General features: G+C 39.8%; 2 protein-coding genes across 2 annotated transcripts; both read left to right on the top strand.

Annotated features, from left to right (window-relative positions):
- Positions 1–17,791: 17,791 nt before the first annotated feature.
- On the top strand, positions 17,792–32,544 carry LOC307121748 (ecto-ADP-ribosyltransferase 4-like; the record flags this gene model as incomplete). The annotated part of the gene is made up of 3 exons (XM_079809492.1): positions 17,792–17,839; positions 17,916–18,656; positions 32,497–32,544. 3 exons carry the CDS (start codon positions 17,792–17,794, stop codon positions 32,542–32,544), a joined length of 837 nt encoding a protein of 278 aa, XP_079665618.1.
- A 115-nt stretch (positions 32,545–32,659) lies between these two features.
- Positions 32,660–42,539, top strand: LOC307121676 (ecto-ADP-ribosyltransferase 4-like; the record flags this gene model as incomplete). The annotated part of the gene is made up of 2 exons (XM_079809372.1): positions 32,660–33,389; positions 42,508–42,539. The coding sequence occupies 2 exons, from the start codon at positions 32,660–32,662 to the stop codon at positions 42,537–42,539; spliced, it is 762 nt and encodes a 253-aa protein (XP_079665498.1).
- Between the last annotated feature and the right edge of the window lie 29,550 nt (positions 42,540–72,089).

Here is a 72,089-nt window from a genome sequence, read left to right as displayed (position 1 = left end):
TAAGCCTCCAGCAGAGCGTGACATCTTCCCTCGGGGACCACCACTTGCCAGACCGGGTCACCCGAGCGTGAGTCCTGGAGGGACCGACAAATCACCCCTTCCTTCAGATGGAGCCTCTCCTTCTGGCCTAGTAGGCCCCTCACGATTCGGGTTTGAGCCCGGCGTCCCGCACCCTCCGGCCACTTGTCCTGTTCCAGCCAGACCCGGACCAATGACAGGTCCTCATCTTCGCCCTGTAACATCCTCCAGCGCTGTGGGTCCCATCCCCAACTTGCGGGCGGTTCCTCCAACGGTGGTCCCGGTGCCTCCACAATGCCCACCATCATTCCCTCGTCGCGGTCCACCTCCCGCATGGGTCTCGGACCCTCCGGCCCTCCTTCTGGCCACCTAGATAGTACGTCAGCGTTGGTATGTTCCCTTCCTGGCCGGTACTGAAGCTGGTACTCAAAGTTGGCCAATTGTGCCACCCACCTCTGTTCCACCGCCCCCAACTTGGCGGTTTGTAGGTGTACCAGTGGGTTGTTATCGGTCACTACGGTCACCTTTGCTCCCCATAGGTATTCTTTGAACTTCTCACTGAGCGCCCACTTCATGGCCAGTAACTCAAGCTTAAAGGAGCTGTAGTTGGCATCGTTCCTCTCCGCGGGGTGTAGACTCCGGCTCGCATAAGCAATGACTCTTTCTTCCTCCGGCTGTTTCTGCGCTAAGACAGCCCCCAAGCCCAAGTGGCTGGCATCAGTGTAGAGGATAAAGGGCTGGGTGAAGTCTGCGTATGCCAGGATGGGTGCTTGTAACAGCTCCTGCTTGAGCCTCTGGAAGGCGGTCTCGCATGCCGGATCCCACTGAATCGCTGGGGATCCTCAGCCCTTGGTGTGTCCCGTTCCCCCCAGCAAATGGTTCAGGGGTTTGGCGATCTTAGAGAAATCCTTAATAAATCGCCTGTAGTACCCGACAAAGCCGAGGAAGGATCGAACCTGGCGCACGGTCTTCGGGGCAGTCCACCCCTGTACAGCCGACACCTTCTCTGGGTCCACAGCGATTCCTGCAGCGCTCACGATATGGCCCAGGAACTTTACCTCCTTCCGGAAAAGCTGACATTTATCCGGTTGGAGCTTCAGCCCGTACTTCTCAAGGGAGCGGAACACCTGCTCAAGATGCTGAAGATGAGTCTCAAAGTCAGGGGAATAGATAATCACGTCATCCAGATACACAAGAGCGGTATCCACTAGCTGGCTCCCCAGTTAGCGCTGCATTAGCCGTTGGAACGTGGCGGGGGCGTTGCAGAGGCCGAACGGCATCCGGTCCCACTCATATAACCCAAAGGGAGTCGTGAAGGCTGTCTTCTCCCGGTCCCGCTCGTCCACCTGCACTTGCCAGTATCCGCTCGCCAGGTCTAGTGTGGAATACCAGGCCGCCCGGGTGAGACTCGTGAGGGAATCCTCGACTCGAGGCAATTGGAAAGCATCCCGCTTCGTCACTTGGTTCAACCTCCGATAATCCACACAGAATCTCCATGCGCCTGTTTTCTTCCTCACCAGAACAATCGGGGCCGCCCAAGGGCTACTGCTCTCGCGGATGATCCCTTTATCCAGCATCCCCCGCAGAAGAGCCCGAACCTCAGAATATAATGTTGGAGGTACCGGCCGGTAGCGTTCCCTACTAGGCGGGGCTTCTCCAGTGGGAATTTGATGCTGAACGATGTTAGTACACCCGTAGTCCTCGTCATGGGTGGAGAACAACTGTGGCCATTTTGATAGAAAAGCCTTGAGCCGTCTTGTTTGATCCTCCTCCAACCCTTCTCCCCGTAGGGACTCACCTCCGAGATGGGCCGGCAGTCCTCCTTCAGCCTCTCTTCTGTGCGTCCCCGTCTGCGCCAGCGCAACCTCCACTACGGTCGGGCCCACTTGATTGAACTTGACTCCTCCTGGATCTTGCACTTGCTGGGGCAACACTGAGGTAACTCGGGCTAGACACTGATGACGATGCAGTTGGATCGGGAAAGGGGTCGTGTTCCGGACTCTCACCCGGACTCGGCTGCCTCGGGCGGATGCCAGTCCTCTGGCCACTTCCACCTTAGGACCGTCGTTGTGCGGTTCTACCAACACCCACTCCTCCGGGTGGTAACGTCTAGGGGGCACCCGGACCCAAACCATCGCCTCGCTTCGAGCCGGGATGGACAACGCATAGCGGCAAGCCACTCTTCCAGTGCTCTCCCGGTCCCCCTGCTGTTCGGCCAGGCAAACTCGGCGACAGTCAGCTCTAATGCGATCCCATTCTCTGCCCTCAGGCGTCGCAGTTGCTCGGGCCGGCCCACTCTGGAACAGCCCCTCCGCATTCGGAGATGACATTCATGCCCAACAGGGCGCGATGAGACCCCAGGCAGGCGTCGCGAACCACCACCACCCCCTTCTGGGGTACGACCATGCCATGGATCTCTAGGTCTGTCACTACGTATCCCACGTATGGGATGTCGAGACCGTTGGCCCCTCGCAGAGTCAGCCAGGGGGCTTCGGTCATCGGCCGGCCCTGGGTACCAAATAGTTCCTGGACTAGGCTCTCCGCGAACAGAGTGACTTGCGACCCCGTGTCCAGCAGACACTGCACCTTCTGGCCATTGACTTGAACCATGATGACCGGACAACGGCCCACCAGGCGTTCCTTCGATCGTTGGGAAGACGAGGGGTCTGAAAAGGGGGTCCCGACCTTCTTTTTGTCACCCCGTGACATTAACAAATGCTGAGACACAATTTAAAAACAAAAATGTTATTATACATATTTTCTAGTTAGTACCTTGATGTATCTTTTGGCCAGTGTCCGGTCAAGGTTTTCTGCCTTTCGCTTGTTCTAGCCACTTGCTTGGATTGTTAGCATGTCTGTGCGAACTTGACACACAATGTAGGTGCAGTAATTTAGGTTCACAGTGAGGACCAAAGGTCAGATACTACATTGATCTTTCTCTAATATTGTCACATAAACCTGGAAATAATCATCACCACTTAATTAACGTGTCAGAAGTTAAATTATTATAGAGAGAATCCTGATCAGTGTAAAGTTGCTGAATAGACCAGTGCTTCTCAAACCTGTCCTCGGGACCCCCCACCACTGCACATTTTGCATGTCTCCCTCATCTAACACACCTGATTATCTCATCAGCTCATTAGTAGAGACTGCAACATTGAATTAGGTGTTACTAATGAGGGAGACGTCCGAAATGTGCAATTGCTGGGGGTCCCCAGGACAGGTTTGAGAAGCACTGGACAAGACAGTTGTTTTCTAGGGGAGCACCTCTGCATGGAACTCTAAAATGCAAAGACCAAGCATCAGTGTTCAAACCCCTTGGTCTCCATTTGGACACAACTATAAGTGAAAAATGCTTACCGGCTTTTGACATGTACTTGGAACATATGGCTGCTCGGGAGAGGAAGCTGTTAACCTGTTCAACCTCCTCCCCGATTGTTGTTCCAGCTCCTTCTTGATTGCGCCCCCCCCATTTTAACTGTAACACATTTACATGAATGTTATAATTTGGAAAACAACAAGTGGGGCAGAAGACAGACAATCATAATGTGTGGTACAAATGGTAAGAAATACATCTAATTGTCATTATTACCTCACACATCCATGAATGCGCTTTTGCATGCATGATGGAGAGAAATGGGCGCATATTCAGCAAGTCCTCCAACTCTGGACAGTGGTCCACAACTCTCTGCAGATATGGCCAATATTTGCAGACCACATCAGAGCAAAAAAACTGGACGGTTTGTGAAGCTAGCTGTTTCTGGAGATATAATGGGTACGCAAATATTTCTCCACGGAACATATTCAGTCCCTTCAGCAAAACCCCATGACGACAGACAGCAACTTCAACACCTTCCTCGTCTAGTTTGTTTGCAGACTTGTTGGCGGACTCTCGTGCTGCAGTCCACTGACCCGCACCACATCTCCCTTTCCCTGGATTCTTAAACAGATGAGGGCAAATTCACAGTTACATTTTACAAAAAAAGCTGTAAATCATGGTATTATGGCATTTGATGCAAACCAAATAATGTTTAAATTTTGGGGGGGGGGAAACTGGCAAGCATTCATAAAAATGTTAAATTGTGGTGTTACACATGAAGAAATATAAATTTAGCTTACATGTCCAGTTGTTCTATGAATGTAATCAACAAAGGAGGACACCTCAGCATCACTGGCCAAAAAGACCCCATCAAAAAACCCATCAGGTCTTGAAAGAAATATATAGGTTTGGGTTAAATTTACTGTATAAAAGTCTGTGGCTCACTGGCATTTCATTGCACATGAATGTTACACACCCTGGTTGGCTTTTGAAACGATATAATTTTCGGTTCCCATCCACTGCAACTGCCAACATGGAGGGTGTGCATGCAGGGCACTGAAAATGCTGGACCTGAGACAGCTTGTCAACCTCAAATTTGGCATAGGCCCATTCGAGGAAGGCCCTCTGCATTGTGTCCCCATATATCTTACCACTCTGAGAGCAAAAGTGAAAAAAACAAAACAATAAGTAACTGTTTCGAAGGTTGGCTTCAAACCGTGGTCATGAAGAAGAAAAGGCTTGGTCAAGAAATATGTGCTGAAACTTTGGGGATTGTAAGAACAAGTCCTAACAATGAATCAGTTATTTAAAAGGTGATCCAAACAAGATAAATTAAATGATGAGTATACTCACTCGCCCAAAGAGTTTTGTACGACACTCGAGCATGCTTACAAAAGCATGTCTCGACATCCCTGGGGCAGTGATTTTTAGATCCTCATACGTGGTGAACAAGTCCACCATGTACAAGGTCTCAAAATTTACAGTGGCTGGCCAGTAACCACTTTCAACCAGATCACTTATGGTCACTGGCAAGGTTTTTCCACAGGAGCAGTTTACTGATGGAAGGAAGAGGTTGTATCTTCCTGAAATTTCAGTGAAAATTATTATCTTTTGTTCACAAAAAAAAAACACAAAATGAAGAAATAAAAAAAAAGTTACCATTCATTCCAATTAAAATAACTGGCTTTCCCTTGGAAAAGCTTGTTTGCCCAGTGGAGCATTCACAGCAGGAAGGAACGATTGGTAACATGCAATCTAAAAAGCAAAAATAGTTTACATATTAGAGTAAATGAAACCAAAAACTCAACAGGGAGGGTGTTATTTCTATCAAACAAAACTTCATCCAGCATGTTTGTTGGAGTAAACAAGGATTTGTGTAAAATGTAAAACAGTCTATATAACCTGAGACTTAAAAACTACCTTTTTCATGATAGGAGAATTTCCCTCCCTCATGCTGCTGAACAAAAGTGGATGGCGGCAGGTGTCTGAAAAACCCCTCCACCATGGATGCTCTGTTATGAAGCACCAGGGCCTCATGTGTGGAAAGGTCACAGGCTGTGCAGTACAGTGATCGCGGTAAACAGTCCCTACACATCACTACTGCAGCCTTGTGTCCACAATGATGGCAAACCCCCTCCTTGGGCTTCTCAGATGACAACATATTGTTCACCATGAAGGGCCTCATTACAGTCCAATTCTCCAGAGAGGAAGTTTGCCTGTTCCTCCAGTGTGAGGGGAGAGGTTGTTCAGCACCACTTCCCAAGAGGTCTCGGACATCTTGAATGAGGGAGTCTGAAAATGGAAAGGGAAGAAGGCAATGGTAAAACTGGGCAATGACCACATAACAAATGAGGAAAGAAGTATTGAGGGAAAAAAAACAAAATTTTCGATGGTCAAAGGGTCTTCAGTTGTGCAGGTAGATGGAGCACAGGACACCCTTTTAATGCTAGCTGAAGAAACTGCAAAAATATGAATATCCAATTAGAACTTGCTCAATGAATGCAACTAATGATGAAAAAAAAAAAATCAACAAAAAAAAAACCGACCAGTAGCTGAATCTCGCTTTCGTTTCTCCCCAGCTCTACATCTTTTTGGCAGAGGTTGACCATCTTTGTCCTCATCAAGCCAAACACACAGCTTTGTGGACTGTTTTGACCCTCCTTTAGTGTGTCCATGCTGATCCACCTAAATAAACAATTGAGCAACAGAATAAACCACCACCCACCATGGTTATCGCCACCTATAAACCTATAAACTATAAAATCTCATTATAAAACCAATGTTAATATTACATTGTAAAAAATTCAGTCTAACGGTTGTGGTCCTGTACTGTACTGACAGATCTATATAACCTTTTCTACATTAAAAAAGAAAAAAAAAGTGAAACGATTTGACAGAATATTGAATTAAAATCTGACTGGCTCTAACCTGTGAACTCACCTGAGCTCAGCAATAGAGCTTGCATTTGAATAAAGACATTCAACCAGGTACTGTATAGTTGCACAGTGTTTTCAGTTGTGCACCTTGCTATACCTCAGAGTCTATTATGATCTTAGACCTTGTAATTAGCATGTAATTAGTATGCTTTTTTCACCACTAAGATAATGTTATTTACCTTGCACTCATCCAGGAACGCATCAACCAGGAATATGGCATCTTCGGGGTCAAGGTGATTAATTTGTTCAGCTTTTTTCCCTTCGTTTCTTTCCTTCTTCTTCTTCTTCTTCTTTGTGGGGCCTTGACCTTTGGACTTGACGCGTCAACACCGCGTCAACATCAATGAGATCGCACCACACAGGAAGTTAAATGCACAGAGGTCCCGGTAGATTTCAAAATAATAAAAAAACACAGCGGACCGATCGTAACTCGTCACTTTAGTTTCTCCAGCTGCCACGAATTAATGTGTTGATCAGCAAATAAAACCTCAGACGCAACGCATATAGTTGGCGGGGTTTTGATCCGTCAGACGGAGCAGCGTCCATAGCAACCAAAACGTTACAGTTTCACATTATTCTGCCGAGATCTGAAAAATCTTCGCAACAACTAGCAAGCGAGTGATTATGCACATTCACTGAGTGAATATTATGAAAATAAAATATATATTTCGCGCTAGAAATGTAATCAAAACTTATTTTAATGCAGAAACTAGCTCAATATATAGATTTTTTCCACTAAAAATTAGAGAAATGTCCGCCATGTTTTTTGTTCTCACGGCCGGAATCTTGAAAGTCACGTGACTTGGACGCAAAAGAATAGGAAAAGAATAGGCAAAAAAATGTAACAGTCATACAATTCAAGGGCCATTATTGTAACCCCTCTACGTTTTGCACTTTGGACCAACGTAGTCAGGGTACGTTTTTATATGAGACTGGGTTGGTAAAGGATGACAGCTGTGTTATAGTTGTGTTTAACTTTTGCCACATGTATGTACCATTTTGCAACACAGTGCATAATGTGTTTTAGTGAGTAAGAATGTGTTTTGAGTTTTGCAGAAAAGAGTGGATGAGATTTGCAAACAGTGTCTTAACTACCTGAACTTGTTTAAGGTTTTGCCTACAAAGTGACTGATTTGACAAATGGGTCAAGGCCACTGAGCATTGGGTTCAGAGAATGGGGTTTAGTGTTTTAGCAATTGTGAAATACTGTAATTTTGTGTTTTGTTTTGTTTTCCCTTTGGACTTTGATCAATACATTTAACAAACTGCTAATCTGCTCTTGGGTCCCTTTTTCATCTCAGCATCCCTAACAGATTAATACTATCAGTTAAACAGTTTAAATGTTTTTAACACTTTTTTTGTTTTGTTTTTTTTTGATGCATGGCTAAGGAATATGCTGTATAGCGTTATTTGTTCACTCATGGAGCATGTGCAACCACAAACCAAATATATCTCGCAAAATGATGTTTTACTAACAAAGTTCAGGAGGAACACATTCAAATGATCTATCCAATTATCACATCATTTAAACCAGCTGTCAGCAATCAGCAATCAACATGTCTACCCAATCAGCACAAGGGAAGGACTACATAAATACCCAGTCAACTCACCAAAGTTCTTTGACAGTTTCCCAGCATCCCTCCACCACCCCATCTTCCTCACACTCACCTGGTTACTTCCTAACCAGAGATACGGGGGGAGTACTCTGGGTTCGGGCCAAATACCGAGCTCGGAGCCCTCTCCTCGGACAGCACGCCAAATACGCATACTACCACGCATACTATTATGTATACTATATTTACTATCTGATTATTTGTAAGTGTGAACTCGTGAAATGAAGCAATGGAAAAGCTTACTGTGTGGACCATTTTGACAGAAAAATACAGCAGCAGCAACAAATGAAAGGCGCTTCCTGAGGCTGGCCACTCTAGCGAGGCGTTATCTCTGTATTCCCGGGACATCAGTGCCATCTGAAGCCTTGTTTAAGGCTTTTAGTGTGGTTTTGGTCAAGTTTACTAAAGTAAACATTGTCGCGTATGTTCTGTCATTTCAAAGAAAAGCACAACGGAGAGCGCAGGAGGAGTGTGCGCGCTGTCAGCCGAGGCTCGCGCACAGCGGAGACAGAAGGATTGAGAGGTTGTTTTCTGCCGCGGGTTTAACTGTCAACAGGCTGCACTCCAGACTAACCCACATTACTTAGACATTTTACTTAAAAAAAAAACCATACAAGGTGTGGATTGAGGTAGCAAAGGCCTGCTATTTTTATTTGACAAAAAAAACAACGATTCCGGTTCTTCAAAGCATCAAATTCAGTGTATTTTTGTTTTGTCATCTTAATTTGGTAATTATTAATACATTTTGTCTGCTGTCTGTAGATTCCTTCATGCGCAACTCGTATTCTTTCGGATGTTTCAAACGCAAATGTTTTAACAGCGGCTATTGTTTAGGGTCCTTGCCACCATGAGACAAATCGGCATTGCAAATTGAACATGTAGCTCGACTTGAATCGCCTTCTTTTGACTTAAAGTAGGTACTGCCACGAGTTTCATTTTCACTTTCAACAGCGGCGTCATTACGTTCGAACCAGCGGCAGAAACCGAACCCCGTCAAAAAGCCCAATATTAAGCCCAAATAACCCGAACCCGAATCCTGGATTTGGTGCATCCCTAGTTTAGATGTTGATGTTTTATTGGTAATGTTCGGTTACCATTATGGTGATTAGTGTTTCTTTAGTTTGGCAGTTTGAGCCAGAAAGAAAAGATGACCAGGAGATGTAGTTTTCATCATCATAAAGTAGAATAATTGACTAATATTTTCCCTGACCAAAAGTAGTTATTTGTTGGAAAAACACTTTAGAATAACGTTCAGTTTTGTCACTTAAAAGTTATTAGTTAATGATGAACTAATCATTTACAAAACATGACTATACATTCAAAAATTATTAGCAAGTTATATGTTAACATTTTATAAATGTTTTGTTAATTCAGTTATAAGTCATTTATTAATTTTTAGATAATGATGAACTAATCATTTACAAAACATGACTATGTGTATAAATTATGTATAAGTTATATGCTAATGATTTACACATGTGTTGTAAGTTATCTTAAATTGTAAATCATGAAATAAATCAAACAGATCAATAGTAGACAAGTTATTAGCTGATACATTATTTATCATAAATCATTATGTCAAAATTGTTTTAGTATCATCTCATAAAACAATGGTTAATCATGAACAAATTTTGAACAAAACATTAGTAAATGATCAGTATATAATTTATTGATGTATCGTTAAGTTTTAAGCTGGTCTGTGTTTTAAAAGCAAAAACATGCAGGTTTGCTAAAGCAGTATTTTTAAGAAGAGTAATTTATTTGTTTTGAAGCGGATAAACATTTATAAATGCCTTACACTCAGGGGCTTCTAATAGGTTGTGTTACATCCTTTTACTCATCAGCACTTGTGTTCTGTGTGGAGTTAGTGGGATACTGTGATAATGTGAACCTCAGAAACGGTTTTACATTCCACTGAGTCCATGTGTGTCAGAGAAGACAGCTGTCTGTACCCTCATCAGTCAGCACTTATACTGCAGTACACACTACAAATTGTTCAACACATGTAAACGCATTAATATATAATTTACAAAGCTCGGTAACACTTTATAATAACTGCATGCTATGAATCATTAGTTAAGCATTAATAAATCGGTAATTCATCATAAAGCATTAATAGAAATAATCAAAAACAGCTATAAATGGTTTATTATTGATTTAGAAGCATTTCTATAATGTGTTTAATAAGTGTATTTTCATACTTTATTAATGATAATTAATTGTAATTGTACTTAATGTAATTAAGTATTACATTATTTACAAACCAGTTATTTAGGAGTTAGTTAATATTAGTTATTGCATGAACTAATGTTAACTAATGGGACCTTACAGTAAAGTGTTACCTTTTTTCAGTTTTCAATTTGCACAATTAGGTCAGTAGGCATTACATCATGCAGTGTGAAATGATCAGTATTGTTTGTAAATGTTACCATTCATTTGTCCTCTGGTCGTAATACTCCACATTAGAGTAGGTGCTGAGTCCACCAACAACAAACAGCTGATCATCCATAACCTGGAGTTTGGATGATCAAATAGCTGTTACTTATATGAAACATGTTCAGTATGCGACCAATGAGAATCTTTAAAAACGTTTTGTTTCAGCAGAATCCTCATTAGACGTCCAAATCGCACCTCAATGCCAAAGTTGCTGTGTGGGCTGATCATAGATTCGACATCATGCCAGCTGTCAGCTTGCAAACGACTGGCACCATCATAACCACCAACCTTGAAACATAAATGTGCATTTGTCTGTTAATATGGCAGCAGCCCCAAAAGGATTTGCACTCATGCATGCACTTTTGAGTAGGCCAATCTATTTTTGTACGGTTGATAATATGTCACATTTAAACACCTTATTTTGTATTGTTATATCTCTGTGCATGTGTCTATAATACTCACAGCATAAACTAGATTCCAATAAGTGATCACACCGACACCACTGCGACGGCTGCTCATGGGAGCGATGAGAGTCCACTGGTTTGTTTCTGGGTAAAAGCTCTCGGCTTTGAAGAGACTCTCAATCCCAGTATAACCACCACAGATATAAACCTACCAAATGCACATAAATACAATAGAATTAACACACTGATAGTGTCTGACATGCTCTTAAAGGTGCAGTGTATAGTATTTATGAGGATCTGATGACACAAATGCAATATAATATACATAACTATGTTTTCAGTGGTGTATAAAGACCTTACATAATGAACTTGTGGCGAGGTTGGCGAGCGAGAGACGTGGGAGGAGTGAGCGAGACTGGTGCGTGATTGAGAATGAGCGTCACCTGCGAGGCACACCAGTCTTGAGTCCTCTCATGAGGGAGCCCGGAGGCATATAAGGACGGGCAACACCAGTGAAGGAGGAGAGAGGACCAGGCCTGGAATTTACGTTGTGTTGTGTTTTGTTTATGTTTTGTTATGTGTGAGCGCGGCAGTCATCCGTGAGGGGACACAAACACCGTGGGTCCCCTTACAGTGAAATCGCCATTTTGTGCCGTCATGTTTCTACAGTAGCCCTAAAAGGAAAAAACTGCTCTATAGAGCACTAGTCACTCTCTGCTTTCTCAGACAACAACATTTTTGTCCTGTGTCGGCCACCATAGCTTCAAAAGGGAGGGGTGAGCTTTGGGTGATTGCAATTCACAACCTCACCGCTAGATGCCACTAAAATTCACACACTGCACCTTTAAACCATCAAGTGTTTGATTTGGGTGAATGTTCTTACCCTGCCCAGCAGAACGGCGGCACTGGTATCAGTCCTCAGTTCATTCACAGATCCCAACATTGTCCACTGGTTGGTGTTTGGATCATAGCGTTCTTTTGTTCTTAGCCGTACGTGTCCATTAATACCACCCATAGCATAATTGAATCCATCCAGAACAGCGACACTAACGTAACATCGCCGGTCATACATGGGGGCCAACTGATGTGTTATTCACAGACAACACAAAACAAAGCAAGCTGCCTATATTAACAGTATTATTGTAATACTGTTTTTTTTTTTTTTTGGACATGTACCATGGTATTACCATACTTCACTGGACATTACCAAATACTTCTTGAAGTACCTTACAGTGTCTTTAAATACCATATGAATATTATAACCATGGTACCATGATATATATCAAATTATATATATATTACTATATATTATTTCATGAATTTCTGTTATTCATATAACAAGGAAAATGCATAATAGAACATAAATATTGATAGATTAAAGGTTTGCAGTAATTTTATAATTGTATCTTTGCAAACCGTAAGTGGTAGGCTAATGAAGCCGATTCGGTGGGGGGCATACCCTTACGAAAAAGTACTATAGGAATCTTATAGTATTTTGGGACAAAAAATTATAATAATCATATAGGAATACTATAATAATTTGGGACATACTATAGAAGTACGATAAGACTACTATAGCAGCTTTAAAATATTATAGAGGTATTACAAAACATCACAGAAGTATGTTATGTTCTGTAATACCTCTGATATCCTAGAGCCGCTATAGTATTTTTATAGTAGTCTTATAGTACTATAGTGATATTTTGTCCCAAAATACTATTTTCCTAAGGGTAATTAGGCCATGCATAACCAACACATAGACGTAACATTTTCTGTCATATAACGTCGGTCATCCTCATTAATGTATTTTAAATTGTTTTCATATTTAGATATGACGGCCAGAAAAAATTAAGTTATGTTAAGTTTTTGTTATGTTAAGTTGGTTCAGTGCCATTGACTTCCATTATTTTTGACAGCTGAGATTGTCGGCTTCTCTGAGTGAAGTTGTCACTGAGGCACTAACTGGATTCTGGATTTTTGGGAGGAGATTGGTGCTTTAGCTTTAATTTCTACATTTCCATCACTCTTTATTTCACACCAACATAATGAATTGTTCTTACTTCAACGGAAGCAAATGAAGTCGCGTCATCCATATTTTTTTACATTCTATGGTTTCAAATACACAGTAAAATCCCCAGTGTTAAATTAACACTGCTCAGAGCACATATGGTCCCACTCTAAAGAGTGTTAAAGTAACACTGAATCAGTGTTAAAGTTAATGAGATAATTGAGAGATTAATTAAGTGATGATTGGCCATTAGTGATGAACACCTGATGATAATGAGTAGAATCACTGAAGGAAAGAGAAAAAGAAAAACACAAGAACTACGACTGACTATAAAAAAGACATTAACTCTCTGAAGATCTCAGCAGAAGAGGATTAAACAACTCCACAAACAGCATTACCAGCTTCACACATTACTAACCAGACTGACTTTATTTCTGTCAGACGTCTCTTATTGAGAATTAACAGATTTGTTGTTTGATTTTGTTGTGAAATTTGTTAGTTTTTAATTTGACCATCATGGTGATCAGTGTTTTCTTTAGTTGGGCAGTTTGATGACTTTTTAGCATTAGTGTTTCTCTGGCTGCTGTAACTGAGTTTGCTATGGCAAGAAAAGCAAGCATAAACACAATGCTGTTGGCTGCTTGATGTTGAGAATATGATCATTGTATAGTGATTTAATTCATCGATTTTATGACTGAGTATGAGCAACATACTATGAACTTTTTTTTATTGTGATTCTAGAAAAGATCCAACACGGTTTTAATCAGAAAAGCTGGATAAGTTTTGAAATAGATTGTACACTAATCACTTATAACTCCTGCGAGTTTAACTCACACACAGACATCAAGAATCTGCCTATGAATCTCAACAATGGTGACATGCTTCATGCCACAATGCATTCTGGGAGCCATAGATGAGTTTTGCGTGATGCACCCAGAATGCATTGCGGCATGTCACCATTGTTGAGATTCACAGGCTGATTCTTGATGTCTATGTGTGAGTAAAACTTGCAGGAGTTAGAAGTGCTTATTGTGTGATGTGTTATTAAACTGCAGTACAAAACTTATATAAACATTTTTTTGATAATCGTTTAGTTTATCTGATGAAAACACTGCTGTCACAAGGCTACTATAATCAATGACTCTCAGGAGATCAGCAAACAAGGCCATTATATGATGATAACAACTGTATCACAAACAACAAGCATCAAGATTTTCTTGCCGTTCTCACCGTAACGAACAGTTACAGCATCCAGAGAAAAAACTTATGTTAAAAAGTCAAGGGTCAAGAGCCCAACTAAAGCAAACACTAATCACCATAATGGTAACTTCAAACGACTTTTATTTTCAATAAAACATCAACATCTAAACCTCAATAAGAGCTTCTGTAGACGTCTGACAGAAATCAAGTAAATCTGGTTAGTAATGTGTGAAGCTGGTAATTCTGTTTGTGGAGTTGTTTAATCCTCCTCTGCTGAGATCTTCAGAGATTTAATGTCTTTTTAATAGTCAGTTGTAGTTCTTGTGTTTTTCTTTTTTCTCTTTTATTCAGTGATTCTGCTCATTATCATCAGGTGTCACCACTAATGGTCAATCATCACTTAATTAATTTCTTAATTATCTCATTAACTTTAACACTGATTCAGTGTTACTTTACCACTCTGTAGAGTGGGACCATATGTGCTCTGAGCAGTGTTAAATAACACTGGGGATTTTACTGTGTAGCAGCGAGCTACATACCCTAACAACATTTTTGATGTTCAAATGTGCAAATGATGCCCGGAAAAGCTGACTAGGTCGGTCCATAGTAGTGGTTAGTAGTGTTAGTAGTAAAAGTAAAATAGTTGATACTCGGATAAATAGCAATGCTCACCTCATGCCAAGTATGCAAGATGGGATCAAACTTCTTCACAACATTTGAAATAATTTGCGCCGTCAAAGCCAACGATACAGTAGACAAACCCATCGAGGGCCACTGTACCACCGTAGATTCTGGAACGCTCATCCTCTTCAGTCACAGTGACCCAACAGTCTGCTCTTGCATCATATGTCTCAATTGCATTGGTGGGGTTGCCTATGCTCCACCCTCCAATGGCCAATAGGATCTCAGAGGGCAGGCGTGGGCGTGTCAATTGGTCTGAACCGGTGGGTCCCTCCATGTGGAGGTCAAATGGCCTTCATTGCACTGACGAGAATGGCTGAACACGCCTCATTCTCCAAAAACAGTGCATGGTTCCTTAGATTACTCATTAAGTACTCTGGTGACATCAACCCCATTCGATGTTAACATTAAATTAAAATCCATTGCCAATAAAATATTGTAACTAAAAAGGGTGAGCCTTTTATGTTTTGATGTGCTATTAAGCATTTCATGGAATAAAAGCATAAAAATTGTTTTTGACAGAAGAACAGGTGATTCCTAGTGTTATCAGGAAAAATCTCTACCTCTTTTTGTTATTCTCAATATACAATACAAAAAAGTAGGCCTACCCTTTATGATTTTTAGTTGAAATTTCAATAATTTAACAAAACATTTGCCTGTTCATTGTTCTCTGGTGTTGGTTAATAGTCAGATGATGTGCAGGTAAGAAAATAAAATATTTAATATTTTTTATTGTTTTATTTTAAAATGATATATTTTCATTTTACATTTTTATGATTTCATAACTTTGAACTAGACCATAGATAAATACTATTTTATAAAATGATATGGACACATGATCCCTAAACACATTCGTTTAGGGCTAGCAAGCAACAGTTAATATTTTACTTTGGTTTTAGCTTATTCATTTTTGGAATAAATGGTCTAGAAACCACATTTAAGCCGCGTTTCCACTGCAGGAACTTTCCCCAGGAACTAGAAACTTTGGGGTGGTAGTCGGTGTGTTTTGACCGCAGGAACCAGGGTCAAATGAAGTTCTGGGAAAATATTTCCCCCTCCAAACGGCCCTGCTCGCGTGGTAGTACTTTTCCAAAGTTCAGGAACTTTCGGGGGTGGGACTTGGGCGCTGAACATGCTGATTGGTTGAGCTCAAGTCAAGTCAACTTTATTTATATAGCGCTTTTAACAATGCAAATTGTTTCAAAGCAGATTTACAGTGTTAAACAGGAAAATAATGCAGCATAATTTTATTGAAAACGGTTATGTCATCAGTTCATTTCAATTATCATACAGTGACAGTGTGGGCTTTAGATCAGTAATTAGATCAGTAATTTAGTTTAAATGGTTAATTTAGTTTAATAATTAGATTTATTTGAATATTTAGTTGAATAATTTAGAAAAAAAATGTATTGTCCCCTACTGAGCAAGCCAAGCCAGAGGCAACAGTGGCAAGGAAACCAAAACCCCATCAGGTGACCTAATGGAGAAAAATAAACCTTGGGAGAAACCAGGCTCAGTCGGGGTGCCAGATCTCCTCTGGCCACGCAGCATTTTATTTCAACCGGCATTTTTAAAAGTCTTGCGAGGTTCGTTCTGCATTCAGTAAATATCACTCTTTCTGTCCGATGGCACGCGTTGTCTCAGGATGCGCACAGTCAATGTCTGTAATAGCTGACTGTAACATACATTGTCTTATTTTAAATCTAGCTTTTAGAATACGCTTTAGTATCAGTGCTCGTCTCTTTTCCGGCATTTTGTTAATTACATCTTTAGTAAACCAATCCATAAGCAAAAGCAGCGCTGCTTGCATCTCCTCCATACTTGTTATTGTTGCAGACAGTATCGCACAAAAATGATTAATGTCCATCTGTGACTGGGAGGAACAGTCGTGCGCAGTCCCACATCTCTGGACTAATTTGCCTAATCTTCACAGTACTTTAGACCACAGTGGAGACGCAGATAGTAGCAAGTCAGGGGGGGAAAAGTTCCTGTAAAAAAAGTTCCTGATATAATTGTTCCAGGTAATTTCGGTGGAAACGGGGCTTTAGACAATAGTGTTGCACATACTTGTTTAAACTCGTCCAAGAGATTTCAACAGATTTGGGTGAGATGTTCTTCAGACAATAACAGTCAAAAAGATCTTTGTGATAGTCAACCGTTCCCATGTGACACAATGAATGAATGATGGTGTAGACTTCATAAAGCAAGTGACGACAAATGTTTGAACTGACATGAAAAAGTCTATGGTGATTTCATACAAAAAATGGCATACAGATGGAATTCACCCCAATTTTTGTCATACAGAGTCAGAAGAAAACACAAGATGAATGCAATTTCACAATTTATTATGGGTTTGCTATCTTGCTAACTATCTACTTTCCAGGCAGGATTTCTGGATTTCTAAGGTAATGTTAAGAAATAGCTTGAACAATGTTTGTTGTAGTAGGAAGAATTTATGATTTTGTGTAAAATTAAAAAGAATAATCTAAATATATTGCTAAAGAAGACTATTTGTTTACTTTACCGAAATACTTAAAAACGTGTCCAAATGTTGTCCCAATTGTCCAAATAGAACAAACTAAACTAACAAACTTCATATGAACAAACAATTTTAGATTAAATATACCAGTTTAGTTTACACTGCAACAAGATTACATGGTACTAACATATTTGCCTTATATTAAAGTAATATATGCTCAGAGGGAAAGAATCAAAAGTATGACAGTTTTTGAAAATCTTACATGTTTTTGACAGTGTATAATGTAATGCACACACACACCCAGAACACGTGGACACGGATGATTCGCAAAATACAAAAGCCCCCCTTCTTCATCTATTTTGAAGAGACATTGTCACGACAGACTTTTCTGATCTCCTCTCGCTGTTGCTCCTGAAAAATAACGAAAAGGAATCTGACAAGAAGAAACAACAGTATTCTGAGGCAAGTTTGTGGTTAAATATTAATATAACACTTCTATCAGTGAACATCACTGGTTTAAGTGATTTTTTTAATGTGCATGACATTTTATGTTGGTGAAGACGCAAATATATGAACATGTACTTATTGCATTGATAGATTATAGCATTTGTGTCACCTTGTTGTGTTTGTTAATGTCTTTCAGCATCTGTTCTTCACTAGATCTACTAGTTCATCTGAGGAATTTGAGTGAATCAAGATGTTGCTGATCATTGAAGCTCTTCTCATTTTTGCTGCTCTCGGACAGGTAATCCTGTGTTCTAGTATGAATATTACAGACATGAATACTGATGATGTGATCATTTTAATTCCTGTTGCTACAGGATCACAGAAATGCAGTTGAAGGACAGATATTTCCATTGGATTTCGCATTGAATTCTGTTGATGACCAATATATGGGCTGTAAAGGGGAAATGGCAGATCTGGTGAAAACAAAATATCTAGAGAAGGAAAAATCTGCCTCAGCTGAATTTAAAAAGACTTGGCAAGAAGCTGAAGATAATGCAAAGAAAGCAGAGGATAACTTGCAACAGATTCATTCAGTCGCCATTCATGTGTACACTAACAAAGACTCTAAAGTGTACAGTAATTTCACTAGTGCCACTCGTACTGACAAACAAAAGTACAAAGACAAGACATTCAAATGGTATTCTCTTCACTTTCTATTAACAGAAGCGATACAGATTCTGAAGAAAACACAAAATAGATGCTATGTAACTTATCGTGGTACAAATGTTCAATTCGATGTCCAGAACCAAGAGGTTCGTTTGAGCTCATTTTCATCCTCCTCTCTTGATCGTAAAGTAATACAGGGTTTTGGAAATAAATCTTGTCTTGAAATCTACACTTGTGAAGGTGCTGATGTGATCAAATATTCAAAGTATCCTGATGAGAAAGAGGTGCTGATTCCTCCATATGAGACGTTTAAAGTCACTGCTGTCAAAAACAGAACAGATCAGCCAGATCTCTGGTGTGACACTGTGTTTGTGTTGAATAGCACTGGAAAAACAAGTGATCTGAGTTGTGCATTGTTTAACAGTGGAAACCATGTTGCTTTCCTTAACGTTTTACTAATTTCGCAATTATTATTTTGCCAAGTGTTTACCTACTAACCATTTAAACGTTTATTTTTTTCTCATTGTTTGAAATGCTTGTCATGCTTAATTAAAGGGACAGTTTGATAAGATTTAGTAGTGATGGTAGACATTTTATGTCATTTTAATAAACGTTATTTTTTTCTCAATGTGTTGTTTCATTTCAGAATATTTTTCGTTCTTTTTTACATTTTAGACCTTTTACAACATGTGGTCTTGTTTCATGAACACAATGTATATTTTGTATGAAATGTTACAACCTGCCCTATAGGTGTGGGACTAAAGCAAGAGGCATGTTAGAACATGCTTATGTGACAGTTTAAAACTTCATCTAGACTAAACCTTGTTTAATAATTAAAAAAAAAGATAAACTAAAATATTGTTTAAATAAAAGGCATTTATTCACTTACTCATTTGGGTACATGAGAATGAACAAAAAATAAAACAAAGCTCAGCAAAAACAATGCAGATAAATTCATGAAGACAAACACACACGCACACACACACACACACACACACACACGCACGCACACACACACACACACACACACACACACACACACACACACACACACACACACACACACTCCTCCCTCCACATACAACTCAGAAGACATCTAGACGGAGAAGTAATGTTTCCAAACATTCAGTTTGATTATGGGAACATTAACATAATCTAACTTTTAAGTACATTCTTATAAAGTTTTCATGCGGGCATTTGATGTGGACAACTCCAAAAACAGCATTATCAGCTTCACTTTTTACTAACCCTTTTGACTTTATTTCTATGATATGTCTACAAGTCCTTATTGGAAATTACAGAGGTTTAGATGGTGGTTTTTTGGTCACCATTATGGCATTCAGTGTTTAATTTAGTCGGATTCTTGACCCTTGACTATTTAATGTTAGTTTTTCTCTGGCTTCTGCAACTGTGTGTTTATAAGACACATTCATTACACTGTAAAACCTAACAGTTGTATGTACTAAATAAAAATGGGTTCACTGCACTCAAACATTACAGAATGTTGTGTGGACACAATGACTGAAACAGAACTCAAAATGAATGAGTTATAGAACATTTCTAGTTCCCAGCATGACAATTGGATAATAATTGTATTGCTAAGTGATTAAATAAGTGATAATTGCGAATTGGTAGTGACACCTGATAATGGTAATGAGCAGAATCACTGAAGGAAATAGAAACACAAGAACTACAACTGACTACAGCCACAGCTTTAGATGAAATCAACTGAAGATAAAAGAAGACATTAAATCTCTGAAGATCTCAGCAGAGGAGGATTAAACAACTCCACAAACAGCATTACCAGCTTCACACATTACTAACCAAACTAACTTTATTTCTGTCATTTCTGATATATTGAAAATATTAGTTTTGTTTGAATTCACCATGATGGTGTTCAGTGTTTGCCTTTGTTGGAATCTTGACCCTTGACAAAATATGTCTTGCTCTGGCTGCTTTTACTGTGTTTATGAAGCACATTTGTTATGGTAAGAAAAAACCAAGAGAAAATGTGATCAGCTGGGGTTGGTTGTTCTTTGCTGATGATATTATCGTTATGTAATGACTAAATCACTTATCTCAATCAGAGTCTAATGCTCTAGTTTATAGAATTTTTTTTATATCATTCATAAATGATCCTATGTGATTCTACAGCACAAGATCCAGGATGGTTGCGAAAATTGAACACTATGCAGGATATAAATGAATAAAATTAATGCACAGAAGGTTTTTATCTACAACAGAACTTGGACACACACAGACATCAAGAATCAGCGTATGAATCTCAACAATGGTGACAATCAAAGTAAAAAATATTCAGATAAACAGATCAACTTTGAACATAAAACAAGCTACAAAAACATCACAACAAACAGAGCAAAAGTAAAAGCAAATAGTAAGAATCAAAGTCACAATTCAGATGCATAATTTATTCATGCCGCAACGCATGCTGGGACCAATGAGGGAGTTTTGATTGGTGGTATCCAGCATGCACTGCAGCATGAAGCTTTTCATTGATTGTCACCATTGTTGAGATTCATACGCAGATTCTTGATATCTGTGTGCGTCTAAATAATGCCGTAGATTGAATCTACATTAAAACTTTTGAGCACTACATGATTTAAAATTTTTGCATATTATTCAATTACCACAACAGTGCTGGATCTTGTGCTGCTGAATCACGTAGGCACCATTATGAATAATACAAATATTAAGAACACAATACTGCTATAATCAGAGCATAAGACTCTGAGTGAGATCAGTGACTTAAGCCACCACATGATGATTGTACCAACACCACTATAGCCAAAATCACCTAAACACATTTTCTCTAGGCATTTCTTACCATAACAAATGTGCTTTCTAAACAAAAAGTTAAAGCAGCCAGAGGCAAAAAAAAATTAATGTTAAATGTTTAAGGGTCAAGAGCCCAACTAAAGAAAAGACTCATCTCCATCATGGTGACATGATGAATGAATGATCAATTACACAATTATTTTCATTAAAACAGAAATAAAGTCAGTCTGGTTAGTAATAGTTGAAGCTGGTAGTGCTGTTTGTGGAGTTGTTTAATCCTTCTCTGCTGAGATATTCAGAGATTTAATGTCTTCTTTTATCTACTGTTATTTCATCTAAAGCTGTGGCTTAAATTGTAGTTCTTGTGTTTCTCTTTCCTTCTGTGATTCTGCTCATTATCATCAGGTGTTCATAATTAATGCTCAATCATCACTTAATTAATCACTTAATTACTCAACTGCAACATATATTAAGAATCATTTTAAAAAATGTCTATTATTGTACTCAACTGAAATGAGCTTAGAGTACTCATAACTGTTGGTTTTTAAACTCAAATTATTTGAGATAATAAGTTTCCTCAAATGTAATGAGTTTGCTTAACTCATTGGGTTTGACTTTGTGTGTGCTATTGTGAGCTAGCAGTAACTAGCAAGCTCTCTTGAGTTAATTTAAAGTTTGTTATTTCTGTTGTTTTATAGCCTGACGTCGTCATACTCAATTCTAGTCAGAATTTGAGTCTGATACTGCTCCGTTGGGCTGTGATTATGGGGCGTGTTTCAACCGAACCAGGAAAGACCTCAATTGGATAGACCTACAACCAATCAGAGCACCGGAGCGACGCATAACGCTAGTTGTCAAATGTCAACAGAACTCAACTGCATTGTGTTGCCAAGTCCACGGGTTGAAGCGACCCCAATTATGTGATATACAGACCCAGGAATGCGAATTTTAGCAGGCAGCCCTGCCAGAATAAAACATATTTTACCCCCCAAATGCCTTTTTTTCCCCCGGAGAACCCCCCTGGAAAGCTATTGGGCTTGTTTTTGGCTAGTTTTGAGGAACATTGCAAATGGGCGGGTTTTGTTGTAAAAACCTGGCAACCCTGTCTGCACGCACGCTGGAATAAGTAAGTAGCCTAACGTTAGAAGAAAAAGATGTAAACGAGCTTTGCCGGTGTTGTAAAAAAATAATTTAAGGATACACAGAGTACTTACCAACACGATCATCATTTCTGAGAGAAATAGTAAAGGTGAATGCATATACGTACAAGTTCTCCGTTTAGGATTAGAACAGATTCAACCCAAGCGCCTTTGATGACGTGGATGATTACGTTATTGTTTATCATCTGTCCATCATCGTCTAAAGCCCACCCTGACAATTTCGTTGGTCCGAACAGCTTCTGTTCGGGCATAATTACTTCTCTACCGATCAAGTCCAGACCGAACTGCCCGTGTAAAAATGTTGTGGGCGGGGCTAAGTTCGGCTGGCATCCAGGCTAGTTGTTTTACTCATTATAGTGAAGTTTTAGCTGTAAAATGTATTTGAATGCAGTGTAAAGTTTAATTGGATATTAAAGGGTTAGTTCACCCAAAAATGAAAATTCTGTCATTAATTACTCACCCTTATGTCGTTCGAGACCCGTAAGACCTCCGTTCATATTCGGAACACAAATGAAGATATTTTTGTTGAAAGCTGATGGCTGAGAAAGGCTTCAGATAGGCCTCCATTGGCATTCAGTACACTTATACTCCCAAGACCGATAAAAGGCACTTAAAATGTCGTTACAAAGTCCATCTCACCACAGTGACTCTACAATAATCTTACGATGCGACGACAATAGTTTTTGTGCGCAAAAAAAAATCAAAATAACACCTTTATCCAGCTTGTTATTGCCTTCCGCGTGTGCCTCCACGACGCATGCGCGAGAATATGACGTAGCGCCGGGGTTCGGGAATCCATGAAATGCACACTCTAACCCCATTTTGAGCACTACTCCGAGACCTAAAGCACGATCAATGTAGAATCCAACAGCTGAGATACGCGCGTCTTCCTCTGATTGTAAAAAAATCACTTCTGGGTCATCTGTCCGAACGCCGGATCTGCGTCATATTATCGCGCATGCGTCGTGGAGGCACACACGGAAGGCAGTAACAAGTTGGAAATAGGTGTTATTTTGATTTTTTTTGCACACAAAAAATATTGTCGTCGCATCGTAAGATTATTGTAGAGTCACTGTGGTGAGATGGACTTTGTAACGATGTTTTGAGTGCCTTTTATCCGTCTTGGGAGTATAAGTGTACTGAATGCCAATGGAGGCCTATCTGAAGCCTTTCTCAGCCATCAGCTTTCAACAAAAATATCTTCATTTGTGTTCCGAATATGAACGGAGGTCTTACGGGTCTCGAACGACGTGAGGGTAAGTAATTAATGACAGAATTTTCATTTTTGGGTGAACTAACCCTTTAAGAAATATCCTTGGTTTAGTGGACTCATTTAAAATAAGTTCAGAGTACTCATGACTACAGTTTTTCTTTACTTCAATTAAAGGTCCTGTTCTTCGTGATCCCATTTTTCAAACTTTAGTTAGTGTGTAATGTTGCTGTTAGAGCATTTATAATACCTGTAAAATTATAAAGCTCAAAGTTCAATGCCAAGCGAGATATTTTATTTAACAGAAGTTCCCTTTCAAAGCCTACAGCGAACGGCTGGTTAGGACTACATCCTGGTATTTCCTGCTTTAATTACGTCAGTATAGCAGTGTGTCGACTAACCTCCGCCCACAAGAACGCGTGAAAAAGGGGGCGTGGTCTTGTTGCTCCCGCGTGGAGAATAGGAAGTGTTGCGTTCGGTTGCGTTCGTATAGTTTGTTTGTTGCCATGTCGTCGAGACGCTGTTATTTTCATCCCGGAGTCAAGTCACCTTTGTTTGGCTTTCCCAGGGACGCTGTACTTAGAGATCATTGAGCGCATGCATCCCCATTATGGTGAGAGGCGTGACCTTTCCGGTAACGTGCGCTCTGCGTGCCCTAAGCTGCTGTCGAATCACAACACGGGAACCGCTGGCACAATCAGAACTCGTTACGTGTTTCTGAAGGAGGGACTTCATAGAACAGGGAAATCTTTCAAGCCGTTTTGAGGACAGTGAAAACAGCAGTATACAGATAAGTAAATTGTGTGAAAAATACTGTGTTTTTTTACACGCGAAACATGAACACATGTTATATTGCACACTGTAAACACAATCAAAGCTTCAAAAAAAACACGAAAAACGGGACCTTTAAGTTTGTTAAACTCAATTTAATTGAGGTAATCAGTTTCCTCAAATTAAATGAGTTTGCTTAACTTGTTGGGTTTTACAGTGTATGTTGAAAAAGCCAAGCTAAAATATTGTCAGGAATCAGACTGATCTCATCCAGTGTCTGAACTTTGATCATATGGGTGATGTGTAATTGATTTATGTTTTTGATTTTAATTTTTATTTGTGCAACAAACGGTTCAGTGATGTTTTAGTCAGATAATCTGAAGGATTTTGAAAACACATTCTGTTCAATTCCTTCTGTCGCTTTCATAACATCACCTCAAACTTAGGTTTGATGATCTTTAGACAATACTGGGCAAAAGGTATTAGAAGTGATATAGTAATCATACCCATGTAACATAATGAATACATTGTGGTGTGGACTTCATACAGGAAGTGGTCATATGTTTGCAATGCTTTATTGTACTGAACATGAATCCAGCGTCAACATACGCTCCTGACTATCGATTATAACATACAATTTTTTTCAAGAAACCACTTTTAAAAATTTAGTTGAAAACATACCTTTTAAAAAAACTCTTCCTACAGCTTTCATTAAATCATCTCAATTTGGGTTGGATGGCCTTCAGACAATAATGGTCAAACAGATGTTAAAATATTTGTGATATAGTCAACCATTCCCATGTAACACGAATTAATAAATGAATGAATGACCGAGTGATGTGTGGACTTCATACAAGAATTGAGGTCATATGTTTGCAATGGTTTGATGCATTCACGAGGACCATGTATTTGTACAGTGTGGTGAATGCTCCACCTACTGGTCATTGTCTGACATTAATTTTAACTCATGGCCAAATACCTTTATGCACAAGGTAAGACTGTTGTAGCCCTACAGTAAGTGTTGTTTAAAAAATAAAAACCAAATACAAACAGGCAAATAAGAGCAACACACAAGTGCACAAAAGCGCAACATTGTGCTGTTATAGTGCCTTGTTTGGGTGCCATCACTTGCTGTAACCTTTGTGCAAGAAAAAAAAGGCAAAAGCACAGAAGTGAAAGCAATCAGCAATATGCATTCATCTAAAATAAGTTAATAGATGTTTAGGTTTATTGTACAGAAAATGTACTCAATTAAACTATATATATATATATATATATATATATATATATATATATATATATATATATATACAGTGGGGAGAACAAGTATTTGATACACTGCCGATTTTGCAGGTTTGCCAACTTGCAAAGCATGTAGAAGTCTGTTGTCTATTTTTATCATAGGTACACTTTATATGTGAGAGACGAAATCTAAAAATAAAATATAGAAAATCACATTGTATGCTTTTTAAGTAATTACTTAGCATTTTATTGCATGACATAAGTATTTGATCACCTACCAACCGGTAAGAATTCTGGCTCTCACAGACCTGTTAGTTTTCTTTAAGAAGTCCTCCTGTTCTCCACTCATTACCTGTATTAACTGCACCTGTTTGAACTCGTTACCTGTATAAAAGACACCTGTCCACACACTCAATGAAACAGAGAGCTGTGTAAGGACATCAGGGATAAAATTGTAGACCTGCACAAGGCTGGGATGGGCTACAGGACAATAGGCAAGCAGCTTGGTGAGAATGCAACAACCGTTGGCGCAATTATTAGAAAACGGAAGAAGTTCAAGATGACGGTCAATCTCCCTCGGTCTGGGGCACCATCCAAGATCTCACCTCGTGGGGCATCAATGATCATGAGGAAGTTGAGGGATCAGCCCAGAACTACACGACAGGACCTGGTCAATGACCTGAAGAGAGCTGGGACCCCAGTCTCAAAGAAAACCATTAGTAACACACTATGCTGTCATGGATTAAAATCCTGCAGCGCACGCAAGGTCCCCCTGCTCAAGCCAGCACATGTCCAGGCCAGGGCCGTACAGAGAGTTCTTCGTGGGCAGGGGCTCAAATGTAAAAAAGGGGCAAAAAAAATTAAAATAATTATATATATATATATATATATATATATATCAGGGCTCGACATTAACGCTTGTCCGGGACAAGTGGATTTTTTGAAGGGGCAAGTGAAAAATGATTTTACTTGCCCGACGGACAAGTAGCCTGATAAAACGTCATTAACAAAATTAACTAGGGAATCACCCAAATGCAAGAATGATTCTGCATTCATTAGTGTAAGTGGCGATTGACAGTGAATGATAATAATGTATAATGAACTGACGGTAACTAACGTTGCGCTGTTTACGCTCGCGCAGCCTCTCGAGGAGAAATCGAAACAAATGTGCACCGCTCACACATAGAAACTCAGTTAACACACTGCTGTAAAAATGTAGAAATGTGGAGTTTATTTATATTTATAATATGATACAGTTGCAACATTACCAAGAGTGCTGTTTTCCTGAATAACATCACGACTGAAAATGACACTGATTTCATATGACAGTTCCATAAACAATTATTAACATTAAGTCACTTACATTTTAGATGCAATATTGAGTGTTTTTGTTCTATTTCAGCAGCGAAAATAGTTCCAAAAGATCACAGCAGAACGCGTGTCACAGCAACAGCGTGTTAGTGAATGATTCAGCGTTTTGAATGAATCGATAGAATCAAAGATTCAATGAATGATCGTAAACGCCTACCTCATTCTTGAATGAATCAGCGTTTGAACGAATCGACTCAATGACTCACTCATTCAGACGGTCACCTGCGCCACCTACTGGTGGTTTAGGTTCATCTTTCCAGCATTTCTTATTTGTATATTTAAAACAATCTCATAACATTATTTAATAAAGTTGTAATTTTTCAGTGTAAATTATTTAATTTGACTGGTAACAGCCAGTGTTGTCTTCTAATTTAATTGATTGATCCAATTTAAGAATATAAAAGGAAATCTGAATCATAGCCTTTATTTAATAAGATTAGGGGGGAAATGCCCTTTATAAAAGGTAAAAATATCACAAATATGCATATGTCAAAGCTGATTGAACACTGGTGAGAATATTGCTTCAGAATAAATTTTATTTACAACACAAAAAAAAATCTTTTTTTTTCCGGACAAGCATATTTTTTACTCGGACAAGTGGATGACAGATTTACTTGTCCGAAGGACAAGCACGTGAACATGCTTAATGTCGAGCCCTGTATATGCTCATCAAGTCTGCATTTATTTAATCAAAAATACAGAAAAAAACAGTAGCCTTATATTTTGAAATATTATTACATTATATTCTTTTTAACTTTTTATTAATCAAAGAATCTTGAAAAGAATATCACAGTTTCCATCATTGACATTAAATCCTCATATTAGAATGATTTCTGAATGATCATGTGACACTGAAGAGTGGAGTAATGATGCTGAAAATCCAGCTGTGATCACAGGAATAAATTATATTTTAAATTATTTTAAAATAGAAAACCATTATTTTAATAATATTTCACAATATTGCTGTTTTTTATCAATGCAGGCTTGATGAACATAAGAGAGTTCTTTCATAATGCTGCATAATATAAAAAAATGGTAATATAGCTAATAAAGTCCTTTCACGTAACCATTTCGCCAGCCTACACTTCACATAACAGGCCTGTAGGAGCCGGTGGCACTTGGGTTTTGTTAACTTTGATAGTTTCATGAAATAGTAAACGGTGTATAAATATACATAAATACAAGTGAATTTAACACTACTTACCATTAATGCGACTTTTGCTGCTGCATGGTTTCATTTGTTGTCTGTTAAAATCCATTTTGTCAGTGATGCAATTTATAAAATGAGACAAACCGCAGGAAATCATTCCACAAACGTTAGTTCTTCTGTCCATGTAATTTTCAACCGATTTATGAATAAGAACAGAAAATTACCGCTTCACATCGCCCAATGGAATTTGAACTTGCTTTGCCAGATCACGATTGGTTGGTGTATATACATGACAAACGGGCATTGGTGAATTGTGTAATACTTTGAAATATATAATATATAGATTTGTAATTAAATCAACACATTAGCTTTGATTATGGATGAAAAAAAAAAATTGGTTTACTTTTTTCCCGCGAGGCCACACACTCTCTGAAAGGACCATATTTGGCTCGAGAGCCGTTTCCGAACAGTGGAAAATCAGCTGTCAATCAAAACGCACGCAACCCATAGCAACGCGTTATGGCAACGCCTCAAAAGAAATTGTCCGACTTTTGAGCCGTTCGTTACTATTGTATACATTGTCATGTTATAATACTCACATTTATTTAGTTTTATTGACCACGATATTATCATTGATATTTGTCTGAGAGGGGCACTTTTGATTCATTTTGAAAAAGGGCAGGGGCTCGAGCACCCAAAGCCCCCCCTGCACGTGCCTGGTCCAGGCCCATCTGAAGTTTGCCAATGACCATCTGGATGATCCAGAGGAGGAATGGGAGAAGGTCATGTGGTCTGATGAGACAAAAATAGAGCTATTTGGTCTAAACTCCACTCACCATGTTTGGAGGAAGAAGAAGGATGAGTACAACCCCAAGAACACCATCCCAACCATGAAGCATGGAAGTGGAAGCATCATTCTTTGGGGATCCTTTTCTGCAAAGGGGACAGGATGACTGCACCGTATTAAGGGGAGGATGGATGGGGCCATGAATCGCAAGATCTTGGCCAACAACCTCCTTCCCTCAGTAAGAGCATTGACGATGGTTTAGCAACTGAGGCGAAATCAGACACATAATCGCCGGTTACATTTACTAATGTTTTAAATGCTTTTGCTTAACAGACTCTCCCCCAACATAGCAGAGAAGGATCCTCGGTTACCCTGAAAACAATTAGATAAGACGTGAAGGAATTTGCAGAGAGAGCTTTCTGAAAAGGACAAATAAACCGTCTTAAGCTCATATATCCTATATACAACCACTTGAGAAATATATCAACATATATCCATCTCATGATTTGTTTTTATAGGGTTTAATCTATGTTTTAATTCAATCTCTGTTGGATTTGTTTCAGAATTGCATACTATGTTTAACGAAAATCATGTGTATGGCATGTTTGGTGTCTACGAAGTTGAGATTTAAAGACCTGAATGATTGTGCATATGATATGTCAATCCTTGTGCAACATATTAGTATTACACAAGTCTTTAATAGTACCTTCCTCTGCAATAGAATCATGCTCGAAATAAAGAGCCATAGAATCTCCAGAAAAACTTCCTGCTTGGAAATCCCAACAATCTCATTGGTCAAGTCTACCTCAGGAGGGTGTGACCACTCCCAGACTATAAAAGGAGCAATGAACTCGTCCCTCCCTCTCTCTCTTCTGCCTCTCGCTCATGGACACGACACGCTGTGCCTGTGGGCTTCCGCCTAGCAGGCCGCCAACATGGTGCCTGATGGCCTCACAAGGCCATGGACCAGAAGACCCAGACTCCGCACGCCATGTGTAATTTCCTCATCCTCAACGGATTTGCAGCAACCACGCATTATTTCTTTTTCAATCAATGCAGAAGAACTTGATCGCCACGTCAATGCCATTGGACGGAACCAACAAACTTTCTCCTGCGATTTCACCTCGGACGGTCTTCTACAGCTAAGCCTAAATGCAAGTAAAGTACGAAACAGAAAACGCTGTGTAGTAAGTAAAACTGTAAACTCTTTGTTCAGACAAATACGTTTATTAATGGTGGTTTTTCCAAAAGATTCTAGACTTTCTGCATAACTTTTCCCTCCAACCACTTTAACCTTACCTCTTGTCATGTATGTATTGTGTATGTCATGTATGTCTTCTGTTATTTGTAGTCTTGTTACGTGATTTAGTTATTAAAGTTTGTGCACAATATATGTTGGTCCTGACTCCGTGCCTGCAAACATATTGTCCCTTGAATGATCGATCTTGCTATGCGCTCTAAGGGCTTAGGTAAATTCAAAGAAATAATTATTTTTCTATGGCCATGAAAAATATCCTTTTCTAATTCGATTGATAATCAATACTGAATGTCCTTAGGACGAACTGATTGAATGATTGTAATGTTAATGTAGCTACATCAAGTTAATCTATTTAACTGATTCAAATATTCATAATTAATCATAATGAATAATCATAATGAGTTATGAATAATTATTAATATTTCCCCTCAGAGCTAATTCGCTTCAATGGGTCGTGGCTGGGTCTTCCAGCATGACAACGACTCGAAACACACAGCCAGGGCAACTAAGTTGTGGAACTAAGGAGTGGCCTAGCCAGTCTCCAGACCTGAACCCAATTGAAAATATTTGGTGGGAGCTGAAAGTTTGTATTGTCCAGCGACAGCCCCGAAACCTGAAGGATCTGGAGAAGGTCTGTATGGAGGAGTGGGCCAAAATCCCTGCAGGAAACGTATGATCTCTGTAATTGCAAATTTCTGTACCAAATATTTCTGTACCAAATATTAAGTTCTGATTTTCTGATGTATCAAATACTTATGTCATGCAATAAAATGCAAATTAATTACTTCTCAGGGGTGTCCAAACTCAGACCTGGAGGGTCACTATCCTGCACAGTTCAGCTCCAACTTGCCTCAACACACCTTTCACACCAAGTTTCTAGTATGCCTAGTAAGATCTTGATTAGCTGGTTCAGGAGTTTGATTGGGGTTGGAGCTGAACTCTGCAGGACAGTGACCCTCCAAGAGCAAGATTGGACACACCTTGTTTAGATCATTAAGAATATCATCTATCTATAGATCTCACATCACTAATATTATAGATTTTTGAACAGAATATGCAAATGTAATCAGTGCATGACCTAATATATTGTAATACTGTATCTTCTGATCCAAACAGAATTTTTCTGAATCCAAATAGAACTTTCTATAGACTGTTCATTTTTATTTTCATTTGTAGGGGAGCACAGGGCACAACCTAACGCGGGTTAGTTGTAACATGCATGGTTAAAAACATTCCACACATGCCAGGATGACGCAACTTAGTGTACTAGTTGCCATTTCAATATTATTTAGAGAAAAAAATGAAACAAAATTAAAAAATCTTTGGAAGATGTTACTGAATATTTATTTTACCATCTCAAAAGTAAATTTCTTACTTAAGTTTATTTTTTATCTCTGTTTTTTTTGTGTTTATTTAAAATAAGACAGATCTGATATTATTTTAATTTTATGTCTGTTACTTAACAGTTGAGATCGTTCTTTAATGCTGATCTAACAGCAGAAGACACTAGCCAGGTTTAAATCCCAGTTGAGAAGGTGGGTGCGTTTTAACACTGTGTTACAATGAGCCCCTTTTTAGAACTACGCTATAATATTCTATAATTTTATGAATTATTTTGAGAAACCATGAGAAAAGGGTGAATAATGACTGAGAGTCAAGGTTCAGAAATTATTCATTATTATTAGCCTATGTTTTTAACTATGCTGTTTAGCTGTATTTAGCGATGTGTTTGTAGTCAAACTGAAAAAATAGTATATTTTTAATGATTTAAAAATGCCATTATTTTATTTAAAAAATTGAATAATTGTATTTTATTGACAAAATATTTTAGTTTGTCTTGGATATTTTTTTGATTGTATCAGGTAACATTTTAAGCTACCATTTGGTCATGTTACTATGTACCCCACCTATGGGGCATGTTGTCACATTTCACTTCCATTCTTTCAGGGTAAATCAAGAAAAAAGTATACACTGTATTAATGAAACAAAACTACATATTTGTACTAGACGTGTGCAATTAATGTGGGAAAAAATAAATACTCAGAACCCCAAGTGGATTTACACAAACTGAGACAGTCAAAAGTGTTTGGCTGTGCCCCGCTCTCCCCTACTTCCTACAACTACTACCTGCTCAGACACAGGAATGAAAAAATTGTTTTGCCCATTGTGTCATTTCTTAACACAAACATGTAAACACCCAGACCACATGAAAATATTTAGAAAAGCCAAACTTCCTGATCTCTTGGTGACTAGGTGTAAGTGACTGACTTTTCTGTTCTCTTCTCATCGTTGCTCCTGAGCTCCTGAAAAACACAAAATCTGACGGAAAGAACAATATTATCAGGTAAATTTAGGGGTCAATATATTAGAGAACATCACATGTTTAAGTGATTATTTGATATGATTTTGCTATCCAGCAGAAAGAACCAGTTACACAAATTAAAATCTATATTATGTAAGAAGCTGGTGAACTCAGTATAATTGTGCAACATATTGCTATTTGAGTATTTATGAACAGCTGTTGTGTTTCTGGTTGTCTTTCAGCATCTGTTCTTCACAAAATCTACTAGTTCATCTGAGGGATTTGACTGAATCAAGATGTTGCTGATCATTGAAGCTCTTCTTCTAATTTTTAGCTGCTCTAGGACAGGTAAGCTTGTGTTCTGTATGAATATTACAGACATGAATACTGATGATGTGATCATTAATGTTCCTGTTTCTGCAGGATCATATAAATGCTGTTGAAGGACAGATATTTCCATTGGATATGGCACTGAATTCTGTTGATGACCAATATGACGGCTGTAGAGAGAGCATGTCACATTGGGTGAAAACAAAATATCTAGAGAAGGAAAAATCTGCCTCAGTTGAATTTAATAAGATGTGGCAAGAAGTTGAAGATAATGCAACGAAAGCAGAGGATAACTTACAACAGATTCATTCAGTCGCCATTCATGTGTACACTAACCATAATTCTGACGTATATAGTAATTTCACTAGTGCCACTCGTACTGACAAACAAAAATACAAAGAGGGGACTTTCAGATGGCATTCAGTTCACTTTCTGTTAACAGAAGTGATACAAATTCTGAAGAAAACACAAAATAGATGTTATGTAACTTATTGTGGTACAGATGTTCAATTTGATGTCCAAAACCAAGAGGTTCGTTTGAGCTCATTTTCATCCTCCTCTCTTGATCGTAAAGTAATACAGGGTTTTGGAAATAAATCTTGTTTTGAAATCTACACTTGTGAAGGTGCTGATGTGATCCAATATTCTAAGTATCCTAAACAGAAAAAGGTGCTGATTCCTCCATATGAGATGTTTAAAGTCACTGCTGTCAAGACAAGAGAAGATGACAAAGATCTCTGGTGTGAGACTGTGTCCGTGTTGAATTGCAATGGAAAAGCAAGTTACATGAACTGTGAGGCAGAGGGTGAAGAGTCATACTATAGTAAAAGTTGTAGTTGCTGCTTTAACTTTTTATTTTTGGGCATTATTTATTTATTTTAATTTTAATTTTTTTGAAGATTTTTTTTTTTTAAATGCAAATATCAAGATGCATGTTGACTAAATTCAAGCATTAATGAGAAAAAAAGTGTCTTAACCCTTAATCGTCCCTTGGGGTCCAGCCGACCCCACTGGACTTTTCCTCCATTTTTTAAAAGTGTTCCCTTCATCTCAGGGCCATGAGACTCTGTGACTTTTCCTACATAATCTATCTAAACATGCACAAAAAATCTTGGCTTGATTTGGTTGTTCTAAAGGTGTGTAAAAAAAATGTACCGTTTAAGTCCCTCGGGGTCAGATTGACCCCACATTGAAAATGAATGGGAAAGTGTAAAAAATAAAAAAAAATCACTTTTTTTGTCAATTTTTTTTTACTAAATCCAGTATAAATCTGAAAATTTCCACATTAATATTAAGGTCTGGTCCTAGAGCATAAACACAAAGTAGATCGAACTTTCTGTCTCATACACACACGCACACACACAAACACACACATGTGTGTGACTGCAACAGAGAGCATTTTTATAGAAACTGGCAAATAAAATCAACAAAACTGGCATAAATCTGAAAGATTTTCATTCATAAATGAAGTACTAATACTAGAGCACAAATGCAATATGGAACAAGCATGTTCACTCGCACACACACACAAACACAAACACAGGTGTCTGGAGCATTTTCTTGGATTTTGGCAATGAATGGGAAAATGTAAAAAATGTTTTTTTTTTCACTTTGTTTGTAAAAAAAATCAACTAAATCCAGTATAAATCTGAAAATGTCTACATTTATATCAAGATCTGGTCCTAGAGCATAAACACAAAGTGGAACAAACTTTCTGTCTCATACACACACGCACACACACACACACACAAACACACACATGTGTGACTGCAACAGAGAGCATTTTCATAGAAACTGGCAAATAAAATCAACAAAACCGGCATAAATCTGAAAAAATTCCATACATAAATGAAGGACAAATACTAGAGCACAAATGCAACATGGAACAATCATGAGAAAGAGAGGGAAAAGGGCAAATAAAAGAAAGATGAAAGGCAGCTTAACTTTTGCATAACTTCCCTATGGACCTCTATTGGATAATGTGGTCATTGCACTCTCTTTCTCTTTAACTATAATTCCTAAAGTTTTTCCACAAACCTACAGATGGCGGTATTCTATCCCTAACACATAGAGCAATGTCCAAAAACTATTTATATTTATTTAAGATCATCATTCAAGTGATTTTTTCATAAAAAAATAATTTTTAATGAGCCAATTTATGACATAGTTACGTATTTGTGCAGTAAATAGGTAAAAAACTACCAAATACCCACAAAAACACAGCATAAATGTATAGTTGAGAAGTAAATAAAAAAAATGATATATAGTTTTCCATGTAAAAAAATTATATTTCCTTATGCAATCGCTCTGTAAAAGTTTGGGGTCTATCTGACCCCAACACAGTAAAATCCCCAGAGTTAAATTAACACTGCTCAGAGAACATTTGGTCCCACTCTACAGAGTGTTAAAGTAACACTGAATCAGTGATAAAGTTAATGAGATAATTGAGAGATTAATTAAGTGATGATTGGCCATTAGTGATGAACACCTGATGATAATGAGTAGAATCACTGAAGGAAAGAGAAAAAGAAAAACACAAGAACTACGACTGACTATAAAAAATACATTAAATCTCTGAAGATCTCAGCAGAGGAGGATTAAACAACTCCACAAACAGCATTACCAGCTTCACACATTACTAACCAGACAGACTTTATTTCTATCAGACGACTACAGAAGCTCTTATTGAGGTTTAGATGTTGATGTTTTATTGAAAATTAAAGTTGTTTGAAGTTACCATTATTGTGATTAGTGTTTGCTTTAATTGGGCTCTTGACCCTTGACTTACTAACATCAGATTTTCTCTGGCTGCTGTAACTGTTCGTTACGGTGAAAATGGCAAGAAAATCTTGACGCTTGTTGTTTATGATACAGTTGTTATCATCATATAGTGCCTTATTTGCTGATCCCCTGAAAGTCATTGATTATAGGAGACTTGTGATTCTAGGGCAGAAGATCCAGCAATGTTATCATCAGAGAAACTAAACAATTATCAAAACATTTTTACATAAGATTTGTACTGCGGTTTACTAACACATCACACAATAAGCACTTCTAACTCCTGCGAGTTTTACTCACACATAGACATCAAGAATCAGCCTATGAATCTTAACAATGGTGACATGCCACAATGCATTCTGGGTGCATCACGCAAAACTCATCTATGGCTCCCAGAATGCATTGTGGCATGAAGCATGTCACCATTGTTGAGATTCATAGGCAGATTCTTGATGTCTGTGTGTGAGTTCATCTCGCATGAGTTAGAAGTGATTAGTGTACAATTGATTTCAAAATTTATTCAGCTTTTCTGATTAAAACAGTGTTGGATCTTCTCTAAAATCACAATAAAAAAAGTTAATAGGATATTGCTCAAACTCAGTCGTAAAATCAATGAATTAAATCATTATACAATGATCATATTCTCGACATCGAGCAGCCGACAGCATCTGATTGTGTTTACTCTTGCTTTTCTTGCCATAACAAACTCAGTTACAGCAGCCAGAGAAACACTAACGTTAAAACGTCATCAAACTGCCCAACTAAAGAAAACACTGATCACCATGATGGTCACATTAAAAACTAACAATTTTCACAACAGAATCAAACAAAAAATCTGTTAATTCTCAATAAGAGACGTCTGACAGAAATAAAGTCAGTCTGGTTAGTAATGTGTGAAGCTGGTAATGCTGTTTGTGGAGTTGTTTAATCCTCCTCTGCTGAGATCTTCAGAGATTTAATGTCTTTTTTATAGTCAGTCGTAGTTCTTGTGTTTTTCTTTTTCTCTTTCCTTCAGTGATTCTACTCATTATCATCAGGTGTTCATCACTAATGGCCAATCATCACTTAATTAATCTCTCAATTATCTCATTAACTTTAACACTGATTCAGTGTTACTTTAACACTCTGTAGAGTGGGACCAAATGTTCTCTGAGCAGTGTTAATTTAACTCTGGGGATTTTACTGTGAAGGGACTCAAACGTAAACCCTACTTGAGGGGCGATTAAGGGTTAAAAATGTTCCCCTATGATTACGAGCCAAGAACCATTTTTGGTGCCATATAGAACCTTTTTTTTTTTGAGTGTACATATATTAATTACAGATGTAATTACATGCAGCTAATTAAAAATAATAAGTACAATGTAAAAACATGTTTGTACACAATAAGTGCATTGTATCAAATTATTAATTAATCTATGGCATGACTTTTTATTTTTTGGGGAAAAAAATATTTCACCCCATTTTTTGGGAGCTTGGGGGTCCCTGATAATATATCCATCATAAAAAGTGTCGCCCCCCCACCCCTGAACCAGATTTTGGTTTGTTGCCTCAGGGCAACACTGTGCCATAAGGGTACTAAAACTCCAAGGTTTTCTACATAGATTTTCAATAGGGAAAACAAGCAATATGTGCATTAGATAAAATTATATTTTGAAAAACATCAAACAATACAAAAACACTACTACTAATTACAACTAACACCTCATGTATTATATTCATACACCAATCAGGCATAACATTATGACCATTGACAGGTGAAGTGAATAACACTGATGATCTCTTCATCACGGCTCCTGTTAGTGGGCACGGCTACTGATAGTGGGTGGGATATATTGGGCAGCAAGTGAACATTTTGCCCTCAAAGTTGATGTGTTAGAAGCAGGAAAAATGGGCAAGCGTAAGGATTTGAGCGAGTTTGACAAGGGCCAAAATGTGATGGCTAGACGACTGGGTCAGAGCATCTCCAAAATTGCAGCTCTTCTGGGGTGTTCCCGGTCTGCAGTGGTCAGTATCTATCAAAAGTGCTCCAAGGAAGGAACAGTGGTGAACCAGCGACAGGGTCATGAGCGGCTAAGGCTCATTGAGACCAGTCAGGGTGGCTAACCTGGGGAACACATGGCACCAGGATGCACTATGGGAAGAAAGTGTGGCGGCGGAGGCAGTGATACTTTGGGCAATGTTTTGCTGGGAAACCTTGGGTCCTCCATCCATGTGGATGTAACTTTGATATGCACCACCTACCTAAGCATTGTTGCAGTACATGTGCACCCTTTCATGGAAACAGTGTTCCCTGGTGGCTGTGGCCTCTTTAACTCTTTCACACTTCCACAAAGCACAAATGCTTCAGGAATGGTTTGAGGAGCACAACGAGTTTGAGGTGTTGACTTGGCCTCCAAATTCCCCAGATCTCAATCCAATCGAGCATCTGTGGGATGAGCTGAACAAACAAGTATAATCCATGGAGGCCCCACCTCACAATTTACAGGACTTAAAGGATCTGCTGCTAACATCTTGGTGCCAGATACCACAGCACACCTTCAGGGGTCTAGTGGAGTCCATGCCTTGATGGCTCAGGGCTGTTTTGGCAGCAAAAGGGGGACCAACACAATATTAGGGAGGTGGTCATAATGTTATGCCTGATCGGTGTTAATAATAATAATAAAAAACATAAATGATACTCATAATGCACATTCTTTGAGTTTTCTGAACGTGTAAAAACAAACTTCCCAGGAAGACTTGAATGCACCATATGGTACTAACACTATGATATTGCCTGAACAAAAGTGGTCTAACTGCATAGTGTTGCCCTGAGGCAACAAACAAAAAAACACAGTTTTAGTATATAAATAAAAACAAAATAAATATTTAAACAATCAAACATACTTTTTTACATGCTGATCCACATGCATATATTTTTTTTAATAAATGTATTTCAATTTAAACATGTAAAAAAGTGATATTTATCCAACCAATTGATGGCACTGTGTCCCATGTGGCTTTGCTTCAGGAAAGGACTGCTCCACCCCCAAACAAAAAGTCACACCCACTTCAGCCCCTCATTTCATTGAACAGACATGTCAGGTGATATTATGTATTTAAAAAATATATAAAAAAAAGTTAAAGGGGCGGTGTGAGGTCCAAAAAGGTGGTTGGTTGCCTGAGGGCAACACTATGCCATAGAGGGTTAAAATGTTAGTACATAGTAGTTAAGGCCACCTAGTATAAGGTGGGTCCAAAAATTGTCTCATGAATTGAGTTGTGTAGTAAAAAGTACTCTGAACTTATTTTAATCAAATTCACAAAACAAGGATATTTCTTAATATACAATTAAACTTTACACTACATTCAAATACTTTATATAGCAGAAACTTCACTATATTGAGTAAAACCAGTGACATTACAAACTTTAAATGAACTCAGAGCTCACAATAGCACACAAAAGCCGCATTTTCACCGAAATTACCCGGAACTATTTGTACCAGGAACTTTTTTCCCAGGAACTTTTTATCCCCCAGACCTGCTACTATCTGCTTTTCCACCGCGGTCTAAAGTACCGGGAAGATTAGGCAAATGGCGACGTGGGAATGCGCGCGACTGCTCCTCCCAGTCAGCGCCGGACAGTAATCACTTTTGCGCAATACTGTCTGCAACAATAACAAGTATGAAGGAGATGCAAGCAGTGCTGCTTTTGCTGGTTATGTATACACATTACCAACACTGCTTATTTAAACGGGTACTTTCACCTGTTTTGAGCATTTTAATGCAAAATGGGATGATGGGCAATCCAGAATCTGAATGTGTTATAATAGCTCAATTCCAAAACAAAAGATTTTCTATAAAAGGATAATGAGGTTTCAGTCATTCATGACAGATGTGTGAAAAGTTAATTGAATGAAAACAATAGACTGAATTAAGCGGTTGAAAGATTATGGTACTGGACTGCAAGTATTTTATTTTTGATCACAATAACATCTCTTAGCGTTCACAAAAAAAAAAAAAAAATCACATGACTAGTATTACAATATGCTTCATTAAATGCATAATTTGAGACTTCTTCCTAAATATGAAATGAAGCAGGACCACACTTATGGCTTCACTTAAGTTGTGGTTATAAGTTATTATACTACATTCACATAGTTATACATTTAAAAATATAATATTTGGGTTTTCTAGATATGTTTATCTGCATATTCAGGAAGACTTGCGAGCAGCATGCCCTTTTATTTGCTTCCTACACTATATGAATACAATTACAATGTGGTTATATAGTTAGAATGTGGAAATTAAAAAGACACAGTGACATTTTACACATTTGACTTTATTTTAGACAGATTTGTTCTTACAAAATTAAAATAATTAAAATAAAAGTGTGCAAAGACAAATAAATTACTAGAACAATAAAATGAAAATATAAAATGTGAAAACAACAATATAAAAAAAAAGTGTATTTTTCAGTAACCTGTCCAAGAGCTGTGCCAACACGTACAATATATAAAGTACAAATGTGGTAGTGCAAATGCTTCATTCAAGCGGCTGGTCGTTTTGGATACTTCTTGAACGACTGGACAAACTGTCCAAGAACAGACAGAAACCCGGTCTGAAAGTCCCTCTGCTGCCGTCTTCCGCTTCTGACTGGTGGAATGCCAGCTCTTGCCTCCTCATCTCTCCTCGGTCTGGCTCTCAAGTAACAGCTGCATATATTGGTCTCGCTGTTCTTGTCCACGCTGCAGGACGACCCGGTTAGCATCCTCCATGTCCCTCAGTGCATCAAGAAAGTCACAGTCCCTTTTCCTTTTCTCTAAGTAGAAAAATTGCACTGAAACACATGGAAATTAATACACAAGGCAACCATGAAACAATAGAAACCACCAATTAATTATTTAAAGTGTTTTCACCACAAATAATGAACAATTGTTTGCCCAGCTTGAACAATGCCCAGTGTGCAATTTTTATCATGGGCAATTTAAGTTTACAATTAAAAACAACAAAACTACTCAAAACCATTAAGGATTACAAATCAGTTTTTAAATATATACACATTTTTGTCAGCTTTATACCTCGGTGTGTGTGTATTTCGGCAGGAGACATGGGACGCGGGCTACTGGTGACCGCAGGGGAAAACATGCTGGTCTCCGTTGCCTGCAATTCATTGGGGCCACTCGTTACGTCTGGAAAAGCACATTGAAAAAAGTTACTGCAACGTGTTTAAACACTGCAACGAGTTTAATAGATGATACCAAGATGAGATATTTACCTTCAACCCACTCGGATTCCTAGTCCTAGTTCCTAGCCGATTGCCGAGTCTTTCGTTACCGCTGCACCAGAAAAGGACGGTCTGTGTCCCAACAACGTGTCCAGGCGGTTTTACCACTTGTTGGTACGCCGGTCGGAACCGTTCCGGTTGTTATGATCCTTTAATTTCTTGTAATCTTGTCTTAATTTCTTTATCTTCTCTCTGCACTGTTTTCCAGTGTGACTGGAACCGACTCGATATCTTCAGGTATACCTTTTCATTGCGGGTCGCCGTTTCTAGTTCCCGCTGGATGTCCTCCTCCGTATATATGCTCAATAAAGCCTGAACCTCTTTGTCGGTCCATCTGTCGTATTTTTTTAACTCCATTGTTGCAAAGAAAATATTTACTGAACGCAGAACCCACCTCGCAAAAGACTTGTAAAAATGGCGGTTGAAAAAAAAATGCTGCGAGAGCTCAACCAATCAGCATGTTAAGCGCCCAAGTCCCACACCCGAAAGTTCCCGAACTTTGAAAAAGTACCACCTGGCAAGCAGGGCCGTTTGGAGGGGGAAATATTTACCCGGAACTTCATTTAGACCCTGGTTCCTGCGGTCGAAACACACCAAGTTCCACCCCAAAGATCCTAGTTCCGGGGGAAAGTTCCTGCGGTGGAAACGCGGCTAAAGTCAAATCCAATAAGTTAAGCTAACTCAAAACATTTCGCAACACTGATTACCTTAATTCATTTAATTTTAGAAACCAATGAGTACTTTGAACTTATTTCAGTTGAGTTATACAAAAAGATATAAATTGCAGTTAAGTAATTAAGTGATGATGAACACCTTCTGTCAGAATCACTGAAGGAAAGAGAAACACAAGAACTACACAAGACTTCAGCCACAGCATTAGATTAAATCAACTGAAGATAAAAGAAGACATTAAATCTCTCAAGATCTCAGTAGAGGAGGATTAAACAACTCCACAAACAGCACTAACCAGATTGACTTTATTTCTGTCATGCCTCCACAGAACTTCTTATATGTTTGCAATGCTTTGTTGTACTGTACATGAAGCCCTGAATGAACTAGTACAGTGGTTACAACTAGCCTGACGTTGTCATACTCAGATTCTAGTCAGAATATGAGTCTGATACTACTCCATTGGGCTGTGATTATGAGGCGTGTTTCAACCGAACCAGGAAAGAAAATGCCTCTGCACTCAATTGGATAGACCTACAACCAAACAGAGAAATGGAGTAAGTGACGTGTGTTGAGTGACGCATAGTTGTCAACAGAACTGCACGTACACTGGAAGAAGTAGAAGAAGAATGTAAGGATACACAAAGTACTTACCAACACAATCATCATTTTTGAGAGAAATGGTAAAGGTGAATGCATGTACGAACAAGTTCTCTGTTTAGGATTAGAACGAATTCAACCCAAGCGCTCTTTGGTGACGAGCATGATTACGTTACTGTTGATCATCTATCCATCATCGTATAAAGCCCGCCCTGACAATTTGATTGGTCCGAACAGCTCTGGTTCGTGCATAGTTGCTCCACAACGGATCAAGTCCAGACCCAAACTACCCGACCTCAAATGTTGTGGGCGGGGCTAAGTTCGACTGGCATCCAGGCTGGGTTACAACACCACCTACTGGTCTTTGACAGAAATTATCTTTTTATACTATAGCCTAAGTAATGATTGATCCCTCTGTACATATTCTTATGTACTTCATCAAAATTAGTTCAGAACATTGGTGTGTTTGGCCTCATAACTGCTGCCTGCAGGTATAATTACAATTTAGATGTGTCCAAATGTTTGTAGTATCAGTAATACTGTCCATCTACTGACTCGTTTATTGTCACCCTTAATAAGACTGAACTGGTGGATGTGTTTGTGTATCCTGCAGGAATCTGGAGTAAAAGATCCACATTTCCATGATCAGAATTACAATCACAGCTCATCACAATGTCTCTCTTGTTTTATGCCAGTACTGACACGACGGGCACGAGGTCTGCGCTGAGGTCTCCACGAATGGAGTGAATATTATTCATGAATCTTTCTCATAAGACCAGCTGTGATGTTTACTTCTTTTTCAAGAAGGTTGGTCCTGCTTGATTTATGATAAATGTTGTTGTTTTCAGGATCTGTTCTCCAATTACTCTTATCTGTCTATTAGTTTGCAGTATATAAGTAATTTAACTGCTAATATGCTAATGGTTTGTTCTTTATTTGAAGGACCCAGCTAACAGGGAACATTTTCATAACTTTGGCTAACAATCTGGCAAGGTTCTCTCAAAGTTATGAACAAACTTTCTCTCAGTAATGTTATGGGGTGTATATATATATATATATATATATATATATACCCACATATACTGTATATATGCTTAGCGGCTTGTCATGCACGAGTTTTATAACATTTGTGTGTGTTTATTCATGGTCTATGAGGACATAATATGGTTTACATAATTTGGTTGGGACATAATAGGACATAATTTGGTTGACTATTTTATGCGATTTAATGTTAGCAGTAGCAAACGGAATGGTTTTGCATGTCAGACTAGTGCGTGTTTACATAGAAAAACAATGGAATAGTAGCAAATTTGAATGACTAGTCGATAGCTAATGTGACGGAGCGGTACAATTGAGAAACCAACCTTTTACCAGTAAAGAAATCCGACTACGCCACCCTAGAATTTAACTCTAGGGAATAATGCTCAAAACCCAAAAATGGAGTACATTAAGCACACAGGTTCGGTTCCCTCATAGAAGTAAGCAGGAGACGTGGGTGGAGTATAAAAAAGTACAAAATGTTTATTAATGCAAGAATGTTTTTAAAATAGACACTAAAATGTCAGAAAAACAGCATGAGACCCCACTTTAAATGGAAGAAAGCAACATTACAAAAATAATAAATGTGGGCAATGACAAAATCAATTTTAAATATGAAAACAAAATAAAGTAAATATCAGCAGGGCTGAGGCTCCCATCGGCAGGAACAAAATGAAGTCTGGTTGTACAAGAGCACACTTTCACGCACATATACCAAAGTGCACTCAGATCACACACTACCACACACTCGAAGTGGTAAACAGCACGCAATAAAGACCCACCACCAAAAGGAAGATTCGTTCACCCGTGGGACCCCCAGCTCCTGCAGACAAACAAAAATGATAAATAAACTATAACAAATTCACAAGTAAACACAATTAGCTCCACATACAATATAAACAAATGATAACTGATGAAACAAAAACAAAAGGTATCAATATCACATGAAACAAAGAAAAACACTAAAGGAATCAAATAAATTCAAGAGAAATTACAAAGCAACTTGAAGTCAGATGTAAGCAGGAAGCAAATCAAGTTGCGTTAATAAAGGAAAAATAACACAAAAAAATAGACAACACAATATTTGTGTTTTTCTGCAAAAGAAAAATCAAACAAGCCAAAACAAACTTTACTCCCACAAAAATATAAACAAGAAAACAGAAACTAATCAAAAAAAGAAACAAAAGGAAACAATTATTTTCCCTCAATAAGATGAGATCGTCGTATTCTCCATGCTGATACTCAAACCAAAGCAGCCACTACACACAGTCGGAACCAGACGAACAGTCCCCCTTGTGGCGTCTGCACGACAGTAGGCTATACACAGCAGGACTGCAGGAATGTGAGCAAAACGTCCGCAGCGCAAAGCGGAAGACAGCAGCAACACAGCAAATCCGATATAATATGAGATGCAATTACGGGAGGAACAGAGAGTGAACGAGAGGGAGAACCCTATAACGAACACAAAGAGAGACGTTACTAGTAATGAAACTTGCCCTTCACGACTTACATTTTTCTAATTACATTTAAAACACTTACCGTCACAAGGTGTCACCCCGATAGAAAATATACAGGCACAGGTCTATTAATCAGCCCCGCGATCACAATGGGGTACAGGAAACCATACCTAGACAGCATGCGGCAGTGTCAACAGCACAACAACGATAGTACAATATGCGTTCATACAAATGCACACACATACCTGAGAGGCAATCGGTCACTAGACCCACTAAAGCAGCGCCGAAAACACACCGACACCCGGACAAACGACACTATAAAATTACGAAAAAATGCTTTAACAGACCAACCAGCTTTAAAATTACCCCCGTTACAGCACTGCACGCTTACCTGTAACCACCGTAAACACGGGCACAAAGGGGAAAGTCGGACGTGACGCACCACGGCCAACAACGAATCAGCCCTTATATTACGGATACTGATTGCTGATAGGCAAATCCGGCTGTCAATCACCTAAGGATACTGAATGCTGATAGGCAAATCCGGCTGTCAATCACCTAATCTCATTACACTAACAACACAAAGACATTTGAAGCAGTTTTAATCAACGCCTGCTTCCAACACACAACCTCGAATCTTAATCACTGGGACTGCTGCATCTTTCAGCATTAGACGAGCTACAAATCCGGAGTTGAACAGGGCCTTGTTTATAAACCATTGTCGCCAAAATTCAGGGAACAAACAAAAACACTTGCACAACTCCGTTGCTGTTCAGAAAAAACAAAACTCCATCCACTGTCCCATTAACGCTGGGTTATTTGGGAAGCTGTGCAAGGTTGTCTTGCCCTGACAACCAAAAACACACATCTTTGGTGTTGGTTTTGTGAAGTCCTGTGACTGCAGCGCGCAGCCGATGACTTCCCTAAAGCAGAGCACAGCGCATTAATGGGCAGGCATTTGCTCTCTCGCTCTGGTCACGCGCGCGCCCTTCTGAGAGAAGAGCCTATATGGCCCATACAAGGACATTCCGTCCTTGCTGACGTCAGATAGACCCATACTCGAAAAAAAAACTTTCCAAAGCTTATGAGAAACCGGAAGGAGTATTTTTGGCACAGAAATGTTTATACATGTTTAGCATGGGAATCCAGGTCTTTAACAGTGTAAAAAGTTCATTATGCATGAAACAGCATCTGCCCCCCCCCCCCCCACACACACCCCCCTTAATAGAATGTGTGTTGAATGTTATCAGGTCTTCAATAATGTTCTCAAAAGATTAGCACAAAAACATTATTTATACATTGTTTGTGGAAGGTTTTTTAAATGTTCCTCATAATGTTGGGAGAAAACTTTCTTAGAACACCATTCTTGGAACATCCTTTAAACATTTAGAATGACAACTAACTTCAAATTAATAAGGTTGTGTTAGCTGCTTCCTTAAGCCCCTCTGCTGCGGACAGCAAGCCCAACACAAAACGTCAGCAAAATAGTCTCAATCCTTTGTGCTCCGTTTGTGCCGTAAATTTTTTGTTTGTACTGCTTTGGTTTTTAAAGCTACACTGTGTGATATTTCCCCCCATCTAGTGGTGAAAAGGTATATGACCATCCAGTGAATTTTTGTTTCTGTTCCTCTCAATTCCGATTTCGTTTCAACTCCTACGGTGGCCGATTTAGTCCAAGATTAACATGGCTTCCAGTTCGACCTCGTCCACATTCGACACGGTGCCTGTGGGATATTCTGTGCGCAGTGGGATGGTTGGAACTCAACTGGCCTAATTATTCGGCTAGAAAGAACTGCAGCTAATACAGAGTGAACTTTGATGATAGTAATGTTTATTCAGTCATCCAATTGCAAGGCATAAACAGGTTTGCTTCCATTTTTTAAATATTAGAATTTGAATTACAATGACGTCACCAGCCCCCCCACATGCTCAAAATTCATCCAAAATAGTCTCAAACTTTTGTGCTCCGTTTGTGCTGGTTTGTGCCGTAAAAAAAAATGTTTGTACTGCTTTGGTTTTTAAGATATTAAAAGAACATTTATTGGTCATTCTGTGGTCACTCAGCCCCCCACATGCTCCAAATTCAGTCCAATAGTTTTTGCTTCGTTTGTGCCTGTAAAATTTCCGTTTGGGCTGCTTCCGTTTTTTTTATAGAAAGCAAGTTAATATAAATATTTTTAATACAAAGTATTTTTACAAACTTAAAATGTGCCATGACCGTGGGGGCGGAAATATGTATGACGTAACCATGCACCCTTACTAGACCACCTCATTCTAGCATTTAATGCTGAGGAGGACACTAGCCTACAAGCCTCCGATGGACTGGACTAGAGCTAGTGTTATACTTTCCGTGTGCGCGAGGGTCAGCTAGGGTCCATGTGACGTAAAAATCAGAGGGTGTATGTGGAGGCTCTTCGCGGACATCCCCTTGCCTTCAATTTTTGTGAACGTGCGGACAATTACGCGCAATCACTAGGCTACAAAACCAACTGCGCATGCGATGGAAAAACAACATGGACTTCGAATTTTGAAAAACGGCTGTGTGAAGAAGTCTGTCGCTACCCGCACCTCTACAATCACCTTTAAAACAATATAAACACAGGCAGATGTGCAATAATTCGTGGAGTGAAATTGGAAGTGTGGAAGTGTACACGCCGATCTACTGCGCATGTCTGGAACATATCGTCCGCCAAGCGTACCCCAGCATCCACTTTCAGTAGTATAAATACAAGGAGTCCGTGTCCTTGCTGTCCGCGGCTGTCCGTGAACTGCAGTAGAACAGAGGCTAGAATGCAGTCTTCCATTTGAAAAGCACCCCTTGACTGACATGAAGAGATTTCAAAATAGTAGTCAATACAATAGTAGTCAACACAATTCACTCATGAACACAACAATTGTGTGCTTAAATGAGAAATACAGAGCTACATCTGCTAAGACATATACAGTATTTATAAATGCAAAACTATTTTACAAGTTACTTGGAACCGATGGCTAACCTTGCTTACTATATTTTGAATACGAAGACCTGAAACCACTGAGATTAAAGGGGCTATATGCAACTTTTTCCCCAAAATAAACGTAACAATAGCCTTTTTATTTTACCATTTATGACTCAAACATCTCCTGATGAGCATACTGACACCTTGTCCGCTCACAGTGGGTGCACCTATAAGCCTGTATCCTATTTTTGCCTATTTTCTGGCGGGTCGTCTTTTCCCGCGCTGTCTGCGGATGTGACGTCACCACCGCTGCGAGAGCGAGCAGGAAATGAGAGCAGTTCTGTTTTTTGGCCACAGGTGTCAGTCGCGAGTTTAAATTTCAGAAAAACGCATATAGCCCCTTTAAAAAAAAATTAAAATAAAAAAAAACATTCAGAGAGATAATTAAAAAGTGAAACTTTTTCCAATAAAGTGAGGGCAGCGAGGATGTTTACTATTCATGGTTTATTCCTTATAGTCTCAGTATTAATATTTTACGCATTTTACAGAGTACAGATGCATGGGAATATCAAGTAAAAGGAATAGGAGAATTCTTGAGATTGCTCTGCAGTATGCTCAATGTTGTCATTGTCCTGGAAGAGGAGGTTGTGATGGAAAACGTGGGAGACTTTACAGATGCATTCATTGTCCTTTTTGGCTTTTGGCTTGTTGAATTCACTAAACGTGCAGAACAATAAGGATTTAAAATATATGTTTGAATTTATTCAGCAGGTCTTCTTGAAGAGTGCAAAGTCTGAGGATCAAGTTATTGCACATGTAAGTAGAGTTTCACTGAACACTTCTGAGGGAAAGTTATTAATGTGTTTTTATATGTAATGTTTAACGCGTAAGGTGAAGTTTCATGAACTTACAGTACATTTTGTCAGAAAGCTTCAATTGCATGCAGAAATCTTGAATGTGTTCAGTGTTTTTCTTTTTATAAAAAAGGAATTTTCACCAAATACTAATAAAGCTAATAAAGTGATGTGATAATAAATAAAATGTTGGCTTTTATGCATTACCATTTTTAATAATTTTTTTTTCTATGTGTGGGACAGTGCCAGATTCTTTTGCCAACATAAATTCAAGAAAATGGCGAACAGTTTTTTTTTTGCAAATGTATTCCTACTGGAGTGATAGATTTTCTTGGTAATAAACTTTAAATTGATTGTCAGACTTCACTGAGTAAGATACTTCGGGGACAGCTTGGTGCTGTTTAGTAGAGAGGAGAGAAAGCTTTTCAAAACTTAAAATTAATTTAACCTTTTTATTTTTTATCAATTTGTGTAAATTTAGGGTTCAAAGTACTTTCCCTTTTTATAAAAAAATGTTATTTGTCTGGTACAATTCTGTGGTCTTGTTTCATGTACACATATTTATTTAAAATTTGATCTGATCCAATAAAATACACAAGATAATCTAAAAATAGTGGTTGCACGAATGTGCCACTATTCTACACATGCAAGATAATATTTTGAGCGTGTATAGGGAATTTTGCACTCTACGTGTGAACTGAGTTTACTGGAGAAGTTGTGGTTGCACGAAGAAGAAAGTATTTTGCATTACTAATCATGTGAAATTACAGCATGAGATCCAGCAGCGAAATAAACAATAAAACATCAACATCTAAACCTCTGTTAATTCTCAATAATAACTTATGTAGATGTATGACAGAAATAAAGTCACTTAGCACTAGAACCGCCAGGGGTCGTTGTAAAGCCTACCTAAAACTGTCAGCGGGTAAACTGTTTTGATATGGCTAAAAACTTATCTATATTCACAAAGTAATGTCTAGAGTCATTAAATGATGATTTTTAGACATCAACTATGTTTTTGTCCTGTTTATTTATGTCCAAGGCTATTTTAAGCCGGCTACAATCACTTTTCTTTAAGGTGAGTATAGGCTAAACCAACCTGCAATAATGAGAATTAGAAGCAAATAAATACATATTTGGGTGGTGTAATATAATAAATTGTAATTAATCCCATAACCCATGCTATTTAAATTATTAAAATACCCTGAATAGACAATAATGAGCAATAATAATAATTCACTGCACTGCATAGTATGTATGATGCAATGACAAATTCAAGCGCACAGTTTTACCTAATTAATTATTATTTTATTTAGTTATATCAATTATAATTTGAAAAAGAGAACAACACCAATAAACTCTGGGTGATCATAAAAATAGTTTTATTCATTGCATCATAGGTCGGAAGTATTTTTTTCAGGATACAGGCAGACTTGAATAGATAGAAACACGGTAGCGAACAATCAACGATTAAAATGGCAAAAATAAATACAATTTTAAAAAGAATTCATCCAAAGTTTGAACATTTATGAGTAGGCTAAAACATCTTTATTTGAACGTGCATTGTGTGAAAGTTTACAGTAAGCCTACACATTGCTCAAACACAGTTTGAGCAAACATTCATCACTGTGACTGTGCATTTCCCACAGACAGCTTCCCGACACTTCAGGCACTTGGCAAACATTTTGTTGTTTGTATTTTGCCTTCACCGTGCACGTCATTCTCCTCAGTAGATCTGCACTGTCCAGGGGCACGTCCATGTGCATGTCCATGCAAATCCACTCAGCGCGCAGCTCCTGGACCAGCTGAAGCATGAAGTCCCTTCTGAGGATGTTGTTCTTCATGCATCTCCTGTAAAGCACACAGGCGTTGATTGCAGCAAGATCCAGCAAGTTGTAAAATACCGCAACAGGCCACCTACGCGTGCCACCTTGAGACAGACACAGAGGGCGGGAGCCCCATCTAATTCTTATTGATGGTCCCCACAAAGGCCTGTATTTTTGTGGAGAAGTGAGTTGGCGAGTGGGATGGAAGTGAAGTAATTATTGGTTATTAAATTAAATTACCCTTACCAAAAAAGGCTCCACCAGCTTCAGCAACACATTCTCACTAAGGCATTGTGTGGCTGGTCTGCTGTCATCTTTGCCCAAGTCTGGGAAGCCATTCAACATTTAGTGTCAACATCTGCTGCCAGTCAAAACTTGATTCCAAATGTATCTGGCTGGTTGGGCATGTACTGCGTGAATTGGCATTGTGCTTTAGTGAGGAACAGTTGTGCATCAATAGTAATGTCTGGCCCTGGTCGGTAACATGCAATGGAGTTCTGTTTGAATTTCTGCCACACCTCAGCCTTTTCCTTACGATCAAAGCACAGGTAACGCATGATCTCCCTAAATCAATTCCTAGACATTGTGGAAATGAATGCGTTGCCCCATTCCTCAGACCAGATACTTTTAATGTCAACAGTAGTGCAATGAATGCCTTCAGCTCTGCAAGTGACACATCCCAAGCTGTCTCCTCAGTGGCTCTGTGGGCTTCAGCCACTGTGCACTCTCGGATGTGCTTCAACATCTCTCCATCACACGAGCACGAAAAAGCTGTAATTTTTTTTTGGATGTTGCACCTATTATTTTTTTCTCGAGGGCTCTGGATTGCTGTCAGATGACCCGTCAGATGCTGAGCCGACCCAGGACGCATCACTCACCCCTGATATTTCCCCACCATCAGACTCACCATCACTCATGGCATTTAGTGCCTCTAATACCTGTTTGGCATCCATACATCGACTTCTTTTATATATTGTGATTACTAAAACTGATTACCACTATCTCAGTGGGTGAAAGGTGTTGCCTAGTAACATATAACGGTAAAACATAAGCAATGCTAAAATGACAGCGCAAAAATAAAGGCATTAGGTACATCTGACACACTGCCGATTATAGGTATAAATGCCTTGTTTTTAATCTGGGTTCATCTAAACATTTTTTTTAACAACAGGGGATCGTAAATAACACAGCTTTAGTAAAAGTAAATGACTGGGAGACTTGGATATTTTATTGAAAAACTGTTATGTACATTTTAAAAACGGTCATGGGTAAATTTTACGTTCTAGTGTTAAATATCTCATTAACTCCAACACCTAATTTTGCTGTGTGGCTCTTGAATGATTTTGGCCTTGATCACACCTCTGGTCTTGATTGATTTTGGTCTTGGAGGTCTGGTCTGTTCTTAACTTGACATATCTGGTCTAAATCATATCATATGTTTGAGAATTATGCAAATTGTGATGTCTTGCCAATTAAACACAAAATACGTGTATCCACAAAAACTGAATTTTTAATCTCAAAGAGTGAAGACAGAAGATTACAGTGTAGCACTCACTTGGAAGAGTAACCTAATAAAGAAAACAGCCCAGATATAATAACATAGACCCCTCTTGTGGCCATTATTGTGAACTGCACCCCAGCATAAAGTATTGCAGTAAACATACCACACAAATGCATGCTTCACTTTTGACCATCCTTTTTAATGCCATTTCTTCAATTCAGATAAACAGATACAGATACATTTAAAGCTGGTGTGTGTGTCCACCTGCAGATCACCATCAACATGTGTCCGTTTTTAGGACCCTGGATGAAGATATGAAGATGCTGATGGAACATGTGGAAGGAGAGAAATGCTGTAGCTGGTGAATGTATTATGGGATACATTGAACCCACTTGACTGCAGAGGATTCATCGACTCTTTCCTCATCCGCAAACAAAGCATACAAGTACAGTATTATAGGAATGTATAAGCAAATCTCTTACATTTTATATTACAGAGGGCGTATTACAGAAACGTTCTTAGGTCTTAAGATTTGATAAGTGATTTCGAATTTCGTATTTCTTGATTTAGGATTCTTATCCCATCTTACAAAATCTCATCTTATCTGTAGTTAGAAAATCTTAAACCGCCCCATCGAGTTCGGTAATCAACTGTCAGGTCTGTTACCTAGCAACCAACAACGTGCAAACTGCTTCTGAGGTAGGCCGAAACCTAAAATCAAAATGGAGAAACAACAGCGTGCTTTTAATTCCAGTGCGGCAGAAATAGACAAGCTCCGTTGAAAAGTTTTATAAATCGCCTTTTGCAAAAAAAAGGTGTTAGTCACTTGAAGAATGAACTGGCATAAAAGCACAAAGACATTATTAAAGTTACATCACTAAAGCTACATACGACATTGGAATACACATTTCTAACTTCAATAGCATTTGAATGGAATGACTCACAGTATCAAAACCAACTGAAAAGTGTGCATCTGCTGTCAGCTATGATGCACACTTTTTACATATTCAGTTCAATGCTAGGTTCCAATGTCGTATGTAACTTTAGAGACGGTCCTTAAATTTGCGAATATCGAACGTCCAGCGTCAAACCAACTTTATGCCAGTGAAGAACACGGTAATGCTCCGTGGCGGCTCATTGGCCCCTGTAATGTTGGTCGCAATTCGTCAACTAAATGCAAAGTCATGTGTCATGGGAGTCTGTAATTATTTACAAGCCTTTTGTCATCAAATCACAGCACATCCTCTGGGTCCTCCAAAAATATCTCCACCATTAAAATGTCACTGCTCTTCATCTTATACAATTAATAAATGTAATTTTCTCTCGAAAAAGGATTTTTGTACTGTGATTTTTACAGTTGAATTTCAACAAGGTTTGAAGTTAGGACACCAGTGGGGTTGTCCTAAAGTTAAGACAGCTTTTAGGATTTTTTGTTGAATTAGGATGCTTCAGTAATAACCGTTTCCTATCCATAGTTAAGATAGGATTATGCACTTAAGGAATGTCATTCTGTAATAGCCTTTGTCCTAACTCCGGTCCTAACTGAAATTGCCATGGTTACCAAACAGATAAGATAGGATTCTAAAGTTAAGATGTTTCTGTTATACGTCCCCAGTATTAGAGGTCAAGCACTAAAGTTGCATTGGCATCTGTATCTCTATGATTCTTATTTTTCTTCTAATCCCTCTGCCATTAACAGGCAGAACTGTATGGTAAAATGTTATGAAATCTAAAAGTTTTATGGGGAAGGTACTGAAAAATCATCTGACCAAATCAGCCTCTCAAATCCTCTTCACTTCAGTTTGAGCTAATGAATTTTGGAATAAATGGTCTAGTAACCAGAGTCATGCACTGCATTGTTTTATGTTTCCTGTGGTGCACTTATAATGTAAGTATTTTTTTTACATTAAAAAAAGTAATAATTTAGAAATAAAAGTAGTTTTTCCTTCCATGTAAACCATGTGAAATTGAGCATTTAGTCACTGGTTTGATTTGCTGACACATAGACAAAGAACATCTGACTGTACATGAATCATTACACATCAGAAATCACTGGTCACAGATCAGACATTAGAAACAGTTACTTACACATTGTGACTACTGTCGAGTCCATATTGTAAAGGCCAGTTTGCAAAGTCTGCGGAAGAAAAAGCTCAAGGAAATTGATTTCTCAGGTCATGGCCCCTTTAAATTGTGTTGAAAACATACTTTTTCAAGATCAGATCATCTCAAATTTGGGTTAGATGATCTTCAGACAGTAACAGTCAAAAGTCATTACAACCTTTGTGATATAGTCAACCATTTGAACGAACAAATCTCTTACAGGTCAAATATTTGATGGACTGACATGAAGTCCTGAGTGCACCAGTGTGATTATAACACCTAGTCATTGTCTGAAATGCCTTTTTAACATTTTTATACCATTATGGTCATAAATGAGTCATTCCAATATATTAAAAGACACTTCTATTTTGAAGATTGGGCAAACTTCACCAAAATTTGCTCAGATCGATGGTGTTTTTGTACCACATTTGCTGAATAATTATTAGAAATTCTCTTAACCCATAAGAACCCACATTGACATGGGTGTCACAAACACTGGTGATTATCTGGAAAGGTCTTTTTAAAGCAATATCCCTAAATTTCAACTCAGGAAGTCCCTAAGTGACATATAAGGAACACCCAGGTTCAGTCATGTGACAATTTGTGCATTTTTTTGTTGCCATGGCAACATTTCCAAAATGGTGGTCCAGCACATGTTGCAGTGTGAGCAATTTTTTAATACGCTTGTTTTTGTTACTAAAAGGTATGTTTCAACCCATGCAACAATTCTAATATTTTAATAACTTATCATAGATTACACTTAACCTGATTTTAATACATTTCTTAAACAAATTGATATAAAACAAGTTATGAAAATATTGTGGTGACATATGTCACATCGGGCTGTTAACCTTAAAACAGTGGTGACATATGTCACATCGGGATGTTTACCTTACAACAGTTGGTGGAATTTTGATGTTATGTTTTTGTCATATTAAGAAAAATATGAATGAGCTGCTCAATTAAATTTAGCAGATTCAATATTTCTTTAGTGTTATATATTTTCTCTATGTTTTATATAAAATCTGGGACTCAGAAAAATGTTAACAGCACTGTTTAATATAATTGAAATATTGATTGGTATTGATCTGCGCATGATCTGCACCAAATGTCAGGAAATCATGCATACTTGGGAAAATGACAATATGACACCATGGTGGCTGACAAAATTTTACGCAACTGTTTTCAGACTCTACTAGCATGTCTACATTAAATCAGCAAGCAGGGGATAAGTGTTGGAAGATCCGTCTATGGCTTGATATGTTTTGTTAATAATTTTTTAGTAATATGCATAATTTTGATAAATGTTGTGGGAAAGAAAAGAAACAGAAAAAAAACTGCTATTAAGCAAAAAAAATCTTATATGTTTTTTTTTTTTAACTGATAAATAAATGCCCAATGTGACATATATGTAACATAAAAAATGTATCATAAACGCCCAATGTCACATATGTGTAACATTACAGATCTCTCACTAGGAGGGGTTGTATTTCAAAGACAACTGCAGAAACATGTTACAAGTGGTCCATTAAGCCTGTTTTATATGCCCCATAATTTTCCTATAAGGATAAATTGGTCCGGGTTCTTATGGGTTAGGATAAGGTTGCAAACCCGTCCCGTATGAAGCCACATGAGATAGATGCATCACAGTCACACTTCAGCTATTATGTCACAGAACACACGCACACATGTTGGGTTTCCACATTTTATGGAGACATTCCATAGATATATCTATCTATTAGATCCCCCCTACCCATCACAGAAAACGTCTCGGTTACGCATCTTACCCTCGTTCCCTGAAGCAGGGAGACGTACGTCAGAATGTGAACTGACGAATTGTGATATCGCATGAGAGCCCTATCACCTTGGAGTGTGTAATAAACGAGCCAATGAACATTGGCTTGCAAGATTTGCATGTCGCACTCCGCCCCGCAGCGCGGGTATAAATAGGAAGTGCATGCAAACGCACCTTTGTTTTTCGCTGAGGGGAACATACGTAACCGAGACGTTCATTGATGTTCCCTTTCAGTCTGTCACGTTCAACGTACGTCAGAATGTGAACCGACGAATTGGGATCCCTAATAAAATGCTACAGTTTCTGACCCTTCCAGTGCCTGGCGTAAGCCTCACATCCTTCGCATCTTTCTAGCGATAGGACTTATGCCAGTAGAGTCTACTGCTGTTCCGCATGACCCATACAGTCAGACTTGGATAACAAAGCGTGCCAAAGGGAACGCTGCGGCAATGCATGCAATACACATAATGTCTGGCCAGGGGGCAGAGCACATATGGAATGTCCCTGGGATGGCTCCAGCCACGGGAGGGAGACAGCCACTGGCAAGACTCGGGCTTGCCGAAGGGAGCCTTGCCGTGGAAGAATATACATATGGGGCCGCCGTAGGGGCCGCAACATATGGCATCCAGCCAACACAGCAATATTCAGTGCTGGACTAGCGACACAAAGATACGATTGGTTGCTTAGCCGAGGGACCACCACGCTCTTCCGGCAGCACAACAGGGTACAGTGTGCTAGAGTGAATAGGGGCCCGCAGAGGTTGTCTCGGTGGGGAAGCCCTAAACGTAATCCTCAGGTACCCTGATCCATTCGCTGAAGTAGCACTCTCCTGGTAGCTTCTAGATCAGAGCATAGAGGTGGGTGCTTGGCCTTAAGGACCAAGGTAGGCAAGCCTGGACTGCAACAGTCATGTTCCCACAGTGAGAACATGAACTATCCACAAAAGCTGCTTGAGCGTGCTGAACACCCAAACACGTGACGCAGTGATCGTGACCATCAGCTGGCGACAGGGAACGACCACATCCAGAAACGCAGGGGCGTAATGACATCTTGAAAAAGATACAGTGTCTGCCCGTTATGCTCTTTTAGAAGTGCTGAAGCACACAGGGGAACAGCTGCGGCGCTGCTGCAGAGATTAGTGCAGCCTGACAGCGTGCTCTCACTCTCTAGCCCGGCAACGCAACAGCTGATGAATCAGCACAGAGACACGTGAGCTCGCGGCTGCCGATGAAGTGCATTCTTTCCAACACTAGGTAAGAACCTCTTCTCTGCTCGTTTTCTAAGTCACACTGTCCGGCGAAAACCAGTAAACACTGCTCGGCTCTGAAACGAAAGACAAAGGTGCGTTTGCATGCACTTCCTATTTATACCCACGCTGCGGGGCGGAGTACGACATGCAAATCTTGAACGCCAATGTTAATTTGCTCGTTTAGTACACACTCAAAGGTGATAGGGCTCTCATGCAATATCCCAATTTGTCGGTTCACATTCGAACGTGACCAACTGAAAGGGATCTTTCTGCATTGTTACATCATTTAGAATGATTTGTAAGTTGTTTCCCTCAAGGGAACCAAAATATGTCCCCACAATGTAAGGAATACCTGAACCACACACACATCTGTCTGTGAGCAACTGCCTCTTTTTTTTGCCTTATGTTCTTTGTATGCTAGTCATACTGGTCATCAACATGTCACAACTTGTCAAGAAGGTTAAAATAATGGCAGGATATCAGCTAAATATATCATTCAGTCACTATTTATGTATTCAATGATATTTGTGATTAAAAATAATCATTTAAAAATAAAAAAACGGCATACAACTGGTATTCACCTCACTTTTTGTTAACAGAAGTGATACAGATTCAGAAGAAAATAAAAAAAGAAAGTTGTTGACTTATTGAGGTAGTAAGCTTGAATAAGATGAGAATTTTCTGAACAAAGAGGTTGGTTTAGGTTCTATTGCATAATTTAAGTTTTCTGGAATTATCTTGCTCTGAAGTCTGCACTTGTATTGGTACTGATGTATGTAATCTTTTTGCTTCACATTCCAGGACAATTCCATAGGGGTTTGCTATCTAGCTAACTATCTACTTGTCTGGCAGGTTTCTTGAACCTGAAAAAAAGAAAACAGTACATGACAAAAAGAGAGTAACAGTATTTTCAGGTAAGTTTTGGGTTAAAGTAAAAGGTCAAAATATCAGTAAACATCACAGGTTTATGATTTTTTCAAACAGTTCTGCCACATCCATGAATTTGTGAGACACTGTCTTTTTCTTGTTGACTTTCAGCATCTGTTCTTCACAAGACCTACTAGATCATCTGAGGGATTTGAGTGAATCAAGATGCTGCTAATTATTGAAGCTCTTCTTCTCATTTTAGCTGCTCTAGGACAAGTAAGCTTGTGTTCTAGTATGAATATTACAGACATGAATACTGATGTGATCATTATGATTCCTGTTGCTGCAGGATCACAGAACTGCTGTTGAAGGAAAGATATTTCCATTGGATTTTGCAATGAATTCTGTTGATGACCAATATGACGGCTGTACAGTGAAAATGGCAGACCTGGTGAAGACAAAATATCTAAAGTGGGAAAAATCTGCCTCAGCTGATTTTAAAAAGACTTGGCAAGAAGGTGAAGAGAATGCAACGAAAGCAGAGGATAACTTGCAACAGATTCATTCAGTCATCATTCATGTGTACACTAACAAAGACTCTAAAGTGTACAGTAATTTCACTAGTGCCACTCGTACTGACAAACAAAAGTACAAAGACAAGACATTCAAATGGTATTCTCTTCACTTTCTGTTAACAGAAGCATTACAGATTCTGAAGAAAACACAAAATAGATGCTATGCAACTTATCGTGGTACAAATGTTCAATTTGATGTCCAGAACCAAGAGGTTCGTTTGAGCTCATTTTCATCCTCCTCTCTTGATCGTAAAATAATACAGGGTTTTGGAAATGTATCTTGTTTTGAAATCTACACTTGTGAAGGTGCTAATTTGACAAAATATTCAAAGTATCCTGATGAGAAAGAGGTGCTAATTCCTCCATATGAGACATTTGAAGTCACTGCTGTCAAAAACAGAACAGATCAGCCAGATCTCTGGTGTGACACTGTGTTTGTGTTGAATAGCACTGGAAAAAAAAGTGATCTGAGTTGTGCATTGTTTAACAGTGGAAACCATGTTGCTTTCTTTAACATTTTACTAATTTTGCAATTATTATTTTGTTAACCTGCTAATCAGTTAACTTGTAGATTTTAGATATATTTCATTGTTACTGATCTTTCTATTGCTTATCATGCTTAATTAAATCTGATATCCTGGTTATCAGTTTGATAAGATTATTTTTTTCTTAAAATTAATGGAATCATTTTGGTTTTCTTCTCAGTTTTTTACATGCCTGGTACAATTATGTGGTATTTTGTCAGGAACACATTGAATATTTTGTGTGAATTGTTTAAAATTACATTTGATAAAAAAAAAGGTAAACTATACTGTATTGTATTGAATAAAAGCTATATTGTGCGAATAGTCATTCACTCACAAACAAATAAATTCAGCAAAAAATTGATTAACACACATCCAGCTAAGAACATTTTCTAAGCATTCAGGTTTAGTTGTAGTGATTTATGGTCTTAAATATTAATATTTAGTATTAATATTGAATTTTGGGTCACACGTCACCTAAGGGGAGTGTGAGAGTGTCAGAAGACTCCTTCCTGAAATACAGGCACCAGCCACCAAACAAGGAATTTCACCTTGACAATAAATAACAATCATAAAAAGATTGTTGACTAAATTAGAATGATAAATTGTAGGAAGTTTATCATCTGACCAATCATGTTTTTCTCCATATTTCTGCAGGACTCACAAACACATCATTCAGTTCATTCATATTTACTAAATAATTTGTACATCAGTAAATGTATCTTTAATAAACATTGAAGGGTTAGTTCACCCAAAAATGAAAATTCTGTCATTAATTACTTACCCTCGTGTTGTTCGACACCCGTAACACCTTTGTTCATCTTCGGAACACAAATTAAGATATTTTAGTTGAAATCCTATGGCTCAGAAAGGCCTCCATTGGCAGCAATGTAATTTGCACTCGCAAGATCTATAAAAGGTACTAAAGACGTTGTTACAAAGTACATCTCACTACAGTGGTTCGACAATAATTTTATGAAGCGACAAGAATAGTTTTTGTGTTTTCATTTTTGGGTGAACTAATCCTTTAAGATCTGGGACTGTATTCACAAAACATCTTAAGGCTAAAAGTAGCTCCTAACTTTCCAATTTAGGAGAAAATGTTAAAAGTTTCTCCTAAATTCCTAATTTTAGGACACCCACATTTTAGCTCTAAGAGTATTTCACAAAGTATTTTAGCGCTAAAACAATAGCTCCTAAATCTGTGAAATGTTAGGAGTAGTCAAGATGACTCTTAAGTCACTAAGACCAAATCACAAACAATCCTTATAAATGTTGCGGACCTTTCTCCCCTTTCTCTCTTCGACTTCGTTTCTTGTCTACTCACTGTCCTATCATAACAAAAAGGCAAGGCAAATATGACAAAAATGTAATTGAATTAATAATCAAATAAAAAAATTATGTCTGATTACCTGTGGCAGTTGTTTCACGACTTACAAATGATCGGATAGGGTAAAAGAGTAAAATAAGCCTATTTCACGAGTTCACACTTACATATAATTTATGGAGAGTAATTTAACTGCGTATTTGGCGTGCTATCCAGGGGGAGGGCTTCAAGCTCGGAATTTGGCCCGAACCCAGAGTACCCCCCGTATATGTAAGTGGCTGATAAAATAAAAGTGTGGAGAAGGGGTGGTGGAGGGATGCTAGAAAACTGTCAATGAATGTAGGTAAGACTGCTGCGTGTATATATACCTCTTACTGTTGATTAGCTGAGTGCTCTCCACCTGTGTCAATTATCTGAATGTGCTCCTCCCAGCTATGTTTATAAAACATTATTTCACGAGTTCACACTTACATATAATTTATGGAGAGTAATTTAACTGCGTATTTGGCGTGCTGTACGGGGGGAGGGCTTCGAGCTCGGAATTTGGCCTAAACCCAGAGTACCCCCCAAAAATGCATAAAAGCATAATTAAAGCATAGGACAGCCGCCTGGCTAAATACCCCCCCAAAAAACCGAGCTTGGCGGGCTGGCATTTGAGAAGGGCCTGGTTGCTTGACCGGTAGGCCCCTGAGGGTGGTTGTGGCGCATCGTGCCGGGGGATTGCCTGCAAGAGAAAACGGGAAAAGAGAAACATGGGAGAGGCAACAATATTAAAAACATTATTAAACACTTCCTTGCTGCGTGGAAACTTTCCACTCTGCATGGAAACATCGACTCTTCGTACTGCGTGGAAACTTTCCGCTCTTTCGTACTGCGTGGAAACTTTCCGCTCTTTCGTACTGCGTGGAAACTTTCCACTCTTTCGTACTGCGAGGAACTTCCTCTCTTTCGTACTGCGTGGAAACTTTCCACTCTTTCATACCGCGAGGAACTTCCTCTCTTTCGTACTGCGAGGAACTTCCTCTCTTTCGTACTGCGTGGAAACTTTCCACTCTTTCATACTGCGAGGAACATCCTCTCTTTCGTACTGCGTGGAAACTTTCCACTCTTTCATACTGCGAGGAACTTCCTCTCTTTCGTACTGCGTGGAAACTTTCCACTCTTTCATACTACGAGGAACCTCTCTTTCGTACTGCGTGGAAACTTTCCACTCTTTCATACTGCGAGGAACATCCTCTCTTTCGTACTGCGTGGAAACTTTCCACTCTTTCATACTGCGAGGAACTTCCTCTCTTTCGTACTGCGTGGAAACTTTCCACTCTTTCATACTACGAGGAACCTCTCTTTCATACTGCGTGGAAACTTTCCACCCTGTCATACTGCGTGGAAACTTTCCACTCTTTCATACTGCGAGGAACTTCCTCTCTTTCATACTGCGTGGAAACTTTCCACTCTTTCATACTGCGAGGAACTTCCTCTCTTTCATACTGCGTGGAAACTTTCCACTCTTTCATACTGCGAGGAACTTCCTCTCTTTCGTACTGCGTGGAAACTTTCCACTCTTTCATACTGCGAGGAACTTCCTCTCTTTCGTACTGCGAGGAACTTCCTCTCTTTCATACTGCGAGGAACTTCCTCTCTTTCATACTGCGTGGAAACTTTCCACTCTTTCATACTGCGAGGAACTTCCTCTCTTTCGTACTGCGTGGAAACTTTCCGCTCTTTCGTACTGCGAGGAACTTCCACTCTTTCATACTGCGTGGAAACTTTCCGCTCTTTCGTACTGCGAGGAACTTCCTCTCTTTCGTACTGCGTGGAAACTTTCCACTCTTTCATACTGCGAGGAACTTCCTCTCTTTCATACTGCGAGGAACTTCCTCTCTTTCATACTGCGAGGAACTTCCCCTCTTTCATACTGCGAGGAACTTCCTCTCTTACATACTGCGTGGAACTTCCACTCTTTCATATGCCGTGGAAATGTTCCACTCTTTCAAGCTGTGAGGAACTTCCCCCTGTGCTGCGTCCATGTGTGACGGAGCGGTACAATTGTGAAACCAACCTTTTACCAGTAAAGAAATCCGACTACGCCACCCTAGAATTTAACTCTAGGGAACAATGCTCACAACCCAAAAATGGAGTACATTAAGCACACAGGTTCGGTTCCCTCATAGAAGTAAGCAGGAGATGTGGGTGAAGTATAAAAAATACAAAATGTTTATTAATGCAAGAATGTTTTTAAAAATAGTTACTAAAATGTCAGAAAAACAGCATGAGACCCCACTTTAAATGGAGGAAAGCAACATTACAAAAAGAATAAATGTGGGCAATGACAAAATCAATTTTAACTATGAAAACAAAATAAAGTAAATATCAGCAGGGCTGAGGCTCCCATCGGCAGGAACAAAATGAAGTCCGGTTATACAAGAGCACACTTTCACGCACATATACCGAAGTGCACTCAGATCACACACTACCACACACTCGAAGTGGTACACAGCACACAATAAAGACCCACCACCAGAAGGAAGATCCGTTCACCCGTGGGACCCCCAGCTCCTGCAGACAAACAAAAATAATAAATAAACTATAACAAATTCACAAGTAAACACAATTAGCTCCACATACAATATAAACAAATGATAACTGATGAAGCATAAACAGAAGGTATCAATATCACATGAAACAAAGAAAAACACTAAAGGAATCAAATAAATTCAAGAGAAATTACAAAGCAACTTGAAGTCCGATGTAAGCAAATCAAGTTGCGCTAATAAAGTAAAAATGACACAAAAATAGACAACACAATATTTCTGTGTTTTTCTGCAAAAGAAAAATCAAACAAGCCAAAACAAACTTTACTCCCACAAAAATATAAACAAGAAAACAGAAACTAATCAAAAGAAAAAAACAAAAGGAAACAATTATTTTCCCTCAATAAGATGAGATCATCGTATTCTCCATGCTGATACTCAGACCAAAAGCAGCCACTACACACAGTCGGAACCAGACGAACAGTCCCCCTTGTGGCGTCTGCACGACAGTAGGCTATACACAGCAGGACTGCAGGAATGTGAGCAAAAACGTCCGCAGCGCAAAGCGGAAGACAGCAGCAACACAGCAAATCCGATATAATATGAGATGCAATTACGGGAGGAACAGAGAGTGAACGAGAGGGAGAACCCTATAACGAACACAAAGAGAGACGTTACTAGTAATGAAACTTGCCCTTCACGACTTATAATTACATTTAAAACACTTACCGTCAAGGTGTCACCCCAATAGAAAATATACAGGCACAGGTCTATTAATCAGCCCCGCGATCACAATGGGGTACAGGAAACCATACCTAGACAGCATGCGGCAGTGTCAACAGCACAACAACGATAGTACAATATGCGTTCATACAAATGCACACACATACCTGAGAGGCAATCGGTCACTAGACCCACTAAAGCAGCGCCGAAAACACACCGACACCCGGACAAACGACACTATAAAATTACGAAAAAAATGCTTTAACAGAGCAACCAGTTTTACAATTACCCCCGTTACAGCACTGCACGCTTACCTGTAACCACCGTAAACACGGGCACAAAGGGGAAAGTCGGACGTGACGCACCACGGCCAACAACAAATCAGCCCTTATATTACGGATACTGATTGCTGATAGGCAAATGCGGCTGTCAATCACCTAATCTCATTACACATGGAAACTTTCCATTTCTTACTGGAGCCTGAGAACATAAGAAGGAAAATATGAGTGTTTGATCGGGATATTCTCACTGTGTACTAGTCAATAAGGGTTTGGTGGGCTTTTTTCGATGTGGAACCGATTGGTCCTGATATAGCTTTGGAAAGCGTCGGAAGACCATCTCCCGAGAGCTTGGATCTGCTGTTGGGAGAGGCCTTTTTGGGCTGCTGAGGTTGCTGCCCCAATGCGGAAGGAGTGGCTTGAAAAGTTCTTTGCTGGGACCCCTGATAGTTGGAGAACGGATTTGAGGTGTTTCTGGAACCAAAAGCGTGTCGCAGGTTTGTTGGATTCGTCTAGAAAAAGGGGTTCCAGGGAAGATTTAGCCTGAGATTTCCTCCATTGAAGATAAGCCAGGACTGACTGGTTTTTCAAAAAAAAAATCAAATCAAATCACTTTATTGTCACACAGCCATGTACACAAGTGCAACAGCAGGTGAAATTCTTGGTGCAGTTCCGAGCAACGTAGTAGTCACGACATGACATGTACAACATTTAGAGCAGCATCAGATTACACTGATGCGCCCACAATTACTCACAGCACAGTAAACTCTACAATAAACAATAAATAATTTACACAATGTGAGTGTGGTTCTCACAGCTTTAACCAATATACACATACTTACAATATACATATACTTTAAACAATATACTTTAAACAATATACACACTAAAACATACATTAAACAATATACATTACGCTATAATTATAATAATAATAATATACAATGTACAGTATACATTATTATTCACAGTAGAGATCCAATGTACAATAGGTGCTATATGATAAATAATAAATTATAATAAATGTGTATATAATGTGTGTGTATCTACAGTGGGCTGTGCTGAGTGATATTCTGTCCAGTGTGTGTTATGATCCTGATGGATCAAGAGTTCAGTAGTCTAATTGCTTGTGGGAAGAAGCTGTTCTGGAGTCGGCTGGTGCGTGTTCTGATGCTGCGGTACCGTCTGCCTGATGGCAGCAGTGAGAGCAGCCCATGGCTCGGGTGGCTAGAGTCTCTGATGATCCTCTGAGCTCTCTTCACACACCGCCTGGCGTAAATGTCCTGGAGGGAGGGAAGCTCACCTCCGATGATGCAGCTGGCCGTGCGCACTACCCTTTGCAGGGCTTTGCGGCTGCGGGCGGTACTGTTGCCGTACAAGGTGGTGATGCAGCCAGTCAGCAGGCTCTCTATGGTGCTAGTGTAGAAGCGTGTGAGGATGTGCCGGCTCATTCCAAACCTCCTCAGCCGTCGCAGGAAGAAAAGGCGCTGATGAGCCTTCTTCACAACGGCCTCGGTGTGGATGGACCATGAGAGTTCCTCTGTGATGTGGACACCGAGGAACTTGAAGCTGCTGACTCTCTCCACCGGTGCTCCATTGATGGTGATGGGGCGGTGTTCCCTCTCATTCCTCCTGAAGTCGACCACCAGCTCCTTGGTCTTGCTGACGTTGAGGGAGAGGTTGTGCTCCTGACACCACCGTGTCAGAGTATGCACCTCCTCTCTGTAGGCCGTTTCATCATTGTCAGTGATGAGACCTACCACCGTCGTATCGTCAGCAAACTTGATGATGGTGTTGGAGCTGTGGGTTGCCACACAGTCATGTGTGTACAAAGAGTACAGGAGTGGGCTGAGAACACAGCCCTGAGGGGCTCCAGTGTTGAGAGTCAGTGATGAGGAGATGTTACTGCCCATTCTGACCACCTGGCGTCTGTTTGACAGGAAGTCCAGGATCCAGCTCCATAGCAAGCTGTTTAAGCCGAGAGCCCGGAGTTTAATGTCAAGTATGGAGGGCACAATGGTGTTGAATGCTGAGCTGTAGTCTACAAAGAGCATTCTCACATATGTGTTCCTCTTTTCCAGGTGGGAGAGAGCAGTGTGAATAGTGGATGAAATGGCATCAGCAGTGGAGCGGTTTTTGCGGTATGCAAACTGCAGTGGGTCCAGTGAGGGGGGGAGAACAGAGCAGATGTGGTCTCTGACTAGTCTCTCAAAGCATTTGCTGATGATGGGGGTCAGAGCAACAGGACGCCAGTCGTTTAAGCAGGTGGTTTTTGCTTGCTTCGGTACAGGAACAATGGTGGACGTTTTGAAGCATGTGGGGACCACAGACAGGGAGAGGGACAGGTTAAAGATGTCCGTGAAAACTCCAGCCAGTTGGCGCGCGCACGCTCTGATGACGCGGCCCGGAATGCCGTCTGGACCCGCGGCTTTACGGACGTTCACCCGCCGGAAGGATCGGGTTACATCCGCTACAGATACGGAGAGTGCACTAACCTCTGTATCTTCAGCCACGAGCTCTCTCTCCGCGAGGGCGGTGTTAGTTCCCTCAAAGCGAGCATAGAAGGTGTTTAGCTCGTCCGGGAGAGAGGCAGCGGTGTTCACGGTGGAGTTTGTGTTCCCTTTGTAGTCCGTGATGGTGTTAATTCCCCTCCACATGCTTCTGGAGTCGGTGGTGTTGAACTGTCCTTCAATCTTGTCCCTGTACTGGCGTTTTGCTGCTCTGATGGTTTTTCGGAGGGCATAACTTGCTTGTTTATGCTCCTCCGCATTACCGGAGTTAAAGGCGAAGGTCCGCGCATTGAGTGCCGCGCGAACATCCACATTTAGCCACGGCTTCTGATTGGTATGGTATGGCTGGATTGGAGATGGGAGATTGAAAATATAGATAAAATAACCTTTTTTTTTTGTTTGGTCGGTCTTACTTTGCTTAATCAGATAAGAGATTGTTTCCTCGTCTAGAACTGATAAGTCTGCAATGGTGGGTGGATTTTTGGGTCAAATTTGGAAGTGGTGGTGAGTTCTGAGCATCTAAGAAAACCAAAAAAGGCTAGGATGAACATGGCATCGAGTGTTCGTGCGGTATTGGGGGGCTGGTAGCCTGAGCGGAGAGCGTGGATGCATTTGGTGAGGATGTCTAGAGTTATAGGTTGTCTGGTGTCGGTACGGGTGGGCTGGGATTTTTGAATACCTTTGATCAGAAGGGATGTTTGTGAATTACTTATCTCATGAGAAGGAGGACCGTAAATCAGTTTGTGGAAAAATTGAATGCCGCTTAGGTAGCCTTTGATGGACCCTGCGTGAAGACTCTTAATGGTATTAAGGTAGGAAATAAACGTGGTGACGGAAAGGAGAGAAAAATCAGGGAACTGCATGTTATAAGAGATGTGGAATGCTCTAAAGTTTCTCCAAGCGGTCAGGTAGGATTGAAGTGTCCTTGGAGAAACTGCTTGGAGTATGGTGTCGCGAGATACGTCAAGGAGATGTTTTAAAGGGTGGTTTACGGGAATATCAGTTCCGAATAGGGAGGTACTGGAGTTGGGAATTGGTCCGCCTCTGGAGCCAACGTCCTGAATTTCTGAAACAGAAAACGAGACAGGGAATCAGCGATTTGGTTTTCTGCTCCAGGGACGTGTTTAGCTTTTAAGATAAATTGGTCGCAAGCCGAAATCCAGATGAGACGCCTTAGAAGTGGCATCATAGCGGGTGCATGGGAACGACCTTTGTTTATGCACTGTACCGTTGCGTCGTTGTCACAATGCACTAAAATTCTGCTAGTGGCCCATTCTTTCCCCCATAGAAATGCTGCTACTACTAGGGGGTAGAGTTCAAAGAGCGCTGAAGACTGTGTTATGTCTTGGAGCTGCGGTGGCCATGGAGAAGCGAACCAACGACCCTGGTAAAATCCCCCAAAACCGATTGAGGGGGCAGCGTCTGTGAACAACTGGATATCGATGGGAGACGAAACGAGGTTACTGTAGAAGAAAGATAGACCGTTCCATTGGTTCAGGAATGTTATCCATAGCCTGAGTTCGTTGCGACATGCTTGGTTTATGGATATTAGGTCTTCTAGTGAGTGGACGGAGGACGCAAGCGAGAGAAGATGCGATATGAATGGGCGGCCCTGTGGAATGATGCGTATTGCGTAGTTTAGATGGCCCAGTAGGGATAGAAGTTCGCGTTTTGAACAATTGTGATTCTCGAGGAGAGTAGATGCAACGGTAATTATTCTGTCGATTTTTTCTTTGGGTAGAGATGCCTGGAAATGGATTGAATCTAAATTGATTCCGAGAAACTCGATGGAAGTGGCGGGCCCCATAGTTTTTTCCTGTGCTACGGGAATTCCAAGCTCAGAAAAAACTTTTTGGACTGTGAGGATATGCGCAGCCGGGATGGCATCGGGAGGCGAGATTATAAAAAAATCGTCTAGTAGGTGAATGAGGTGAGGAATGGCATAGTTGTTTGACAGAATCCAGCAAACAGCTTCTGACAGCATGTCGAATATTTTTGGACTGCTCTTGCATCCGAAAGTTAAGCGTACTGCGAAATAGTATTTTTCGAGCCAGCGAACCCCGAATAGGTGCCACGCATCAGGATGGATGGGCATTACTTTGAAGGCTGAAGTTATATCTATTTTTGCTAGCCACGCACCCCTTCCTGCAATTTTAATCATGTATATTGCCTGGTCTATGTCGGGATATTTGAGTGAGAATTCGTCGAGAGGGATCAAGCTGTTTATGCTTGGGAACGGGGAATTGTGCGGGGATGATAGATCTATTATTAAACGTTTTTTACCCAAGAATTTTCTTGTAGCTACTCCAACGGGGCTGATGCGAAAAATACTAAACGGGGGATTATCGAACGGGCCGATCATGAAGCCTGACTCAACTTCTTTTTTTTGATAAGGTTTCCTACAACTTCAGGTTCAGTGAGGGCAGATTGGAGATTATTACAGATTGTGATTTGGGAAAGCGGGCATTCCACGCCGGGGTTAAAGCCGTTCTTTAAACCTGACAACAGATAATTAGTAAATTCAGCATCCGGGTGACGAGCTAGTTCGAATTCCATGCGCGAAATATTTACGGGAGTCGATAAGTAGTTCCTGGATTTTTTATTTACAGCTTTATGCACTGGACATACAATGCGTGCATGAGCGCCACCACAGAATTTACATACATGCATGTACCGGCAGTGCAGTCTGACGCATTTTCCATTGTTAAAATGGTTGCAGAGCTGCCTGTTTTCCTCGAATGCGGAGGTGGTTGCTGCACGAGGCACGTAACTGGTGGATCTGTCTGCTTTTGTTTCCGGGCAGGGTAGAGAGGAGGGTCTGACCTGCGGGCATGATATAGTAGCGTGCGTCACTGACCTGCAGACTGCGCAGGAGATGTTTTCACATCCTAAAAACACCCTGCTGTGAAGATCCTGGTCTAGTGCGCCCCAGTAGGTGCATTGATTCCATTGCGCGATTCGCACGGCACTTTTGGCTGAGAAAAGTTTGTGATATGTATAGAAATGCCCTCGCCCATAGGACAGCGCGAGCTCAGCCATGATGGCCAGGTAGTCATTTAGTTTGCGCCGTCTGTGGGGAAAAGCTGAACAAATTATTTCAGTGAAGCGAGCAAAAGCAATTGAAAATTCAGGAAAAGAAAGCACGCGGGATGATTGTGTGTTTGTGGATTTAAGTGTGACGGAGAACTCCCCGCAGTCTATTTGGCGGACTGCTTCGGCTGCGGGGAGCATGGAGAGGAGAGATGAAAGGTCTATGTCTGCACCTGCTAGGATCTGTGCGCGGATGTTTTGCGACACTGGAGGTGGTTCCATGGCGAGGGCGTTGGACGGCACGGGCATCTGGGTTGCTGAAAACAGAGAATATTGAGTTTTAGGTTGCAACAGAGAGCCGGGAATGTTGTAAGCCGGGGCTGCGAATGAAGGCGGCGGCCTCGCGCTTGTATTGCCATCTGTGGCTTGGCATGAAAAGGGAGCTGTAGGACAGAAAGAAAAAGGTTGAACTGAGGAGTGGGCTTGAACTGCGAGCGGCGGTAGGCTCGCGGTTGTTTGCCCTGCTGAAGCAGCAGACCACTGAACCTGGGCGTGGTTATAGCCTGTTGGAAAAAGTGGTTGAGCTGATTGGGCCTGTTGTGCTAGCGGAGGTAGCATTGCGCTAGCGTCTGCAACGGGAGCCATCGGTCTTGTGCAGGGAGATAGCGGTGTTACCGGGAGAGGCGAACTTTGAGCCATGCTGGGTTGGCTTTGCCTACGGGCCGTCTTAGGAGCTGGTGACGAGCTTGGAGAGAGGTTAGTGGGATGCAGAGTTACATAGAGCTCATACAGCTCCGCTTTATTTAGTTTGCGTGAAGCCTGTATGTCTGCGTTCCCCAGAGCTTGCCTCAAACCAGTTACCGTCCATTTCCCGATAGGAGGAATTGTCGGGACGGTCGAGCGGTAGGAAGAGGCTGGGGAGGAAGCTGTAAATCTTGCCGGAGGTGGTGAAGGCTGGCCTCGGCGTCGGGGCGAGTGCAGGCTCGTTCGAGCAGGCGTGCGACCGCGCCCGGAAGCCTGGGGCTCGAGTTGAATGACCGGCGTCGGGTTGATGGTATTGGTGCCGGCGGAATGCGGCGGCGGATCCCTGGGGATGTCGCTTTCATCGTTGTAACGAGGGCTTGGACGTTGTGACATTTTGCTAGAAAACTGTCAATGAATGGAGGTAAGACTGCTGCGTGTATATATACCTCTTACTGTTGATTAGCTGAGTGCTCTCCACCTGTGTCAATTATCTGAACGTGCTCCTCCCGAACTATGTTTATAAAACATTATTTGGCGTGCTGTCTGTGGGAATCGAGGGCTCTGAATTTTGAATTTAGCCCAAACCCGAGAATTCCCCCATATCCCCGGCATGGCTGAGAGTGAGGAATCAGGGTGGCGGAGGGACGCAGAAAAATATGGAGGTAACTAAAGGTGAGTCAGCTATATTTGCCTCCTCTCAAGCTGTTTGGATGGTGTTCCTCACAAACTTTGTTTATAAAACATAAATTTCAGTCAGTCATATTTATTTATAAAGCACATTTAAAAACAACAGTTGTTGGCCAAAGTTCTGTACAAAGTGTAGAAAAACACAAAATCCTAATACATCAAAAATAAACAGTACACTACAATTTATACCACTGAACCTACTTATAACCATATGCAACAGTAAATAAATTAGTTAAGCAAAGATTTAAAATCATTGTATGTAGGTGCAGTCTTTATATAAAATGGCAAATTGTTCCAAAGCTGTGGAGCAGCCACTGAAAAGGCACGGCCTCCTTTCAATTTTAAACGTGTCCTTGGAACAGTCAACTGTAAACTACTAGTGGACCTGAGTTTTCTGGAAGCATTATGATGGAATGAAAGGAGATCAGAGATGTATGGGGCACTATCGTAGCTAAGGGTGGGCCTGTATGACCCGCCCATATTGACAGCTTACCCATCCTGTCAGATCCAGGGAAATAATTTTTTAATATTACTATTTTCTAACGTTTAACAATTCTTCAATAATTATTTTAAATGTGATTTATTTTGTCATGCATTATTTAGAACTCTATTCTAATATTAATAAAAATATGCTAATTCATCTCTTCAGTTACGTCACGCCATCAGTAATGTTATGAAACAGACATCAGCCATACAAGGTAAGCTATGGGTAGGTTTTTAGTCTTGCCCGCCGTGGCATGGCAATCATATATATTTGCATGTAATATTTGTGAGCACGTGTATTAATGGCAGGTTGTCGATACAGGACATTGTGATTTCTCTTCGTGATTTAGTTCTACCAGAAAGACTCGGGAGAATTAATGCTGTAACAATAACATTTATTTAGGAGCTCAGCAAGCAATCAAGTTCTTTGGCGTAGGCCCCATTCGTAATTCGCATTTCGAGGGTACGGAATCTGCGTATCCTGCCTGAAGACAAAGGCAGGGGCGCAGCCCAACCCCGCAAAGTAAGGAAGGGGGCCATCTGGTGGTGGTGTGGGAGATGGAGGAAAAGAACATCCTGAAGTCTTCGGGGTAGAGGGGAGAACCCATCTGGTGGTGTTGAGGATGATAGGAGGGCCTGACTGGTGGTGTAGGGGGGGAATGGAGGAAAGGTCTCATCTTGGTGGTGGTGGGGAGGATGGTGGCGCTGAAGCGACGGTATCTGCGAACTCAGACATGAGTAATTACTACCTTTTTATGCTACAGAAAAATTATATGATTGGATAGATGAGCAGGTAATTAGTGACGTAATGATTGAGTCTTCCTGGCAGAACTTGCGCTGGCTTCATTTATCAGGTTACAGCGTTACACGTTACAGCCACCCACACTTTGATTAATCGCACGGAGCTTAGTGCTTACAGTATTTAGTTTCTGCGACACTAGTAGCAATAGCAGAATTTTAAAGCAACCTTGCAAACGGTCCATCCGCGCGTCATGCTCAAACATTACAAACACAGCTCGTATGGGGGCCTGAGAAGCTATCAACATGTAGAAGTTGACTATATTAAAAGATAATAGACAATAAAAGGTCCAACATATAGGCTACGGAATACTTTTAGCTATGTTTCAGTCGGATTTGGGGATTTTTCTTCCAAA

The sequence above is a fragment of the Gobio gobio genome (genome assembly GCF_949357685.1).
Source record: "Gobio gobio genome assembly, chromosome: 1".
Classification (NCBI taxonomy): domain Eukaryota; kingdom Metazoa; phylum Chordata; class Actinopteri; order Cypriniformes; family Gobionidae; genus Gobio; species Gobio gobio.
This window is presented reverse-complemented; position numbering and strand designations above follow the sequence as displayed.